Source organism: Haliotis rubra, unplaced genomic scaffold (assembly GCF_003918875.1).
Source record: "Haliotis rubra isolate DU_JTF1 unplaced genomic scaffold, ASM391887v1 Scf868, whole genome shotgun sequence".
Lineage (NCBI taxonomy): Eukaryota > Metazoa > Mollusca > Gastropoda > Lepetellida > Haliotidae > Haliotis > Haliotis rubra.
In genome coordinates this window covers 35,980-108,068 of record NW_025767599.1, presented here as the reverse complement: position 1 = coordinate 108,068, position 72,089 = coordinate 35,980, and the positions used below count along the sequence as shown (strand labels likewise).

Below are 72,089 nucleotides of genomic sequence, written 5' to 3'. Positions count from 1 at the left end.
AGCTGGGTAAAACTAAACTCACTCATTCACTCACCTTTTTCTAATGACAGCCCAACCCGAGGGTTTTATAGGGTCATATTCTAGGAGCATCCTCACAGAGTGTTTGTTGGTTAATATTCTAGCGATGTACTGGTGACCAATCACTGGTTGTTTATACCGTATATGTACGAGTATCATATTTACTTCGTGTTTGAGGGCTCATATTCTAGCGATAGGACTGAAGATCCAGGTTAGAATTAATCTTCAGCCAACCGATGTTTGTCGTAAGAGGCAACTAACGGGATCGGGTGATCAGGCTCGCCGACTTGGTTGACACATGTCATCGTATCCCAATTGCGTAGATCGACGTTCATAATGTTGATCACTGGATTGTCTGGTCCAGACTCGATTATTTACAGACCGCCGCCATATAGCTGGGATATTGTTGAGTGTGGCGTAAAACTAAACTCACTCACTCACTCTAGCGATAGCCTGACCAGAGAAGGTGTGTTCAAGTTATATCAAGGCATAAGGGCTTAAGGTTAGAGTACAGCCCGAAGTGCCCGAAGTGAATGATGTTTTACGCCTCTTCAGCAATATTCCAGCAACATCACACTTTGTACCCATGTGAGGAATCGAACCCGGGTCTTCGGTGTGACGAGCGAACGCTTTAACCACTAGGCTATCCCACCGCCCACGGGGGTTTGTTCAGAAGTGTATCGAGTGAGCCATAGAGCATGCTATTGCAGCGGTCTTGACATTACTGAAAATCTTTCCAGAACATATGCTGCATCTCGAGATAACGTATAGAACATGTGTCCTATATTTGAGATGAACGTAACATGTGTTTCTATACATAACATGTTGTTGTTTAAACAAATATAGTGAATGTTATCTTAGATTTATCTATCAGAATTGCTGCTCTGTCAACGCGTGTGGCTTCCTTGTGTTGATTGTGTTATATGTCAAGTCGTCTATATTTGGCTTGCTTTGTCGGTTAATCTGAGTGGTGTTACCACTAATTATACCTGTTATAAATTCATTAACTGACCATCAAGTGAATGATGACAAATAACAGGTGTAGGTTTATACCAGGTGCCACTCTTGGGTTACAGTAAGGGAGTGGTAATCGCTATATTGCATGCCAAATTTGGGTGGGGGTGGGGGTGGTTCTTAGTGGAAGCTGTTTTGAGGATGTGAACGGAACTTCATTGTTGCATAAGAGGTGAGGTGAAATTGGGTTTAACGTCGTGCTTGAGAATATTTCGCTCATATGACGACGTGCATGCGTGTGTATGTGTATGTGCGGCTGCTTGTACTAGCCCAGACGTAAGCTGGTTTTATAGTGCTAGCTCACTGAGATACCATGCCGCAGAGAAGCATGAATACCCCACTCAGACACATTATACTGACTCCGAGCCGACCAGTCCTTGTTGTACCCATTAATGCCGAGCGCCAGGCAGGGACCAACAAGTACCATATTTTAACGTCTTTTGGCATGACGCGGAATGTGTGTGAGTATTACAAACTACCGTAGATATTTTCAGTAACGGCATCTGATGGGCATCCACCATTCTTATTGTCTCATTGTTTAGGTTGAAGAAATTCTGCCTATAGTGGGACAGCTGCCCAGTCCCCGTGTCCGTCACGGTGGAGGGAGCAGGGGCTGACCACCTGACGTAATTGTTGGCGCGAAACATTAACCACTCTGGATCAGTGCCCCTTTAATGTTATTCATAAACCGCAGCAAGGTCATGTGATTGGCCAGTTGTATCTATCGTTATATAGGTTATTTTAAAGTATATTATTTTCTAATATTTCTAGCAGATGGTGAGATTGGAAACCTGTGTTTTCGAGTTTCATATTCTACGAAAACCTCTTGACGGCAGTGATGTCTGGAGACAACCTGACGCCTCCCAACTAGGCGTTCTGTTGGTCCATGTTCTAGTGACAGTGCTTGACCTGGGCGTTTTCGTGGTCACATCATGACGTACAACATGCGCTTCAAATAACACTGCTGTAAACATAACCGACTCTTAATAATAATAATAATAATAATAATAATAATAATAATAATGCATATATTGTGCCTTTTCCATGTACAAGACACATGCTCAAAGCGTAACACACAATCTGATTATTATTACCCCGGATAACCCAAGCTGCCTGTGAGGCGCTAGAAGGTTAATATTCACATAACTTTTCCACCGGGTACCCATTTTCCGTTGGGTGAACAGAGGCAAGTTTGAACAAACTCACTTGATTAAGGTGAGACCACATGTGCTTCGTTGTGGGTCAGGACGGAAGTTCTAGAAACTCTCAGGAGTCAAGCTGCCCATTGCAAACACGGTCACCCATCCAAGGACTCTCCGCACCCAACGTTGCTTAACCTCGCCTGATTTGTGACCTGAGTTCTATTCACAGGACCATACACCACCACTTCATGCCATGAAGTATCCACTAAACGGTACAACTCCAAACACAACATAATCATGTTTATTAATTACCATCACTTACTGATGATACCAGGAGTTCCCCAAAGCATTTACCATATCCTGCCCCACCGTGGCTCACGTCATAAACACACGCAAAGGCAAGTCAAGTGCCATCTTAACAACACGGAAACATGTAGAACAAGTTCAAACAACAAATTGCTTCGGGCACATCATGTCCATTATAATTATTTTTAAACCTGCATTTACACTTAAAATACCACAACACCATGAAAAGCCCTTTGAGCAAAAGTTGTAAGGCGCGTTTGAAATCTTCCGAGAAAGAGTGTGCTCGATTGTACATCAGAATTTGTGAAATATAGACAGCAAGGTTGGATATTCTTGAATATTGCTGGATGAAAATGGAACGTTGTCTATTGGAAAGTTGAAGTCTTGTGGAGACTTTGCTGGAGAGATTCTAAATCTTTATTCGTACATGTATGTTTTTTTGACGTGAAAACCGCGTGCTAAACTCGCGTTTCTTATGTTATCATGTAGTGGAGCAGTAGATCAGTCTGTCCCTTAACGACATGTAATACTGTACCAGAGACAAGCAGTATTGCATGGTTAAATGTGGCAGTCAGCATGATTGAGGTTAAATGGCCTGTAAATAATTTAGTCTGGACCAAGCAGTCTAGTGGCTGATATTGTGAGCAATGCTGAACACCTCCGGGTACATTTAACCCTGAGTCCCTAAGGGGATGTGACCCGTGAATATCCGGGTTTGATTATTGGCCTTCAGTAACCCATGCTTGTCGTAAGAGGCGACTAACGGGATCAGGTGGTCAGGCTCGCTGACTTGGTTTACACATGTCTTCGGTTCCCAATTGCGCAGATCGATGCTCATGCTGTTGATCACTCACTCACTCACTAAGGGGATGTGAAAACATGCAGTTTGTAAATTTTGAAGTACGCTATATAACACGTGTGGTGGTAACTCTTTTAGCACCTCCCCCGTCTAGTGGATACAGTATCTGCCAGGAGGACTCAAGGCAGGTGGTTCGAACCCGAACACTTATTGTTACCCTGCCTGGTGCTTGGCTTTAATCACAGAACATAGCGACAGATCAACGAAGGATCAGTACACTTTGTCTAAGTGTCATGTTCAGGTTAAACTATGGTCTGGTATCTCGCAGACCCGGGTTCGTTTCCCCACATTCGTACAATTTCTAGTGTCCCCCGCATTGATATTGCTGGAATATTGCTTAAAGCAGCTACAAATTAAACTCACTCACTCACTCACTCTGGTATCTCGCGTTGGTTAGCACCATTAAACTGGCATTAGTCCGAACTAAAAACTAGGGCTGGGTATTGCAGAGAATTTTCAGATTGCAATATATTGCGATGCGAAAGCATATATTGCGATATGTATTGCAATATATTGCAAGAAGTTCTTTTTTAACAAAAAACTACTTATAATCGAGTTGATGCTTGATTTATAAAGCAAAAACACAACAACATCACCATGCTTGATTAAGCTTTAATAAAAACTTTATATCATGACAAAATAAAAATGTAAGTAAAATTTGGCACAAATAAAAAAAGGAAAGGAACAATTTATAAAACGGAAATATCCGAAGAATTCCGAGTGTTACGAAGTCTTTTCGAATGCATGTCAAAATACCGGTTTTCAATCAGCTTATCGCAATACGTATCGTTTTCATGTCTGAACCGGTATATACCGGTAAACCGGTTATATTGCGCAGCCCTACTAAAAACAAACACCATACGTGAATGAACGTTGCCATACAAATGCAAATATCTTGTACGCGACGTTAAACATCATTCACGTCACGTCACCTCTTTTACGTTATCTTGTGACAACGTAAATATTTAAATATTTTTTACACGAAGGGATGAAACTGAAGAAGCCATGGAGACATTATATTGAATTTGTATGAAATCAACCTTGAGACGACTCCCGGACAAACGACCTTCACCTTCACACGAAGCGTCTGGAGATCTGTTGATTTTTAAGATTAAATTTCCGGTTCTACTCAGTCTACGACTACACCTCACGAGTTGTGATAAAGATCACTGAGCAAGATGCCACTTGGATTAGAAAGGTCAATATCTGACTGATAAGAACATATTGGGTAATCTCTCCAGTTTCACTAACCCAGCCAAGATGGCTGATTGGCTGAAGGATTAAATATTTTGTGTAAACATTAAGCCATGATGCAGACATACGGTGAGAAAAAGATCGAAATCTAAACTGCTTTTCACTCAATTTATGAAGAAGATCGTAAAAAACTTAAGGAGGCATTTAAAATGATATAATCTTTGTAATCTAAACTGTAAACATCCGCTGTCTTTTTTAAAAAAATAAACATTTATGTCTGTTTAGGTTTTGTAGAGTTTAAATCCAATTAGATAGTTGTGGTGATCATTATTTGTTGAAAATGTGGGAGAGAAAAAACTCGAAAGCGGACGGTTTCGTGTAAAACAACCAAGGATCATAAGTGGAACGCGTCTGGGATTCGAACAGACGATCTGCGGATCCTGATGCAGCTCTGGCACACATATCCTCTTGCCAATAATGTTCATTTTAAAACCTCACGCTACGCGTTCGGTGTTAAATGAAATTTAGAGCAATTATAATTTCGTTATATACCTCAGATTTTCCTGCACACAGTAGGTTAATCTCCTAAATACATTCAGAAATAATATTGAAACATATCATATAATAAATAAATTCATAAAAACCACATACATGTACCAATCATTATAGAGATATTTACAGTCGTACGTATGTATTGTGATGACTGATTTCACTTCGCATACTCCTGCGCCCTCAGGGTGGTGGGATAGCTCCATTTCTGGTGTCCCCGCCGTGATACTGCTGGAATATTGCTAAAAGCGGCATAAAACTAAACTCACTGACTCACTCCTCCTGCGCCCTCGTGAATATTTCTGCCTTCCGAAAGACTCCCAAAATGTTTAGTGGTACTTGTACATGTAACAGACATTTCCTGATACACAAGAAATATTGTTAGACTTCCCATGCACCGCCATATAGCTGGAATATTGCTGAGTGCGGCGCAAAACTAAACTCACTCACATACACGTGTGATATCTAAAATAACGGTTGTTGTTGTTGTTCACGAAAGCCTCCTCTGCATTAACTGCAAGCTGCAAATGTCTGTCTAGAGAAAACACAGGGACCTGCCATTCTCTTTGCAGAATTCACTCCCTTTGTTGTGCAGGATCAAGTGATCATGGATTCCAATCAGAAATCATCCGGATTTTGAACCTTGGTTACATGGGTACCGTGTGTGAAGCCCATTTCTGGCGTTGCCCGTCGTGATAGTGCTGTTCATACATACATACATACATACATACATACATACATACATACATACATACATACATACATACATACATACATACATACATACATACATACATACATACATACATACATACATACATACATACATACATACATACATACATACATACATTTGTATAGCGCCGATATCCAGTACAACTGCTCAAAGGCGCTTTGTTTTCCCTCGATCATTGGATGCCCATCACAATGGCACATCGTATTTTTCAATCTCAACTCCCTGGGGATCATACAACTCTTGATGCCTACTAGGCGCACCGAGTTAATGTCGCTTTTCCATCCTTACGAGGTACCCATTCACAGCTGGGTGGACAGGGACACATAGTCACAGAACTTTGTCAAGTTTACTGCTCGTTGCTGTACCCGCAGCTAGGTGTTTGCACGAAGTAATTTTGAACACAGAAAATTACTTCCCATGTACCACTTGCTTGACAACGACATTAGAATCTATGTCGAAACATCGCCTATATAGAATAAAGAAGTTGTATATCCATAAAAATAGTCCTCATTCTTCATCTACCCAACTTGTAGAAAGCCAATCAAAGAAGTCTCTGAAAGTAGGGGAACAATTTTTGAACAGAAAAACCTTAAGTTTTGATAAATTATGTCTGGCTTGAACTACATACATCCCACAAGAAACTATATTCATGGGCAAAAGAAACGATACCAAAATTTACTTTGGTAATTTGGACTTCATTCCTTCATTTATACAGTGACTCAATGAACTTTATTGCTGCTACTCCAATGAAATGAATGAGCGCATGTTGCCCATACACCTGTTATTAACATTTACTGTCCTTTTTCACAATGGTGGTTTGTTGTTTTGTAATATCAGTGATTTCGACTTGGTATCGTTTCTTTTGCCCGTTAGTTTAGTATTAACTGAATTGTTACACTTGTCACAGTTAAATCACCTCACGTGGTCACAATAGCCTACTCTCATTGGACAAGAGCCGTAGTATTTAAAACAACTCCAAATACAGTTGAAGTTGCCTGTTTAACGAAGCAAACTGTTGTATACCTTCTGAAATATCTTATACAGGATACAAGTATGTTCTCCGCCCACACTTAGCTGCCCATGCGTGTAAGAGGAACAGAATATGATATTGTGCATAAACATAGTGCTTCCTTTTCGGAACTTGCAGGGCGGTGTGCTCTTCTCAATGTTTTGACAGCTAAAGGCGTTGGGCTGCGACAGGGGTGATACGCGAAGAGATAGTCATGTTCGAGTATTTCAACAGTGGAGCACGCCCTTCAAGTGCACTTCTCTGACAGTTGTTGTATTAACCGTGCACCGCTTAGTGTGTAATTGTGTATATTAGGTAGAACATAATTAGATTTTCTTCCAGATTATAAAAATGTGTAGTGGGAGGATTTGTTTGGATCTTTTAAGGCATCTGTGTGCTCTAACTGTCGACGGATGTGATTCACGTGGAACATGAGCACCGATAGTGTTGCTCTCTGTCTTCTACGACGTGTAGACACTGGGAATACAAAGGACTAAATATCTGTGTCAGTTGGTTGGACAAGGAAGGGCTTGGTTGAGTGCTGAAGTCAGTGAGTTGGACAAGGAAGGGCTTGGTTGAGTGCTTGAAGTCAGTGAGTTGGGAAGGAAAGGTGTTAAGTGTGTTGGAAAAATGATTGAGTGTGTTGGAAAAGTGGGTGAGTGTGTTGGAAAAGTGGGTGAGTGTGTTGGAAAAGTGGGTGAGTGTGTTTGAAAAGCGGGTGAATGTGTTGGAAAAGTGGGTGAGTGTGTTGGATAAGTGGGTGAGTGTGTTGGAAAAAAGTGTGTGTTCGAAAAGCGGGTGTGGGTTGGAAAAGTGTGTGTTGGAAAAGGTGGGTGAGTGTGTTGGAAAAGTGAATGGCGGTGAGGAAAAGAGTGTGTTGGAAAAGCGGGTGTGTTGGAGTGTGTGTGGAAAAAGTGAGTAAGTGTGTTGGAAAAGTGTGTGTTGGAAAGGTGATGTGTGTAAAAAGGTGGAAAAGTGGGTGCGTGTGTTGGAAAAGTGGGTGAGTGTGTTGGAAAAGTGGGTGTGTTGGAAAAATGAGTAAGTGTGTTGGAAAAGTGATAAAGTGTGTTGGAAAAGTGGGTGTTGCAGTGTGTTGGAAAAGTGAGTGAGTGTGTTGGAAGAGTGTGTGAGTGTTGAGAAGAGTGGGTGAGTGTGTGTGTGGAAAAGTGGGTGGATGTGTTGTTGTGAAGTGGTGATGAGTGTGTTGGAAAAGTGAGTGAGTGTGTTGGAAAAGTGGGTGAGTGTGTTTTGAAAAGTGAGTGAGTGTGTTGGAAAAGTGGTGGTGTGTTGGAAAAGTGAGTAAGTGTGTTGGAAAAGTGGTGAGTGTGTGTTGGAAAAGCGGGTGCGTGTGTTGGAAAAGTGTGGATGAGTGTGTGTGGAAAAGTTCGTAGAAGCGGGTGAAGTGTTTTGGAAAAGTGGGTAAGTGTGTTGGAAAAGTGGGTGAGTGTGTTGGAAAGTTCAAAGGTGAGTGTGTTGGAAAAGTGGGTGTGTTGTCGGAAAAAAGCAGTGTTGGAAAAGAAAAATGGGTGTGTTGGAAAAGTGAGAAAGTGTGTGGAAAAGTTGGTGAGTGTGTTGGAAAAGTGAATGAGTGTGTTGGACAATTGAATGACTGTGTTGTAAAAGTGAGTGAGTTCATTCAAGTATATTCGAAACGCGAGTAAGTGAGCCGGACAAATGAGTGAGTGAGTTGGACAAGCGATCAGTGAGTGAGTTAAACAAGTGAGTGAGTGTGTTGGATAATGAATGAGTGAGTTGGACAAGGACGGACTAGGACAGGGAACTAAAATTACCTTAATAACCCAAGAAGTAAGTGAGGGAGTTTAGTTTTACGCCGCACTCAGCAATATTCCAGCTTTATGGCGGCGGTCTGTAAATAATTGAGTCTGGACCAGACAATCCAGGGATCAACAGCATAATCATCGATCTGCGCAACTGGGAACCGATGACATGTGTCAACAAGTCAGCGAGCCTGACCACCCGATCCCGCTAGTCGCCTCTTACGACAAGCATGGGCTACTGAAGGCTCATTCTAACCCGGACCTTCAGGGGTAGAGGTAGAGGAACTTTCAACAACTAGTGCACTTCAATCTATCTAATCGACTGCGCCCAGTTCAATACATTGTTCTGTATACCATATCGGAACCAGCTCGTTGGGCCATCATATGACACCAGTGCTACAGTCTCTCTATCAGCCGTACGACCAGGAAGTAGTGTTGCTTAACGGATGTAGATTTGGGCGTGTCCAAGTCTTGGTTACAAGTCAAGAGCACGGGTTGTATTTTTAGTAAACTGACCAATGACATCGTTATTTACCGTAAATCCTCTGTTGGACACACAAACCGAAAAGAGGCTTGCTTGAACGTGAGTGTAAGTAAAATGTGTTTAACGTGGTGAAAAGGATTTTAGTTAAAACACGGCATCTCAGCTTAAATATTTAGAAATGTTAAATATAATTACGGTGGTAGTATAAATCTCTTTGGTGAAACTAACGAGCTGGGGAAAGTACTGATAAACCATCCTAAGAATTAATTAAGGCAATACAACGATTCGAACCTAAGACCAGCGACTCTAGACACGGCGTGGGACGAAACTCAATACGTCTGAAACCTCTGGGTCACCTTGACCTTCCGATAACCTTGAAAACGATCGGGCTCCCATTTAAGAGGGATAAAAGCAAACATGATATTTGTTTTCCATCCCAAAATCAGACGAAACGACAAGCATACTAAAGAAAACTCGTCATATTTCCAAACATAGTAAATCACGGAAACTGCACCAAACCGGGCGTGCGGGAACAGCAGCGTTCGGTCTCCATTGAAATATTGAGGCTTAGAACATTACGATGCAATTTTGTGGTAATTGTGTCATTTTGTTAATTGGCGTGGCTATTTCTATTTAAAGAGAGTACATATTCCATAGCATGGTTGCTCGAGACCCCGACCTCAGCTCTGTAAGGCTGCAGACACATATGGGCACTGACACACTTCAACACACATTATCAACTCTAACTCGAAATCAGATAGGATGTATTTTTGGTTTTTGGTTTATATAGATTTTTACATGTGATCTCGTTAAGTGTTTGGCAGCATTTCAAACATCAAAGTTAAAATATAGAAAGTAAAAATGAAATAAAAAGAGGGAAACGGTTGGGTTCCAATTTTAGAGGGATGAAACCAATATGATATATGTTTTTGTCCTCCCAAAATCAGACGACAACGACAAGCCGATTAAAGGAAACTCCTCATATTTCCAAATATGGTAAATCACCGTAAAATATAACACGTAAAAATGAAAGAAACAGAGGGAAAATTGTTACCAATTAAGTAGATAACTCGTTACCAGATGAAACCTTTCCTTATTAAATAATAATAGCATATACGTACATTTAAGTGTCATCAACGTAGATGAAAGTATCTTCTACGTATCCCTATGCATATTCTACGTTAAGCCCCTCTCATCTCGCATAAAATGACATTCGAGTGGTGGTGGAGGTGAAATTGGGTTTAACGTCGAGCTTGAGAATATTTCGCTCATATGACGACGTGCATGCGTGTGTATGTGTATGTGCGGCTGCTTGTACTAGCCCAGACTTAAGCTGGTTTTATAGTGCTAGCCCACTGAGAAACCATGCCGCAGTGAAGCATGAATACCCCACTCAGACACATTATACTGACTCCGAGCCGACCAGTCCTTGTTGTACCCATTAATGCCGAGCGCCAGGCAGGGACCAACAAGTACCATATTTTAACGTCTTTTGGTATGACGCAGTCGGGGATCGAACCCGCGACCTTCCGCACTCCGGGCGGACGCTCTAACCACTACACCACGGAGGCGGTCGACATTCGAGTGAGTGAGTGAGTCAGTCAGTATGGTTTTACGCCGTTTATAGCAATATTCCAGCATTATCACGGCACGGGACACCAGAAATGGGCTTCACATATTGTACCCATGTGGGGAATCGAACCCGGGTCTTCGGCGTGGCGAGCGAACGCTTTAACCACTAGGCTACCCAACCGCCCAAAATGACATTCGATCCCGTACGAAAACAGTGTTGAGTTTGACTACAAGTATCTCATGCGTAAGAGGCTAGAGCAACATACTTTGATTTTTATGGCCATTTTGACAAATATTACAAACAATATAAGTTTTCATAGTGTCTCAGCTTATTAAAAATATCTTCGCAATATATACGGCACCTAACGACGATTTGTTTTGGTTGTGGTACACGGATATGAATGAACAGAACTAGATTTTTTTCCATATTTTGAAAATGTTTTCATCTAAAAATTCATTTGACGTAATAAAGATGTCAATATGAATACATCAAAGGTATTTCTAATTGGATATAATATTCATAGCGTTTTGTATTGAGGTTTGTCAGCTTAGAGCTTCGGTGAAACGTTATAACATTTTTTATCAAATCTCCAGCCTAAAGAAAAAACTCTATCAGAAATGAAATTAATAAAAAAGAGTACTTCGCCTAAAACAACATGCCGTTGGAAGAATCTTCTGTATATTCAATGAATAACCCTATCTCCTTTTAATATTTCATTGAAAAGATGTTTTAATACACCACCCACTTTTTTCACCGAAGAATACATGTTCACGGATATATTTACATGGGTGTAACTGCATATGAAAAAGTTGTTAAAAAAACATGGCACGTGTTTGTACAGATAATGGATTTTTTGGTCTGTTTGAGTTAGCATCCATCACAATGAAACTATGATTCTTACAAAAATAAAATGCGGAATCTGAAATTGGACGTGGAAGTAATATATGAAAAGATGAACTTTCTGCGGACATAATTGACACTTTAAATTTCAGGCGTGGGTGTCATGGAATCCGCTTCAAATAGCTACAGCATAATCAGCTTGATCTGCACTTTTGTGCGTCAACATTTCGTGTCTGAAATGTATGGTATCCGAGAAGGGACATTGTCGCGTTGTCTCCCTTACAAAGCCAATAATACACGACAAAATAATGTTGTATTAAGATCAATCAATTTAAAAACATGTGTTTATGTTTTACCAAAGAGCAACAATGAAACGAAGTGACAGTTTTTCAAGGTCGAAATATTTAGCGTTGTTCCATTGTCATTCTCTCCAAAATGTCACCGCCGTTAAACTGTATTACAACGCGACAGTCCATATGACCTTGACAATGTAGTTAAAGTTGGAGTTAATGCGATAATTGAACAAAACGCTGTGTTGTCGCGCCTTGGTTAGTCTGTTTTCGGACTTTAATTGGTTTTGATAGGGAGGCGACGCCTTTTAGCGTTCTATGTAAATTTAATGTCACATTTAAGTATCTGTGTATGCTACTGGGTCGTTGTAAATAACTGTTATTATGATATGCGTCTCTCTCTCTCACACTCTCTCCCTATATATCTATCTATCTATCTATATCTCTCTCTATGACTATCTATCTCCCCCTCCCCACCCCACCCACACACACACTAACCGTACTAAGTCGCAGTGTTGGGAATTGGTTGAAATCTCACAATTGATGATGAGTTCATCACCAACGAGTTATCATTGGAAAAAAATGGGTTTGCGTCATTTTTCAGATTTTCCTGTTCAGGTTGATATTGCAGATAACTAATTGATGACTAATATATCATGAACATAAAGTTCCCAGTGTCTTCAAGAAATATTTGCTCCAAAATCGCTTGTGTCCGATTATGAAAATCTTCGAATATTTCAATTAATTGGAACACCACTACTAAGTCAGGCATTTAAAAAAAAAACCTTCTTCCATTTTCTCTTTGGCAAATTGCAGTTCTATCTAACAACTAGCCATGACAAGGTGGACCAATAATGGGGATTCAAAATATAATGTTGTGTCGATGAATTTAGACCACATAATGATCTTGGTGCGGCATTTAAAATCTATATCATATAACAGAGTCCATTACTGAACAATATTTGACATCTAAGTTTAAATATAGTGTTACGCATGAATGCCAATATCATAATTAGTATATGTATTATAAAACACACAAAGGACACTGATGGTTAAGTCATGTGAAGAGTGATAATATGTCAGATAATAATTTCAGTGTCAGCTGTGAAACGCTTTGCTGTGACAAGGGAGGCAACTGTATTCTGGCACTATGGCCGCTGTTTCGCGTGCCTCCCTGGTTGTGGCGTCGAAAGTCCGTGACTTAGCTGCCACAGTTGGGCAGTTATTACCAAAAGTCGATGTTATTAACATGGAATTAGATGATGCAGGTACGTTGAAATTGTTAAATCGGAATATGTGACGACGTGAAACGAGCTAAATATAACTTTTCTGTAAGGCGGAAATGGAAGATTACTTGACATGGTTTGTTTAGGTCAAGGTCAGAAGAAGCGAAGGCGAGACGAAAGTGAACGTCGGAGATCTCAGATCATTTGCATACTGTGATATTGTATTCAACTGACCACACCAGTCGGTTGTAAAATAGTGAGGACCCACAAAATATGCTTTTGCTCTGATCGGTTCTGTATTCGAGATTACAATCAGGTTCGATCTAAAACAAATCCCCAGTGAGCGTGTAAGATAAGGTGGACTGGTTTCCCTATCCAAGACTGACTGACTGAGTTTGGTTTTACACCGCTTTTAGCAATATTCCAGCAACATCACGGCGGGGGACACATGAAATGGGCTTCACACATTGTACCCATGTGGGGATTCGAACCCGGGTCTATATGGCGTGACGAGCCAACGCTTTAACCACTAGGCTACCCCACCGCCCCGCCTAGCCTAGAGCTCTTGGGCTCCACGCCGCACATTCAGCAGTCGTAAGGGACCGTTCATAATTTATGGCCAGGAGGGGTGATGATGATTTTTATGTGCATGTACAATGTGAATGACAACACACCTCCCCCCCCCAAAGTAAGTGACCCCCACTGCATGCCATGTACAAAATCGATGCCCCCCCCGCGTTCCTTCCAATATTTTTTTAAAGCATAGTTTAAAAATATTTTTATGTACAAAATTGATGACCCCACTAGAAACATATGTATAAAATTGATGACCCCTACCTCCCATGAACAAAATGGGTGATCCCCCTAAAATCATCATCGCCCCCACCCCAAGCCATAAATTATGAACGGTCCCTAAGGAGGCGAAAGACTGGGCACCAGCCCTGTTGAAGCAAGATAGGCCAGGAGGAGTTACTCCCCTTGGTTACACTTTGCAAAACTGAGTACTTCAGTTTTCGTTTTGCTTCATTTGCAGTGTTATATTCACACCAACAAATATTGGCGAAACCGTCAAGGTATCTTACACATATGTTGTCAGCTGGTTAGAATTAATGAAAACAAGATGGTGCAAGTCCATGCACTACACATGGTGCTGACCAATGGAATTTGGGATCAGAGAGTATTCTGAACGTATTGTGTGTCTGATTTGGCTATGTGAGAAATGACATCAGTGGGCTAGTACTATAAAACTGACAAAAGGGTTGCAGCCATACACTGGGCATATATATTGCTGTAAATTCAATATACTTGAATGGTTCATCAACCCCCAAAACAACTTGTGTATTTAACCCAAGATATCACTTTTTGGTTGGTCTTAACTGGACAAAGAGTAAATTTGAAATGTGAAGTTGAATGTTGCAGCAATATTTGTAAGAAATACAGCTTTTTTTAGTAAAGGGGTTGGGGGGTGGGGTGCACAGTTAATTTTCACCTGTTTTCACGAGAGTTCCAACGGTCTTTACTAAACTTATTGTTTGATTGGCATTCTAGAAGTTGGTGAGTCAACAAACGAAACATACAACTTTATGGATGACAACTTCTGGTTTATTTGCATTGAGTGACGTTTCGATGTAGATTCTTACATCGTTATCATGCTAAAAGTGAGTACAACCAAATGGCGAGGAGCATATATACATGGTATGTTGTGACAAGCAGCAGATTAATGTTAACAACAGCATGTAATAGAAATAACAAGTTGTACATAATTGGAAGAGGCCAGTAGGGAACTAAAAACAACTAATAGCACTAGTGATGAAGCCAATAAACAGGGGGATTCAGTAGTAACAACAAATAGACAGGATGCTGTTGATGGTCTATAGTTTGATTAGTTCCTCATAGGCTGATGGGATGTAGTATCCTTGGTCACGGTTGATCAAAGGTTTGTGGCGGCGGATTTCAATAGCTTCAACACAAATAAACCAGAAGTTGTCATCCATAAAGTTGTATGTTTCCTTTATTAATAAACTTTCAGGACAAAAGGGGTTGGGGGGGACATCCACATATCCATCCCTCACTTTTTCTGAGTTCAATTCATCGCACATATATCATAAACTTTTCCACAGCCATCCAACATCCAACCACTGCTTACTTTTTACTCAAAACATACCCTTCTCACATAAGTTAAGATATAGACCAGCATCTAGGGATTACGAGTATTTCCCACCTTACATGTTTAACGTCTGTAATCACCAGGCTTGGTCCCAGAGAGCAGTCTGCGTCAAATCAGCGGTGTGGTCCTCTGTGACCCACAGGTGGTTATGCAACTTGCTGGCCAGAATGATCTCCCCTTGAAATGGGTTCAATCAACATGGGCAGGTAAGTATTCTGTTTGCACCACAAGTAAGTATGGTTGTACTCATATTAAATTCAAAATATCAGTTTATCTGTAGCACTCTCACGTGTCATGACAATCACAACACAAATGGAACTATTAAGCTGAATATTTACGTACTTGTTCCCACAAATCATTACACCCCAATTCTACAAGACGTTTCTATCTGGTTTTCAATATGGCCAATAAGGCATCCATATTGAAAAGTGTATTTATTGATATTATTCAGACATTTTTGTTAAAAATGTAGTAAAATTGTTATTTGTTCGGTTAGGGAAAACTGTATGTTGTACAAATGGTTGGGATCTGTGGTTTTGTTTGATAAGCACAACTTTTATTAAACTTTTCAAAAAATTTTCCACCGAGGCAAGATATGTATGATTTGGATGTGAATGCCTTGGGTTAACATTTTCAGGATTGCAGGATAAGAGTGACTTAAGTTTCACACCACTTTTAGCCATTTTCCACCAATATCATGGCTGGGGACACCAGAAACGGGCTTCACACAATATGCCCATATGGGAAGCGAACCCGGGTCTTCCGTGTGACGAGTGAATGCTTTAACCACCAGGCTACCCCACCACTCCTGCAGGATGAGAAAACTCATTCCAGCTCTCACTTCCCTGATCTGTAAAGTAGAATGAGGAATGACAATGATATTTTTACCCATAATGGGATGACCTCATGTCTTGGTTCGGCAGTGAGGTGAGATTGGGTTTAACGTCGTGCTTGAGAATATTTGTATGTGTATGTGCGGCTGCTTGTACTAGCCCAGACTTAAGCTGGTTTTATAGTGGTAGCCCACTGAGATACCATGCCGCAGTGAAGCATGAATACCCCACTCAGACACATTATACTGACTCTGAGCTGACCAGTCCTTGTTGTACCCATTAATGCCGAGCGCCAGGCAGGGACCAACAAGTACGGTGCCATATTTTAACGTCTTTTGGTATGACGCGGTCGGAGATCGAACCCGCGACCTTCGCTCTATATTTTTGAATGAAGGATGTTAGCTTGTACTCTGAAACATTGCGTTCCTCATAATGAATTCAACATCCTTAAAAATACTCCCTTTCATATGTGTCACTTTTAAATGCAATTTAAATTTTCATATTTTCAAATTGTTTTCAGGGGTTGAGGGTATCATGTCGGTTGTTCGAGAGAAAAAAGGTACTTTTGTTGTTGTTTATGCCCTAGAAATTTGTAAACAGTTTAATAATTTATGATTCACAATCTATTTGTAACATTTTATCACATTTATTAAATGTCTTGAAATATTTGTTCATCTACAAATACTGTGTGAGTAAGAAAGAAAAAATCAGCAGTGGATGGAATGGATGTCAAAGTAGATAAACCATGTATTTCAGATATCTAGTTTCTGACTGAAGATGGGCATCACAGATATATGAACATAACATAATATATAATTCATAAAAACGTTCTATGTCCTGCTTATTTACACCTTTCTCCGTTTTGATGCATAAATAGAAACTCATTCAATTCAGAAGTTTTCAGATTATAGCGACTTATTTGGTATGTTATACTCAGATCTGTAGTTATTCCAGAGCTCTGCTACCCAATAAATAAATATTTTTGGTGGTACAAGTGACCGGGCTGTGCAGAGTTGCATCCCTTAGATGTGTGTGAATCTTCTGATTGTAGGTTCAAATCTCTGATTTGTCTTGATTTTGAGGCTTTAAATACAATGATCCATATTTCACACAAGCATCACTTGGTGCTCAACTCCATCTTGCTATATTTCTGAAATACTGTTTATTTCCAAACCCAATGTTAAACCACATCCTACATATTTGGAACAGTATAATTTTAGTTTTATTCTTACAGATTCAGCCCGAAATTCCTCTTCTCTCGAACTGGAGACGGCTATGGTCAGCTTATAGGGGAGTATGTAATGCGGCTCATGTAATAGCTCATGAGAGAAGATTCAAAGAAATGTTCAAAGGCAATGAGTCAAGAATCTGGGATCGTGAGTATTATGATGAGAGAAACAGCGAAAATATTGAGATTTAGTTATTTAGGCCTAAAAATAATGTTGTGGTTCCGATTACCCGACCGACCCTTGAATTCGGATGCCAACCCTATTTTTTAAGCGATATGAATAAAATAACCTTTCAGATACCATTGTTTTTCCTGGCACCCGGCGGACATTGGTCATTCTGATGTGTTGGCCACAAGCTTGATTGAATAAACAATTACACATTGATAAATGTGTGTTATTAGTATGTAATTTACTTCTAAGAAAATGTAAACAATATTTCCTACCTACCCATCCAAAATTTTAAAAAGGTTTAATCGGAACAACATTTTTTAGACACGTGAAGGTCCGGGTTAGAATATTGATCTTCAGCAACCCTAGCTTGTCGTAAGAGGCGACTAGCAGAATTAGATGGTCAGGCTCACTGACTTTGTTGACACGTCATCGGTTCCCAATTGCGCAGATCGATGCTCATGCTGTTGATCACTGGATTGTTTGGTCAAGACTCGATTATTTAGAGACCGACGCCATATACATGTAGCTGGATTATTGCTGAGTGTGGCGTAAAACTAAACGCACTCACTCACAATATTTTTTATATATGGCCTTAGGGTCAATTGTATGGTCGAATGTGTCATTGTTGTGACGGCTATCGACGGGACTACTCTTTGTCTAGAGAGCCTGCATGTTTTCCCGGAGCTAGATGCTGGCACTTGATACCGATGTTACAGTTTTGTGAAGATGAAATATAACTGTAGTTGATACTCTGAATGACACGAAGGCTTGAAATTTGCATATTATGTGTCAGAGGAATATTTTTAGCAGTTACTTGTGCCATGTGATCTCCCCATTTCAGGTCAGTGTAGGGTTTGACACTACAGATCTCAAAATGAGTGGTGGTGTTCCTCCACATGGTGTTCAAAATGGAAAATGTTTTGTGTAAATGTTCACGCATGACAGTTTTAGGTTGCAGTTTCACCAGGACTTAGCTGCACCATAGTGCAACCGATACAACATGCTTTAGTAATAGATACAAGGGCTGCAGCGACTTCACTATTAGGCGATAATGATACATGAATACACAACGATTTTTTAGAAAGTGGTGAAGTGTAACATGTCTTATATTTGGGATTACCGTATATTACCGTAGATAAGCCGAATTTTGAGGACCAAAAAGGTCTGTAGAAGGGGTCGAAGCATATATGGGTTACGCTTTCGTCAAACTTTTTTTTCCAGGGTAAGAAAACAACATCATATCACTTGAGTGAACAAACAACAGAAGGCGACTTTCTCAGTTAAGTTGTACTTTTTGATGGGTTGAGTCCCACCTGGAATTTAAACCCACACACTCTCAGAGAACTAGTACTAGAATCTGTACTTCACTGAGAAAGTTTAATCCCACATATAATACATGTTAAATATGATACATTTCATTAAAGGCAAAATGTCACACATTTTTCGACAATATTTTGGCCTATATTATATTTATTGGGGCAAATGCACTCACTTTACCCTCCTATTGATGCAATTAAAGACTTACTATCCCTTACGACTTGCCTCCAATTGATGCTTGAAACTTTGGGGCAAACAGCTTCCAAACATAGAACACTTGCCATATGTGTGTAGCAGGGTGTGGAGTCATCCACAGATGACATTCTTACCTTGTCAGCTTGCTGATGGGGTTAACCTCTTTGGTCATGTGGGCAAGGCGTCCAACTTCGGATTAGAAGGTCAGTGGTTCGAATCCCACATGGGACTCGGAAATTTTATGGCCGCTACATATGGAATGTAAACAATTGCTTGGTACATCGAAAGCGGTTGCACGCGGTGTTGTCTGAGTTTGCCGAACTGGTTTCAATCACAAGTTAGTTATAGGATATTCATAAAGAGCGCTCCAAGGGACATAACTGTATGGGGTTTGCTTGAAATAATAATTGGCGGTAGAGAGTCGAGAGTCGATTAAATGCAACATTGTATAAATTCATTCAAAGTTTTTGATTTAATATTGCAATCTATATGAGTATTTTTTTTTAAATAAATAATATGGTAGCTTCCCTGAGGGCTGATAGTATTATTAGGAGAAATGCATTAGTATAAAATATATAGAGAAGTGTGGTGTGACATTGTGCCTTTAATATTGGGTAACTAATGCAATCAAATTCTGCTGCTGAAGTATCATTAATTAAATTCAGTGAAACAATGACAAAATAAATTCTTTGACATATTTTTGACCATGTTGACAGTGTTAGTTTATCACGACAATGACCATTGACCATATTACTGTCATATTACTATTGGGGCGGTGGGGTAGTCTAGTGGTTAAAGCGTTCGCTCGTCACGTCGAAGACCCGGGTTCGATTCCCCACATGGGTACAATGTGTGAAGCCCATTTCTGGTGTCCCCGTGCGTGATATTGCTGGAATATTGCTAAAAGCGGCGTAAAACCATACTCACTCACTCACTCATATTACTATTATATATTCACTATTATCCTGCATGGCTTGAATATATTCCATTTTGCACATTTTCTTTGATAATAACACCAAAATTCAATTAGAACACTTCTTTTTAAGAAATTCATGAACATGATTTGATTTTAGTGAGATTTGTCACATACATTGCCAAGTGGCGTTGAGGCACTGCTGTGATAGAGAAGCTCCGGTCTTGTGTTTGTTCGATGATTGTCAGTATGTTTTCATGTTTCTTGTTTTTGAAGACAGGTTCATTTTCTTTCACAGAAAATACAAGTATTTCCGGTCTTTGTCAAGTTTGACCATTGGGGTGCTGGGTCTAGGCCAGATTGGTACAGAAAGTATGTAGACGTGTAACAATGTTATCTCATTGTTGTGCACAGGGATTGTAGTGCTTGTGTGTGGTTGATGAAGGTAATACTGATAGTATTAATACTAGGTAGTAGTAGTAATGGTTGTCAAATATAGGGCAAGAGTGTGTAAGCTTATTTACCAAATTCACCATACACCTGCATAACCCCCTCCCCCCCCTCCTCTTACCAGACCTGCATACCCAACTTCTTCATACCAGCCTCTTCACACAAGACCTGCATACCAGTCTATTTCATGTAATCCTCCTTATACCAGACCTGCATACCAGCCTCCTCATACCACCCTTTTATATTTAATACTCAGTGTTCGGTCATATTCATTTGTTTGGAGGCTGTCATGTGTCTGTTTGACAGAAACATGTATGGATTCCATGGAACGTGTGATGATATATGATAATAACTTCAGGTACAAGAACTACTTTTGGAGAGTCATTCCCAAATGAAGTTAATCAATGTCTCCTGTTGGAACCTGATTATATTTTTCAAGCTGACAGTTTTATGTTGCATCTGATTTTGTCTCTCCTCTGCATTTTATAATAATTTTTTTTTAGATTTACATGATTAGAATTGTTATCAGGGATCTGAAATATGTAATACCAATTTCAAACTTATGTGTTTCATTTAACCTGCAGAAAACCCATGAAGATCCAGATTAGAATCGGTCTTCAACAACCCATGCTTGTCGTGAGAGGCGACTAATGGGATTGTTTTTCAGGCTTGCTGACTTGGTTGACACATGCCATTGTATCACAGTTGGTCATGCTGTTGATCACTGGATTGTCTGGTTCAGACCCGATTATTTTCGAACTGCTGCCATATAGCTGGAATATTGCTGTGTTAAACTAACAAGTAACCTGAAGAAAAGCATGCCTGACTGCCATTAACCAGCGTCATGTTGTAACCTACATTTCTGTACAGTTGCAACCCGTGAAGGTCCGGGGTAGAATAGGTATTCAGCCACCGATGCTTGCCACAAAAGGCGACTATGCTTGCCATAAAAGGCGACTATGCTTTTCGTAAGAGGCGACTCACGGGATTGGGTGGTCAGGCTCGCTGACTTGGTTGACACTGTTGATCACTGGATTGTCTTGTCCAGACTCAATTATTTACAGACCGCCGCCATATAGCTGGAATATTGCTGAGTGCGGCGTAAAACTAAACTCACTCACTCACTCTTTACAGTTTCCCGGATGTGTAAGGCTATGGGGATGACTGTATGGGGGATGGCCACTGGCCAGAAGAAAACTTGTCCCTACATTGACGAATTCAGGTATGTTGTCTTACTGAAACGTTTATTCTGTTTATGTGGTTAGTATGTTTATTCAACCCACACAGCAGGCCCAGTGCTGTTAAAGATATCATTTATTAGGTCAAACATTTAACTGTGGCTTCTTTGATGTGCATTTTAGAAGTTAAATTGATGAAGAATGATGACAATTTTATGGATATACAACTTCTTTTATTCTGTGAAAGGTGATATGTTTCGACATAGATTCTAATGTCATTGCTTGACAATGACATTAGAATCTATGTCAAAACGTTGCCTTTCACAGAATAAAAGAAGTTGTATTTCCATAAAACTTGTCATCAATTAACTGCGGGCAGCTCTTAGCAATCATTTTGTCAGCAAGATAGATTTATTCTGGTTGGAAGACTGAAAAAGTTTGGGGCTAGTCTCTCAAATGCTGCTTTATCCATCTACCTGTTAAATTTGATTAAGAATTAACGTTTTTGCTTTAGGTATAACCACTACTGTGATATACACAGAGTATTATTCAGTCTGATAAATATTACTTTGATAGAAACAAATAAGACTGTTTAATTTGAAAAGGAGTGTCAGTGAGCATGGGGATTCAGAAACTGATGAATTCTAGACTTGCTTCATTTCACATTGCAGAAAGGACCTGGAGGATGTGAAAATGATGTAATACAGGGACTGTGAGGGACTTGATATGCACAGCATGCATACTGGTGTTTACATGATGATGATGCTCATGCTGTCTATCACTGGTTTACTGACTTTACAATGTGTTCCATCCCCAGATGTACAGATGACCTCTCTGATCTGCTGTCTCACTGTGACTACATCTGCAACATCCTCCCCAGCACACCACTCACCCGGAACCTTCTGTCTGGAGAGGTCCTTGCGTGTTGTGCCCAGAGGGTGAGTCTTGTAACTGTTGCCTCACTCACACAGAACCTTCTGTCTGGGGAGGTCCTTGTGTGTTGTGCCCAAAGGCTGAGTCATGTCATAACTATTGCCTCACTCACACAGAACCTTCTGTCTGGGGAGGTCCTTGTGTGTTGTGCCCAAAGGCTGAGTCATGTCATAACTATTGCCTGCACACCCGGAACCTTCTGTCTGGGAAAGTCCTTGTGTGTTGTGCCCAAAGGCTGAGTCATGTCATAACTATTGCCTGCATACCTGGAACCTTCTGTCTGGGGAAGTCCTTGTGTGTTGTGCCCAAAGGCTAAGTCATGTCATAACTATTGCCTGCACAGCTGGAACCTTCTGTCTGGGGTGGTCCTTGTGTGTTGTGCCCAAAGGCTAAGTCATGTCATAACTATTGCCTGCACAGCTGGAACCTTCTGTCTGGGGTGGTCCTTGTGTGTTGTGCCCAAAGGCTGAGTCATGTCATAACTATTGCCTGCACACCTGGAACCTTCTGTCTGGGGAAGTCCTTGTGTGTTGTGCCCAAAGGCTAAGTCATGTCATAACTATTGCCTGCACACCTGGAACCTTCTGTCTGGGGTGGTCCTTGTGTGTTGTGCCCAAAGGCTAAGTCATGTCATAACTATTGCCTGCACAGCTGGAACCTTCTGTCTGGGGTGGTCCTTGTGTGTTGTGCCCAAAGGCTGAGTCATGTCATAACTATTGCCTGCACACCTGGAACCTTCTGTCTGGGGGAGGTCCTTGTGTGTTGTGCCCAAAGGCTGAGTCATGTCAGAACTATTACCTGCACACCTGGAACTTTCTGTCCTGGGTGGTCCTTGTGTGTTGTGCCCAAAGGCTGAGTCATGTCATAACTATTGCCTGCACACCCGGAACCTTCTGTCTGGGGTGGTCCTTGTGTGTTGTGCCCAAAGGGTGGGTTATGTCATAACTATTGCCTGCACACGTGGAACCTTCTGTCTGGGGAGGTCCTAGTGTGTTGTGCCCAAAGGGTGAGTCATGTCAGAACTATTACCTGCACACCTGGAACCTTCTGTCTGGGGAGGACCTTGTGTGTTGTGCCCAAAGGGTGAGTCAATGAGTCATGTCACCTAGTAATGCACCTGGTATCACCGTTTGATTTTAAAGGTACCTTTGAAAGCTGCTACTGAATCAGATTATAGATATGTTGTGCTTGGGACAGTCTGATGTGTGTGCACGTGGCTACAGCCAGTTTTTGAAACTGCAGCATGAAGGCCAGTGGGCACATGGAATTCCACAGTTGTGTAAATGAATAAATTAAAGTAACTGTTTTTCAATGAGCTGCTTTTTTTGATAAATGATGCTTGCACAGTGTGCATTTGCGTGTTGAGCAAATGTGCAGCAACCATATGAACATACTGTTGCCAATGTATATTATTATCATACAGAGTTGCTTATTCTTATTTGTGAATTACGTTTACTTTCAAATTGTCACAGAAAAGTGTCCTCATCAATGTGGGTCGAGGTGACATCATAGACGAAGATAGTCTCATCAATGCTCTTAACCAAGGCTGGCTCAGTGGAGCTGTACTGGACGTGTTTGCCAAAGAACCTCTTCCGGAAAGTAGTCCACTGTGGACTATGCCGAACGTTACCATCTCCCCGCATGTCTCTGGTCCAAGTCAAAGCACACAGGTATGGGTGACCTCTTGTGAATCTTAAGAGGCAGCTCTTGTTTGTTGTTTTATGCAGCACTTAGCAATACTCCAGGGCCTAGATTTTCGAAGCTCTCTTAACGCTAAGATAGTGAAGTAAGTTAATGTTAATGTATGGCACTTGACTATCTTAGCTAAAGAGCTTCGAAAATCTAGGCCCTGCTATATGGCTCTTGTTTGTAAATAAATGAATCTGGACCAGACAATCCAGTTATCAATTTCATGAATATTAGTCTACACAGGTAGGACACGATGACATGTGTCAACCAAGTCAGCGAGCCTGACCACGTGATTCCGTTTGTTGACTCTTAAGACAGGCATGGGTTACTGAAGACAAACTCTAAACCTGCACCTAATAGGATTGGGTGGTCAGTCTTTCGGACATTATGCTGGTTATTGTGTCCCCAATTCATAAGTCAGTGCTCGTTTGCTCATCATGCTGAAAGCACGCGTTTAATTGCCCACATTGGTACAATGTATGAAGCCCATTTCTGATGTCCTTAACAGTGATATTGCTGTTATATGCAATATTGCTTAAAGCGGCATAAAACCTAACTCACTCGTGATGCCAATCACTGGATTGTCTGACCAGAGTTCTTTAGCCTTGTGGTTAGCCCCAGGTTTGTTTCCCATGATACAACAATGCGACGCCCATGTCTGGTGTCCCCCTTCTTGATATTGCTGGAATATTGCTGGAATATTGCTAAAAGTGGTGTCACTAACTAAAGAAACTCTAGTATGGATGAGTATTATGTGGCCACAGATATACTCATCTCTGCCTGTATTGCAGGATCTAATATTGGGTTTTTGCTTGTCACCTGTAGTGTACAGTTTTGTACTCTGTTCCTAAATTACTGTACATGAATAAGGACTAAACAAAAAAAGTGAGGGATCATAACTATAATAGTGCTTTGCTCAGACTGAGGTACAGTTTCATAGAAAGATATACCCTAAAATTTTGATGATAAACATATATGGTAACTTGCCTGTGTTGTTTTTCAGACAGCAGAAGGATTTGTACAGAACTATCAACTGTTTTGTGAGGGAAGCCCCATAAAGTACCAGGTTGACTGGAATAAAGGATATTGATTTAAATGATTGCCAGGAATCACCAGGAATTTGGAAATTTTTAAATATTATATATAAGGATATATTGTGTTTGTTTGGATGTAAGGTGTAAAGAAGGAAATTGTTCTTAATATTTTTACGACATTTTTACACAAATGATGTTTTCCTTGACTGACAAAAGACTGAAATATGGAACTGGAAGAGAATTTTATCTTCCATGTATCTATGGCAACCAGATGATATCAACTGATAAGGCTGTCTTGGACATCCATTCAATAGAATTTGCATGTATAATCAGGCGTTCGTGGCGTTATCAGACCGCCTCCGTGGTGTAGTGGTTAGAGCGTCCGCCCGGAGAGGTGAAGGTTGCGGGTTTGATCCCCGGCCATATCATACCAAAAGACGCTCAGCATTAATGGGTACAACAAGGACTGGTCGGCTCGGAGTCAGTATAATGTGTCTGAGTGGCGTATTTATGTTTAACTGCCGTATGGTAACTCAGTGGGCTAGCACTATAAAACCAGCTTAAGCCTGGGCTAGTACAAGCAGCCACACATACACATACACACGCATGCACGTCCTGGTTATATGAGCGAAATATTCTCAAGTACGTTAAATCCCATTTCAACGCTACGACCAGTTTATTTATCACAGGATTACGAATGGCGTAGTGCTACGAACTGTTTGTGGGTCGAGCTCCAGCAATACACTTCGTCTCCCAGTGCTGCAGTAGGGTGTGTTCAACAATAAACCACACTATGGATTTATGTTTAAACGGCATGAATGTCTCATACTAATCTACTTGGAATATTGAACCAGATTTACATGTGTTATGTTTGTTACTGGACTATATTTTACAAATAAAATGATACCAGATTGGACTGATGTGTCTTTTGACGTTTGTTGTGATAGGTGGATTAAAGGTTTTGTCTAAATGACAGACTGCTTTAATGGAGTTAGTTGATTAATGTTTCTCAACTTTCTCCTGTCATTGATGGACGCTGATGAATTTTAAAAACATACACAAGATCATTATATTTCCCGTGATAAAACGGAAACATACACAAGATCATTATATTTCCAGTGATAAAACGGCAACATACACAAGATCAATATATTTCCAGTGATAAAACGGCAACATACACAAGATCATTTTATTTCCAGTGATAAAACGGCAACATACACAAGATCATTATATTTCCAGTGATAAAACGGCAACATACACAAGATCATTTTATTTCCAGTGATAAAACGGCAACATACACAAGATCATATTTCCAGTGATAAAAACGGCATTGCAGAAACTTGTTCAATCTTCTTAGAAAATTTATTCCATAGAATGTTCAGGGCAATTATACATGCCTTTTATGGCGCTGTTAATGTATACAACAAATATAGACATGTACACTGCTTACATATTTGCTTAGAAGATAGTCCAGGTGTCAACAGAAGCCACCTCCATGTCCCACTAGCCCATGAAATGTCTGAACTATTGAAACGGCTGTAAAATCTAATCACCCTTCACGGTACTTTCACCGGTCTTCGATGAAAAGTGGTAATTTGCTGTATTTAGACGTAAAACTAAATCTTGGACATTTGGCTGTGTTTTGTTTTAACTGATTAATATTAATTTTGTAGTTATATTTACACAATTAGACAGGAAATTGAGAATTCTGCGCCTCTGCCTAATTTTATAAGGAGTTAGGTCCAGTGCAATTATCGCACAAGGTCCACTTGCTGACCTTATAAAGATGTGTACATGTGTCTGACAGATAATCTCGGCATCCAGGGGGTTAATCCTCATTGTGCCTTGTCAGCTCTATATACCGTTTGAACCCGTGAAGGTCCGGGTTAGAATTGATCTTCAGTAACCCATGCTTGTAAGAGGCGACTAACGGGATCGGGTGGTCAGGCTCGCTGACTGGGTTGACACATGTCATCGTATCCCAGATGCGTAGGTCGATGCTCATGCTGTTGATCACTGGTTGCTTGTCCAGACTCGATTATTTACAGACCGCCGCTGGAATATTGCTGGGTGCGGAGTAAAACTAAACTGGCTCACTATATACCGTTTGAACAGTGTCGCACTGTGAAAACTTCAAGACGTCGCGCTTTTCAAAACGTATGCATTATATTTAACAATGTTACGTTAGTATATCTGCATAAAGTGCAACAAAATTATATAACGCTTATCTTCAACGACGTTTTTTTTCGAACAGTATTGTTTTTCTGAACAATGCAAAACGAATATGCACTGCCAAGTCATCACTGAAAATGCCGTTATTAGTAAAAGTTAGCTCCTTTTTCAAACAATCGCAATATAGAAGCACCCGACTGTGTCTTCGCTTGTTAAGGCAAATCAGCTCCCTTGTTTTAAACCTTGATGTCCAAAAATATATATTAGTCTGTCTCACAGTCCCTGAACCCCACTATTTTCCCTTCTATCCAACTCTTTTTGTAACGCACCTGGTGTCCCCTGCCGTGATATTGCTGGAATATCGCTGGACGTGGCGTAAAACCTCACTAACTAACAAGTTACGCAAACGCCCAAAATAAGGCAAGTCAAGATTTCCTGAGGTTCTGAATCTCCGATCTCACGGGGGCTCCTTCTGAATTCAGAGATTATTGTTTCCATCAAAAATTATATATTTTCCAAGATTAAGCGTTTGTGTGTGTGTGTGTGTGTATGATTGTAATGTCAAAACGAGTTTAAAATACCGAGTACATATCCCGATGTTTGTAACTTCAAAACAAAACTTTAGAGGTATATAGCCGCGATTAGTTTATAATTTGACTTTAAAAAGTTTAATACAATACAAATAGGAGTATCATTGATACAGATTGGCGTATGTAAGCCGATGAACAGAACATTTTAGTTTTAAAACGACTAAGCCGTTTCTCGAGGCTTTCAGCATAAGAATTCCTGCAATAAATAGATTTTCCGTCAACGGTAATGACCGATCGTGCTCAGAATGGGAAATAAACTGGGCCCTGTCTCATATCGTAATGTAAAAGCCTCGGCGCAAGTTGACGCGCAAAGGGAGCTGGCAATCAGTTGAATGGAAGGGGCTTGTCAGTGACGTCACTATATTATGACGTCATGTTATTGTCTCGCCCAGATTCGTTCAGACTGGGCGTGCATGTTTTAGATGTCAAATATATTTGTCTAAAATGGGCTGCAAACAGACCAAGGTTACACCTTTCAAGCAGACATCTCCCGAGGAGGCTCTGGCGGGCAAGATCAACTGCCCTCACGAGCTGTACTACGCCAAGTGTAAGGTGACACGGCCCACACCCCGCCTGTCAGGGGCGGAGATTCTTCAACAGCTACGAGATGAGGGCTTGGTCCCCGACCGTCAGTCCAGCGGAGGAGTGGCCTTCTCTGTCCCCGCCGTGGAGCGGATTGTTCCCAGTGGCAAAGCTCCCCGATGTCTGGAGCAAATCCCAGTGCGATGCTTCTACACCGCTGAGAGGAGGAGACAGAAGGCTGATCTCTTCCGAATAGACAGGTAAAACCTATGTGACGAAAGTCCTAAAATACTTAAACTATCATTATTACTAAAAGTACACTTATATTGATTTTGATATTGATCTAATTACCATATCCTTAAATTGTTCACAGGTTAGTGGAGCAAGTACAAAGGAAACAACTGGACAGAGAAATCAAGCACAAAGCTGTCAAGGACGAGAAGAAACGTCGCCAGTTCCTGAAGAAAATGAGGGCGGAGCATCAGCTCCAGATGAGGGAGGAGAAACTAAAGCAGCTGGAGGAAGAGCGGGCGGCGAAGAGGAAGAAGTCCGTGGAGAAGTAGACGAAGTGGGGCACGTTGATGATGGTGGTTGGGATGAAAATAACAGCGGGTAATGCAAATATGAATAAAACAAGCAAAAAAAGCAACTTTACCCGTGAAAAAGAAAAAGAACAAAAAGAGAAGCAACAGGTCAAGGGACACAGGAAGCCAGAAGATGGAACTGAAATGAATACAGTTCATTCGCTTGGAATGTTGGTATCTTAAAAATACTTTAGTTTTTGCTGTTAATTTATTTACAAGGCCTCTTTGATATGAGATGCTATAGTCGTATATGTCATAGATGAACATTTTAAATAACCTGTAAACACTTTCTACATTGTTATGTTGTTCAAATATAATGCAATAGCTGTATTGATTAAGTTAATAATAAAATGGTTTATGTAATCCATATCTTGTCTCTCTGTAATCTTGTTTCATAATGTCATATTTATTGTTATGCCCGCTGGATATCGGTGGAAAGAAACTGAAGTGGACCTGAAAGTTGGATTCATTTTTGGAGCATCAGCCATAACTTCACACTTTGAAAGTGGCCATGTCCTGTGCCAACTTGCAAACAGCTTTGTGATTATAGTCTGTTTGGGTCCAAATGATACCGACGAATCACAATCTAACTCCGAATCGGTTTATAATTAAACATTCATTTCAACGCAGAATGTAATGAAAACATCAGACCAACTCTGGAAAAAAGTTTCATAACGTTTGTCGCTAAAATAAAAAAAGCTACTTAACAAACTATCATCATTTTGTTTTGTTTTTCCGCGTTTTATCATGAAACGATTTGGGTGAGGGAGTAAGTTTAGTTTTACGCCGCACTCAGCAATATTCCAGCTATATGGCGGTGAACCGATTTGGAGTTGAACTGTGATTCATCGGCATCATTTTGACCCAAACATACTATAGGTTCGGCCAGATTGTAATTTATTGTGTCTTCCTGACTCTGACAGGATATATTGCGTGGATACAATACACGGTGAACTTCAGTATGGTTTGACGTTTAACATGGCACTGGCGATGGTGTGTAAATACTCGAATGCTGACCAGACAATACAATGACTGACAACAGGAGCATCGACCATACACATGCAATCAATCAAGTCACCGAATCTGAGCAGCAGATCAGTGATGTTCTGAAATCCTATCGGGTACACAATTTACTCGCCTCCCACTAACAAGGGAGTGAACACATTATCAGATTATTATAATTATATGGACAGAACTGGGAAAACAAACAAAAATATATCATGGTATAACAATAACTTGATATTAATTTCATCTAATAAGTCATATTCCTCATTTACTGTTATTTATGAACACGGCATGAAATAAAGTACTGTTTACTTACTTGCCAGTCCGTAGCTGAGTAGACAAGATTGAGATGACTGGCTGGGTGTCTCTCCTGTTTTTGTCCAGAACATTCACTCAGCCGTTAACGTCCTTGTCTTGCTCGTCAAACTCGTCTGCTTCCAGTTGTTCCTCAACATGCCTACCATACAAACGGTGAACAAATCATCAAAAATGAACTCATATACACCAAAACAACAAAAATCACCAAAACTGCAACCATGTCCTCTAAAAACCGAAACAATACATCTGTAATGGAAGACTAATCGTTTGAAATGGAAACAAAACTCGCGTATCAGCTACAAGAGCGCGCGAGAACGGTTGCCGAGCGTACAAAACGGCATTCATAGCATCCCAAGAGGGCAGTCATAGCATCCCGAAACGGCATACAAATCGTCAAAGATGACAGCGAGGGGAGACGAATAGGCTTTGGTACATAATGTTTTTCGTCACTATGAGTCTAATCTTGAAAATTTGATATCGGGATGTAGTGCATAAACCCCCCTATTGTAGTAAGCTTTAAACCTATGTCGATACTTCTCAGTGTCAGGCTTGCAATTCTGCACAATGTGGTCCCTCGTTCGACCGAATAGGATTTCTTGTCAACATGCCGTGCTACAGTTTCTCTTCAGTTTTGTAAATAAAGTATTCATAGCATCTCTTGTGTCAAATTCAGAGTTAGAGCAGTACCAAGTAATTTTATGGTATTTATGTCCATGAAATGTTCATATTATGTTTTAATACTTCTAAAAACGATGAAAGTCACAAATATTCAGCTTATATACAAGTATTATGCAGGGAGTTATTCTTCAGACTCATCGTGACAGGGGCACCAAACCTCAGAATGTCGACAAACACCACGAACTGGCTTGCAGAAACGTAAATGTGTTCTGTGCCGACATGTAGGGTGGGTACATTGTGCCCAGGTTGTATGTATCAATGAGGCACTAGCTCGAACCTCATCGGGTACAAATTGATCGAAGTTCTAAAAAAGCATTAAGTTTTCTATAAGAAATGGCCCTTACTTGTTTCCAAAGTTTTAAATTTTGATAAGGACATCACGTGTCTGGTCATGTGACATTTAGACCAGCAACGACCTTCAACAAGCAGAAGACAGATAGATGTGCTGTCAATTTACAACGTGTGAAATAAATACTGTTTACATTTTATTTGAGCTGATAAAGTTACATTATTGATCTAGTGTTAAAAAGTAGTTGTTTGCTGAATATGAGCTATTACCTATGTTTGGTAACTTGACACGAAACATTTATCGGTCCAAACGAATGAAAGCAATCTTCACCAGAAGATCAAAGCTGCAGATATCGTAAGTTATCGCGACAATTACCATTCAAAATGGGTGATCGAAGTTACATGTCGATCGAACTTGTGTGACTTGATATAGCGCGAGCAATGCAATCGTCGAAATCAAAAGATCAATCAGCTCCTTAATTGGAGCCACATATCTATCGAGTCGATAGTTAATGTTTCTTTCCCACCAGAGTCTATGTTGGAAGAAGTGTAACAAACTGTACCTTTTCCATAATCAAGGGAAGGGTAATAACGAAATGTGTCGTGGCTAGTATGGCCATGACCTTTCCGATAATTCAAGGGCAGGTAATCTGAGTTTATATGCCTAACAGGAGTGGTTTCCCTTTGTATATTATGCTTTTGCCCGTTGATTCTGCTTTGGGCGATGTGAATCTATCATATTTATAACATCGCAGAGGTCTGCCTGTATCTTCATTTTCTTCAATACTCAATTTTATACAAGTTAACGTACAAAACCAGACATGTTTCTTTCTCATTCTTGAATCTAAACTTTCGTCAGCGGAGGGTTTTTCATATATGTGTTTAAGATATATGTAATTCTACCACGACTTCAGTAAATGCTGGATTGTGATTGGTGAGTTACAGTCATTCAGAGGTATGCAATCACGTTATATACCTCTGATTTTCCAACACAATATGTATTTTTGGTAAAATCGTAATAACGCGGTTATGGTAGAATGGAGATAAACATACTACGCGCTTGGTTTTAAATCAAATTTCGAGCTATTATAAGTTCGTTATATACCTCTGATTTTCCAATACAGTATGTTTATCTCCAAAATATTAATAAAACAAGTAAACACACGAGACATTTGAAATTTATGTAAAATGTTATGAAGAGCAAACGAATTTCACATTTTGAAAAAAGATAATATACATCAATGCAGTGTTAATTAGGAGATAAGAGACTGTGTTGGAAGATCAGAAGTATATAACGAAATTATAATAGCTCGAAATTTGATAGAAACCGAACGCGTAGCCACTTCCATGGGAAGCTCAAACCAAAAGAATTACTGAAATTAATGGATCTTCAGACAAAGGGCGACATTTTCTGTCCCTCTCTGCCACCTGTATTTGCAACGGAAATGACCGATCGTGATCAGAATGTGAATTAAACTGGGCCCCCGTCTCCCATCTCGCAATGTAAGAGCCATGGCACAAGTTGAGCAACCAGCTAATGTGGAAAGGGGCTAGTTAGTGACGTCACTATATTATGACGTCATGTTATTGTCTCGCCCAGATTCGTGGAGACGGGGCGTGCATGTTATTGATGGGAATTATATTTGTCTAAAATGGGCTGCAAACAGACCAAGGTTACACCTTTCAAGCAGACATCTCCCGAGGAGGCTCTGACGGGCAAGATCAACTGCCCTCACGAGCTGTACTACGCCAAGTGTCAGGTGACACGACCCACACCCCGCCTGTCAGGGGCGGAAATTCTTCAACAGCTACGAGATGAGGGTTTGGTCCCCGACCGTCAGTCCAGCGGAGGAGTGGCCTTCTCTGTCCCCGCCGTGGAGGGGGTTGTTCCCAGTGGCAAAGCACCCCGACGTCTGGAGCAAATCCCAGTGCGATGCTTCTACACAGCTGAGAGGAGGAGACAGAAGGCTGATCTATTCCGAATAGACAGGTAAAACCTATGTGACGAAAAGTAAAAAAAAAATACTTTCAAAGTTTCAATTTACTAAAAGTACCTTAAGTTTATATTGATTTCATATTGATCTAATTAATTCTATATGACATGTTTACAGGTTGGTGGAGCAAGTTCAGCGGAAACAACTGGACAGGGAAATCAAGCACAAAGCTGTCAAGGACGAGAAGAAACGTCGCCAGTTCCTGAAGAAAATGAGGGCGGAACATCAGCTCCAGATGAGGGAGGAGAAACTAAAGAAACTGGAGGAAGAGCGGGCGGCGAAGAGGAAGAAGCCAGTGGAGAAGTAGACAAAGGGGACCGCGTTGATGATGATACCGGTTGGGATAAAAATAACAGCGGGTGATGCCAATATTAAAAAAAACAAAACAAGAAAAAAGCAACATCACCCGAAAAATAGGAACAAGAACAAAAAGAAACCCTGCCAAGCGAAACAGGAAGCCAGCAGATGGAGCTGAAATGAATACAGTTCGTTCACTTAGAATGTTGATATCTTAAAATACTATAGTTTTTTGTCGAACTGATCACTTATTTACAAGGCCTCTTAATATGACATGTCATGATCGTATAAGAGAGGGATGCTCAAGTATAAACATTTGGAATAACCTATAAACACTTTCTATATTTGTTATGTTGTTGTTATGTTATATAATGGTTGTTTTCTTTTAGCAAATAAATCAATGGTTTATGTAATCCATATCTTGTCTGCAATCCTGTTTCATAATGTTAGATTTATTGTAATGAGTGAGTGAGTGAGTTTGGTTTTACGCCGCTTTTAGCAATAGTCCATCAGGATCACGGCGTGGGACACCAGAAATGGGCTTCACACATTGTACCCATGTGGGGAATCGAACCTGGGTCTTCGGCGTGACGAGCGAGCGCTTTAACCACTAGGCTACCCCACCGCCCCTTTATTGTTATGTCCGCTGGACATTGTTTTACAAACTGAAGGTTGGGTTCATATCCGAAGCATCAGCCATGAGGTCACATGGGTTGAAGTTCGAGGTGTAAATAGTCGACTCTGGAAAATCCAAAATCTCATATCAGAACACAACGAAATTGGCAATTTTCTTACCCGAGATTTGTTGTGATGGATCCGTGCAATGTCTTTGTCAATCGTCCTGTGACGTCCGGGGGTTGAATACCCCACGACTTGATTATCTGAAACATACATGTACTTGGTGTCTTATGCAGAAACTTGCTGTAAACGAGCCAATGTGTCTTAAGCCAGCCTCTGTGTGCTTCTCTGTTTCCTAGGTCTCCTTACCTGGATTTCTGAGATGTGGTTGGCTAAGCCCTGAGTGATAAAAAAACAAAACAACCCTTATCCTTGCCCCCTCACCAAAAAAGTAGGTACTAACTAAAAAGTCCGTCTTTCGTCATTTACATTTATTCAAAATTGGTTCAGAAATCGATCTGGGTCAATTAAAAACTATTACCAAGTGATCTAAATTATTTATTTTCATAAGAAATATTCTTAATTTTTTGCTAATATTTCCTTTTTCCTTTGAGGTTGGATATCAGACTGACTGACTGACTAAGTTTGGTTTTACGCCGCTTTTAGCAATATTCCAGCAACATCACGGCTGGGGACACCAGAAACGGGCTTCACACATTGTACCCATGTGGGGATTCGAACCCGGGTGTTTGGCGTGACGAGCCAACGCTTTAACCACTAGTCTACCCCATCGCCCTGAGGTTGGATATCAGAAACACAAAGAAATACCGAGACATTCGCCACTGTTGTTAAACTCAGTACTCGGCCATATGATTGATGTTTGTTGTTTAACATGACACCAACATCTTATGATCAACATCATGATCAACGATCTTCGGAATTAGAATACGATAAAATGCGAGCATGACCACCCGATCCCCTTAGTCACTTCTTACGACAGGAATGGGTTACTGAAGATCAATTCTAACCCGGATCTTCAAGGGTTGCATTGCTCTTCATCCGCCTGTCTGGTCTAAACCGGTTCTTCGTGGGTTCGAAGAGGGAGGTATGCAGGTTACGAGGGCGAACATATCGGGGTTCATATTTGTCATTCGATGCCCTAGGGCAAAATATCATGGTCATGGTGACGTGAAGTCATGAACAATGCTATGACGTCACGTTTCTTCTGTGACGTTCCGTTCTACATGCGGCAACCGCGGGTAGCCAGCCTATGTTTGAAAGTAGATTTGGGTTTATTTTCCTCAATTTGACGACTTCGGTAATAAACAGAATATTATAATCATGCCCATGTCATACTATGTTTACGACACTCGTGCCTAAATATCGGTATATCCGTCGCTCTCGCTCGGGAAATACCAAAATTTAGGCACTCGTGTCTTAAACATAGTATGACATGAAATACTCATATAATATCCTCTATATATTATCATCTTCACCAACCCCACACATCAGCACTGCACCACAGCATTCATTGAGATAACATGTGTACATACTTTCTGTACCAGTCTGGCCAAGACCCAGTCAAACTTGACAAAGACCGGGAATACTTGTAACTTCTGTGAAAGAAAAGACCTCTTACGACAAGCATGGCCCCGGGTTACTGAAGACTTATTCCAAACGGGGCGTGTCAGATTTTAACTGTATGATGGCGGTCTGAACATAATCGAGTCTGAGATCGAGTCTGAGATCGAGTCTGACAGTTCAGTGATTGCCATCATGAGCATCGATCTACGCAATTGTGATACCATGACATGCATCGCAGAGACTGAACACCTGATCCCGTTCGTCGAATCTTACAAGCATGACTAATTCGTCCGACTTGGATCTTCAGGCGGATAATTGACAAGTCGGGATAATATATTCACTATTGAATATGCAAAAAGCAAACATTTTGATTCCATTCACATAACCAGAGCGATCTGCTAAGTTGTATTTACACAAGTTTAAAAGTACAGCTGGCTTGTTAACTGAAAATAGGTGTTGGTTCATGTAAACTTGTCCTTGCGAAATATTTCCTGACGACATAATGAGAGTCTTTATCACGCAGGGCTTTGTCAGATTACGTGACCAGACGTATTGGTGAACACCGTCGAGCAGAAACATCTCCGTGTATAGCTGGTTCTATTCATAGTCTGATATGAGGACATATACAACGGGTGGATTGTTGACGGAGGTACCCTGTACTCGGTACGTGCAAAGGTAACACCACCTGTCACCAGGACAATGTGTCTGGTGTGGTGTGGCGGTGTGGTGTGTGGGGAGACGGGGTGTGTGGGTGTGGGTAGGACTGAGTGTTGTGTGGTGGATGGGTGTGCGGTGAGGGGTGACGGGGTGTGGTGTGGTGGGCGGGTGTGGGGAGACGGTGTGGTGGTGGGGAGAGGGGGTGTGGTGTGGTGAGGTGGGGGTATTGGGGAGACGGTTGTGGTGTGATGGTGGGGTATTGGGAGACTGTTGTGGTGTGATGGTGGGGTGTGGGGAGACGGGGTGATAGGTGTGGGGAGAGGGGGTGTGGGGTATTGGGAGACGATTGTGGTGTGGTGGTTGGGTGTGGGGAGAGGGGGTGTGGGGACGTGGCGTGGTGACATCTTGTGATGACCTGGTGTGTTAATGTGGTGGGGTGACCTGGTGTGTTAATGTGGTGGGGTGACCTGGTGTGTTAATGTGGTCGGGTGACGTTGTGTGTTAATGTGGTGGGGTGACGTTGTGTGTTAATGTGGTTTTGTGACTTGACGTGCACGTGGCGTGGTGACGTGGCACATTGACGCGATATTGGTATTTTCGGTATCACGGTCGGGATAGGGTGCACTGAAAACAAATGTCTGTCGTATTAAATCCTAAATAGCCATAAAACAGCTGATACACCTCAGTCACACAATACAGTTCATACATACATGTTGATTTCTAATTGATAGAGCATCTTCAATTCAAATGGCTAACTTACGAACAATATCAGTGTTGACAGACTTCATCAACCGTCATAAATAGTTGGAAGCATGTAAGGTTACACACTCACTCTGATTTTCATGCTGACGTGAAATATTATAGAAAATCATTTGTGGACACGTGAATGTCATGACCGTGAATATCATGACGGCGAATATCATGACGGTGAATATCATGACGGCGAATATCATGATGGTGAATATCATGATGGTGAATATCATGACAGCGAATATCATGACGGTGAATATGACAGTGAGTATCATGACAATAATGAATACCATGACAGTGAATATCATGACAGTGAATTTCATGACGGTGAATATCATGATGGCGAATATCATGACGGTGAATATCATGACAGTGAATATCATGACAGTGAAAATCATGACGGCTAATATCATTCATGACGGCGAATATCATGACAATGAATATCATGACGGCGAATATCAGTCATGACGGCGAATATCATGACAGCGAATATCATGACAGTGAATATCATGACAGTGAATATCATGACGGTGAATATCATGACAGTGAATATCATGACGGCGAATATCATGACAGTGAATATCATGACGGCGAATATCATGACAGCGAATATCATGACGGTGAATATCATGAAAGTGAATATCATGACGGCGAATATCATGACAGCGAATATCATGATGGTGAATATCATGATGGCGAATATCATGACGGCGAATACCATGACGGTGAATATCATGATGGCGAATATCATGACAGTGAATATCATGACAGTGAATATCATTACAGCGAATATCATGATGGTGAATATCATGATGGCGAATATCATGACGGCGAATACCATGACGGTGAATATCATGATGGCGAATATCATGACAGTGAATATCATGACAGCGAATATCATGACAGTGAATATCATGCCAGCGAATATCGTGACGGTGAATATGACAGTGAGTATCATGACAATAATGAATACCATGACAGTGAATATCATGCCAGCGAATATCGTGACGGTGAATATGACAGTCAGTATCATGACAATAATGAATACCATGACAGTGAATAACATGCCAGTGAACATCATGACAGTGTCATAGTGTTGAACATGTTGAACAGGTAAATGTCATATCGGTAAATTTGAAATAATGGTGAACATATGATTGTGACCATGTCATAAGCCTGAATATGCCAAACTGGTATATATGTCAAACTGGTATGTATGCCAAACTGGTAGATATGTCATACCAATGAACACCAGCCGGGAATTTTGTTACAATATGCAAGGCCTGAATATAAGTACTGAATTCACTAGGTTCACTTTGCAACTGAATACACCAAGGTAATACCACCAAATACATCCCTTAGCTTCAAACAAAATGAAGTTACGAATATTCATGTCCACTTGATAATAACAGTACATAATATGAACCACTATTTCATTCACAATCCCAGGAGCGATTTCGAATGTCAAGGTACATTTAAGTGGTTGTAAATAGATGCCATCAAAGGTAGTTCGCGTTGACATTCATACCTTATTGTGAACGACATTTACGCATCGGTGAATCGGGGGAAAAGGTAACTCGTAGATCAGCTTAGGGCTTAAACACTTATCCCACCAGAAAACATTTTTTTCTCAATACGACTCCTCAACCGTAATCGATCGATGCAATATGACTAGAGTCAATTTCTGTTGAAATCCAGCCATTTATCGCTTGAATCTGTAAACATTAGGAAGGACGGGTGGCAAGGATGGGGGTAATGGGCGATGGGAGGGAAGGAGTGTCGGTCGGAGGGGCTGGTGGAGAGAACATGGATAGGAGATGGGGTCATGAGTGAGAGTGTGTGTGGCTGTGTGAGGGTTGGAGGGTGGGGGGTATTAAAGGAGTGGGGAGAGTGGTGCAGGGGAGTTTGGGGTTCGGGGTAGGGGGTATGAGTGGCACAGTTGTGGGGAGTAGTTACGGGCTGATTACGTAACTGAATCCTGTGCGACTCTTTTTCGTGTTTCTCATATGGACAAACCACAGACTGGGTGTGAATTCCTTTGTGTGTGGTCCGTCGTTTCATTATATTTAGAGTGAGTCAGTTTAGTTTTACGCCGCACTCACCACTATTCCAGCTATATGGCGGCGGTCTGTACATAATCGAGTCTGGACCAGACAATCCAGTGATCAACAGCATGAGCATCGATCTGCGCAAATGGGAACCGATGATATGTGTCAGCCAAGCCAGCGAGCCTGACCACCCGATCCCGTTAGTCGCCTCTTACGACAAGCATGGGTTACTGAAGATCAATATTCTAACGAGGATCTTCATGGGTTCATTATTTTTAGAAGCTTGCAATGATTTCAGAAGAAAAAAAGATTTAAGGTGTCATGAAATATTAAATACTCTGGTTGTAAAATATACTGGAACTATTTATCGTTGTCGTCGCACTGTATTTACACCGATAGATAAACTACTTATGTCAAAGACAAAAGTATGTGTGTCACAGTGTGTACTTCACAAGAGAATGTATACTGAGAAACGGAAACCATGAATATTTTAACAGTGAATACGGAACACACAATTTCATAAAAATACGCACTAAAATATTCATGATCCTTACAGATTTTTTAAAGACATTCTTCGACTGCATCGAATAACTAGTATTGTTCCCCACTGCAAGTTAGTTTAGTTTTACACCGCCTTTAGCAATATTCCAGCAATATCACGGCGGGGGACACCAGGAATGGGCATCACACATTGTACCCAAAGCGAACCCGGGTCTTCGGCGTGACGAACGAACGCTTTAACCACCCAGTCCAACCCCCTCCCCACTACGAACGTGTGCTCAAATGGATGTACACATGTAATTACATAAACTCCATCCAGTATCTCGTTTCCAACGAGAGCTCAACTGCTCAATGACATCTCTAGGCGTTGTGGCAGTTTCATGATAAGGTCAACTTTTAATAAAATAAATATCAGATCAATTGTTATTAATCTCTTAAACACCCCACCCTTTCTTACACCCCACCCCTCTATGACGTCATGGTAAAAACTTGGGATGGTGGCTGTTCAGGTGCATAACCTAAAGGTCATTCGAATTTACTCTTGATACTGAGTTGGGCATTGTTGAATAATAAAGTTTACTGTTCACATTGAGAAAACTATCAACATGTCAATAAATGCCAGACAACACATCACCGTGAAGACATCAGCGGCATGTAAACACATGTATATTTATATAGCCTTAAATCAACCCGCAATGATCTCATTACTGGACTTCACCACACCCACGGAACAGCCTGAGGTCCTTTCCCTCTGCTCCGCCACATATTTGCACTGATCACAAGCAAAGACGAGACAGTTACCCAGTATTAGCTGACTGGTTGACAATACAGGGTGGCGTCGCATCCGGCTACCCGTTTGTTGACGGTATCTATATACAGTTACACTAGGCCACAACGTTATTTAGGGCAAACCTATTCGCCTACAGTTAGGTGCGGTTGAGAAATGAATGAACACTTCGGTACACAACCGTGAGGTGTGGTCACTTGGATATTAGCTACACGAGGAACAGTTTAATACATTTAATCCATTTGTGTCATAAAAGGTAAGATAATCACTGAAAATGTTACAGTAGCTAGTTGAATGTAACTTTCGATGTTCAATAAGAGATATATCGATATTTGTTTAATATCCTTTAACTTACTCAGGAAATTTCGATTCTTGTTGATATATTCGACAATGTAAGCGCTTAATTCACATGTGATTCAGTTCTGATTCAGTTGAATTAAGGGTATATATACTTTATATTATATATTATTTTATATATTCATCATTCATAGCCAGAACAATTTACCATTTTGCTAAACAGTCAATGATTTGACCAAGTAATTTGATAATTTCCATTCCTGTAACGAATTCAATAGTCTACAAGTATGGATTGAATCGCTATGTTTAATCGATCATGGCAGATTAACGACATTAATAGGAAAGGATAGGGTGTTCTTTAAATTTTCTTGTTCGGTATATATGGTTCGAATACTTGACCCAATAACCTCACTCTTTGAACGATCACGCTCAGAGCTGTCACTGCTGTCACTGCTGTCATTGAGAACGTTGTCGCTGACGACGCTGACACAGTGAAGTTAAGCACTGGATTGTAAAAGGTTATGAAAGAGTATATTATGTTGTAACGCATGCCAGTCTTTGACTGGAATATTGCCTGGTACCACAGATTCAGTTGCGCTGAACAGACGCGGCACCGGTTGAATATTTCAAACGAGGCTGTTAAAATGGCGTGATCCGAAATGTAGATCTCCTTTCAAACACGGATTAAGTATTCTGTGAATTTACTACTGTCCATGGTCAGGTAAGGTGTGAGCATAATACCCTAAGCTGTCATTCTAGCACACAACGTGGTTTATCACAACGAGTTTTATAGCGTACCTTTAATTCAAAATATATTTTATTTTTTAAAGTAGGGCAGCAGAAGAACTCGTTTTCATGGCGGTATGTCCCGTACTGATTAATGTCGCTAGAAAAAACCTGACTAAACAATCAGGATCAGTAAACGAACTGAACTAACCACTTCTATATTTCCCGTGAGAATATACTGGGTTCATAGCTGCAGTCAATAGGAACGATTACTCGCAGTTTTATTCATGTGTTGTGATCACCGACACATGTAGCTGATTGGTCGTTACCGAAGATGTTGACACCCTGATGACATTTTTTCTTTACGTTTAGTGTATGATTTTTCGTGACATTTTATCTTTTCCAAATGGGTTTACATTTTGGTTGAAACTGATTTAAAATGTTGACATAATAAGAATTTGTTTCGTAGTTTACGAGTGAGTAAGCGAGCGAGTGAGTTTAGATTTACGCCGCCTTTGTAGCAATATTCCAACGATATCACGGCGGGGGACAGGAATGGGCTTCACATATTATGCCCATGTGGGAATCGAACCCGGGTCGTCTGCGTGACGAGCGATCGCCTTAACCACTAAGCTACCCCACCGCCCTGCACGTTTACGAAGTAAACATACTTTAAAATCACCCTCGCCAGTCCAGTGAATTCAAATTTGGATCTCCATCTTTTTTTGATAACTATCATGAACCCATTCCGCATTAAAGTTTCATTTCCAGGTAGATTCTAAAAATAAAACTTGTCAAAATAAATAATTCACGAACAAGAAAAGAGGGTGCTGGACACGGGAACTATGGTTGTGGTGACGTCACTTCCGGAACGTAACTTCGGTAGCGAACGGGTCAGTATTTTATTATAACAGAATGCAGATATAACACACTGAGTTAGTGAGTTGGGTTCTACGCTGATTTTAGCAATATCACGACGGGGACACCAGGAATGGGCTTTACACATTGTACCCATGTGGGGAATCGAACCCGGGTCTCTGGGTTCTCTAGGCTACCCCACCGCCCCCGACAGGACAGGAGGCGGCGTCTTCAACACGTTTGTCTAACAGTATAAATACGTTGGCAAAATTAATATCAATTATATTTCATTATCGAACCAGGGTATTTGCGTGACGAGTGAACGCTGTAACCACTATAGGCTCCCCACCTCCCGTGTGAAAAAGAGGTGAGGTGAAATTGGGTTTAACGTCGTGCTTGAGAATATTTCGCTCATATGACGACGTGCATGCGTGTTGTATGTATGTACGGCTGCTTGTACTAGCCCAGACGTAAGCTGGTTTTATAGTGCTAGCCCACTGAGATACCATGCCGCAGTGAAGCATGAATACCCACACTCAGACACATTATACTGACTCCGAGCCGACCAGTCCTTGTTGTACCCATTAATGCCGAACGCCAGGCAGGGGACCAACAAGTACCATATTTTAACGTCTTTTGGTATGACGCGGTCGGGGATCGAACCCGCGACCTTCCGCTCTCCGGGCGGACGCTCTAACCACTACACCACGGAGGCTTTCCCGTGTGAAAAAGAAATAGCAAAACATTACGGTGCGTCATAGGATGTCAGTTAACCAGTTTAATCGCCATTACATGTATTCAGCATCCATTCAGTGAGTGAGTGAGTTGTGTTTTACGCTGCTTTGAGCAATATTCCAGAAATATCACGGCGACGGACACCAGAAATGGGCTTCACACGTTGTACCCATGTGGAAATCGAACCCGGATCTTCAGCGTGACGAGCGAACGCTTTCACCACTGGGCTACCCCACCGCCCCTCATCCATTCAGCTTAAACGCATTAGATTCGCTCAACCAATGAACACGCATTTGGTGTTGATCTTTATTCAATGGAATGTTTTGGTGTCAAATGCATCATGTAGGGATTACCATTCATATGTACTATTAAATTCAAGATTATTAACCCTTTTTTTAAAATTCAGAGAAAGTGCATGTCATGCCACCTTTAGCTAAATATAAACATAAATCAGTTTAAATGTTTATTTACCGCCAAACAGCTGTGAAAACGAAGGGTAACAATTGGCCACAGACACACCCAAGATGTTATTATGTCATTATTATTATGTTATTACATTCCCCGACAAGACTTAACACCCGAGCCACGCCTTTATCTCGAATACATTCTTGAGCTGTTTCAGTAAATGTTTTGAAACATATCTTTCTTTATTTGAATTCAATTTAACGAGAGCTTCTTTAGGGCATTAGCGGATAACAAACGTTACCGGTGCATGGTGAATATTGAGTCCCGTTACCTTCAAGAACAGGTGTGGATAACTGAAGGGATTGTCGTTAAAATTGATATGAATATTATTTCTGTTCGGCCATGCTAAATGTGCTGTCATTTTCGATCGACAGGGCGAAACAAACACATGGGTTTTCTTTTGATTGCTCTGCGTGTCACATCAACACTGAATAGTTTTGACGACAGTACCGATTTAATTTATGAGCATCGGTTAAAATTCACACGTGAGACTTTTCTGCAAAACGCACAAAGCTTGCTTATTCTGATGGTTTGCGATGTTTTATAATGATGGTTTAGGATTATTATGCTCCAAGTGTACATTCACAAACCTACCGGGTACCCTTTCCCTGCTGGAAGATCAGGGGCGGATCTAGAACAAAGTCACTTTCCCCCCAAAAAACTTGAAATGAACAACAAATTATACTCGAGAAATGAGATGTGTTTTGAATATGAACCTAATTTGAATACATCTTGAACAATTTATGATATGTTCTGAATGTAGAACGGCTTTAGATTGTGCGGTATCATATCACATGCCCATGCTCATGCTATCAACCACTAGTTTGTCTGGCCGTGCACCCATTCTCACAAATGTATCTTGACCGTTAATAATATTTCAACCATGAGATCTGAAGCCTACACCACCGCAAAAAGGCTCTCCTTTACTGTTATAGTAGAGTGAGTGAGTTTAGCTTTACGCCGCACTCAGCAATATTCCAGCTATATGGCGGCGGTCTGTAAATAATCGAGTATGGACCAGACGACCCAGTGATCAACAGCATGATCATCGATCTACGCAACTGGAACACGATGACGTGAGTCAACCAAGTCAGCGAGTCTGACCACCTGATCACGTCAGTCGCCTCTTTAGACAAGCATGGGTTACTGAAGATCGGTTCTTACCAGGATCTTTACGGATCTATTATGGTAGATGATTGTAGAATAACATTGTCTCGTTTTTTTCTCAGATGTCGTCGATAATGAGCAACAACGTCCCCAAGACGGCTGTGGATGACATGATTATCAACTTCGACTACGACAACAACGACAGGAAGCAGTTCTTCCTCCCAGGAGAGCTGATGAAGGGCACTGTTCTGTTGCACCTGCGTTCCGGAATCCGTGTCAACAGAATTGTCATGATACTCAAAGGCATGGCCAACGTGTCATGGGAGATCCCAGAACGAAAGAAGACCTACACGTCTAACGAGGTCTACATAGACATATCGAAGTCTCTTCTGGACGGGGTCTTCAAAAGCCTAAACCTTGGGAGAGGGACTCACGAGTTCACGTTCAACCACCCATTGCCAGAGTCCCTTCCATCCTCCTTTCGAGGGGTGTACGGTAGCGTGACGTATGTTATGAAGGTGGAGTTGGAGGCAACGAACCCCATTCACAACACCGTCACAAGTCAGCCGTTCTTTGTCTTCCGTCGGCCACCGTTATCCAGAGAAACCTACCTTCCTAAAGAGCTCCAGAACAGCAAGAGGTTTCTCAGCTGTTGCAACTTCGGCAAGGTGAAGATATCTTCAGCGTTAACAAGATGGGGAGGCGTGCCAGGAGAGAATCTCTTGGTTAACGCTCAGGTAATGAACTGGAGCGACAGGGACATCCTTCGCATCTTCGCCTCCATCGTCATGACCAGCGTCTACCACGTCAAGGACAAGAAGATTACCTTCAGGGGAAATTATAAGTCAACGGGATGATGAATACGGCTTCAACAACCGCCATGGTCGTCGATGGCGTGCGGTGAAGCTGCCAATACCGCCCTACATCGCCGACACCGACCTCGTCGGCTGCAACATCATGGACGTCACCTACAGTTTTCAGTTCATGGTTGAGCTGGAGGACTACAACATCGATGTGGAAGGTCCAGTAGTCATCGGGGGCACCCATGGGGTACGGCCCGATGTCTGACGCCATCAGTCTTGCGACCGGCGTCCGAGATCCGAGATTTCCCAAACTACGGTCGTAACGGACGCAGCGTCGATGATTTTAGCGAGGATATTTTCTTCGACAGGTGAAGATTGAAAATATTTTCAGACTTCAGAAATTGATTGATGTGCCTAACGAAACGAAAGTGTTGAAGGAGAACTTCCGGATACGTGTAGACAATTACCAACGATCGAGCTCTTCAGAAATAGACAATATATACATAATTATACTTCTCGATGCCAGTCACTCTCACGACATTCCCGAATAAGGATGGATATTTTGTGCAATTTGTGGACAAAAGCCTCTTGTGACAAGGGCTAGACAAAGGATTACAGATGTGTCTTATCTGCCCACGTGTTCAGTGCAATAGAGCACACATGAGATCATTAGCAGATACATAAGTGTGTTCTACATGTATGCCTATCGCTTCAAGCATGCAAGCAAGAAAGTTTACTTCCGAAAAATGACCATTTATTTATTTTCAAATCTGTCATTTATGCATGCCCATGGGTTTCGAGGATGGACTCGGGAATCTCTGATTTGTCGTTTAACGCCGCAGTCAGCAATATTCCAGCTATATGGTGGCGTTCTGTAAATAATTGAGTCTGAACCAGACAATCCAGTGAGAGCCTCTGATAAGCAAGGATCCTAGATTCGTGTTGCAGTGATATGCCTGGACAACGTCACGTGACGTATAAACATGTTCAGGGAAACTACCCGTGTGAAAACAATTACCATCCTCGATCTTCAAGGGTATTTATTATTCTATTACGATAACTACCCTTGGGCCGTTCGCTGCATAAGTTTCGATTCGGAACTGTCTCCATAGCAATCTGTTACAATCAACATTGCCCAGGGCGTCTCTCACATGGGAGTAATTTGTTTTGACAGGTATTTCCAAAGCGCCATGTAAGTTTAATCAGGCCGAAACGAAGCTATTGTAACGAATCAAGACGAGGATATATATCATAACAGAATAGAACTAGGAGTGATCAGGTATGCGTGATCAGGTATTGGTGTTGTTTCGGGCAAGCTATGTTCTCGTGTATATATATTTAGAATATGTTAATAATAGAATATATTATACAACTTCTAGCAAAGGTTAACGGAGGCTCTTTATCAGATATTTGGAGGTAATTGACTTAGATTGGTCACACAAACCCCACAGTGAACAATTGCAAGATACTATCAACGTTTAAAGTTTTCACACAATATGGGCTGCGATAGATCGTCACTTCAGCGATTGATTCAGTGTTTAGTGTGTACGCGGTGTCGCGTCTTGACGATAATGTTTATTTATATATTTATAGAATGATTGCCATATATGTATGATTATGTATCTGTATGTCTGTAGCTGATAAGTTATTATAGCCCATCTATTTATTTTTGCAGTGGAGGGGAGGGAATGAACGGGCAGCTAAGTATGCCGAAATGGGAAGAGAGAGGGAATCTGGTGTTGGGTGGTGAGGGGATTTGGGGTGGTTGTGAGGGCGGGGTGGGGTTGGTGTATTTTCGACGTTGTTGATCTTCACACATTTGTAAATAGTGGATATGTAATTAAACAGTCATAACATGATGATTATGATTAATATGATTCTGGTATTTCTGTATTTCACGTTGCCAGCACACGTGTTAACCAGAGCGCGAGTACACTGAACACTGCGTTACACACAGGTGTATCTGCAATAGTTAGACACTGCCCTGACTCGACTATCAGTGTCATATTTTTACACTCTCTGGGTAATTGAGGTTTGACGAAAAAGACCACGTATTTACCTACTGATATCTTTGAATTTGTATTTTGCTCCAAATTAAACTCAAAGTGTTTTAATTTCTATTTTTCTTGTCAGAAATATCGCAAATAAGTTTTATTATACAGTTATACAGCAGTTGGGATGTCAGGTATATCCCCTCCGATTGACGTACAATAATATTATCACTGAGTAATGTATCTACCGATTTTCAGTTATCCTCGAGTTGTTAAATACACTCTGTAATATATACATACACTTCAAATTATAGAAAATAAACACATTATCTATAAATATATAATATATAAGCTATTTATACACACCACACTGGCACACTTTGAACGTCAGTTATCAATAGTATTACATTAAAATGTCTATACTGCCCAACATTTGGTATGGAGCGAAATGGTCTTTAATAGTTGGTCCTTAGCAAACGTTGAGTAGTGTATATATGTTGTTTATTACAGTCAAGTTTCCTTAACAATATGGGGCGATGGGGTAGCCTAGTGGTTAAAGCGTTCGCTCGTCACGCCGAAGACCAGGTTCGATTCCCATATGGGTACAATGTGTGAAGCCCATTTCTGGTGTCCCCAGCCGTGATATTGCTGGAATATTGCTAAAACGGCGTAAAACTAAACTCACTCACTCCTTTACACTAGTATAAATCAATTTCGTTCCATATACATAATATATACACAATACACCTGACTGATCTCACCGCTTTTAGCAATATTCCAGCAATATCACGACGGGGACACCAGAAATATGTTCCACACATTGTGCCCATGTGGGGAATCGAACCAGCGTCTTTGGCGTTACGAGCGAACGCTTTAACCACTAGGCTATCTCCACTGCCCCTCACCTGACAGACCCACCTGACCCACCCAGGTGACTGTGAAATGAGAAAGGGTGAGACTTCCGATCGTTCCAGCCCCTTAAATGATAATATATTTATATGTTACATTTATAATTAAAAATATATGCATATCAGAAAGCAAAGTGAATTAGGTATGAATTAATCCTGACCTTGTTCACCCCAAAAGGTAATAGGTCCGATGGGAATTCTTTCCCTTGTAACGCAGATTATTATAGTAATAGACTTACTTGCTTACTGGCTTACTGACTGGTGGCTTACCACACATGGTGCAGTGATGGGCGTGATGCGGGTCTCTCTGCCGTCACCATTGGGTGTTTTATTGACGAACCCAGACGGCTGACGACGCATGGGGATACGTATATCTTGAAATCGTGAGATCTATACAGGCTGGGAAAGCCCGTGCATTAAAAGCACATTTACATCATATTCGCACGAGCTCTCGCGGGAGACATCTCACCAACCTCTATTATCAAAAATACACGCAAGGCTCCAAAATACAACCAATTTTGTGTATTCTAACTGAATCTTTTCATTTAGTTATTCGATATTATCTGTGTATAATAAATATATTTAACGTTTCCATGAAGATTACAATACATTATTTTCTGAAACTTATTTGTCACAAGGACATTATTTGTTATTCAATTTTTTTTTTTAAGCCCAAGGAGTTTATTTGTGTGATTGTCACGTAGCCCAGAATAGCTATTTTCCACTATTGCTCTCCGTTGAATCGTTGGTGTCCCTCCAACCACAGTGTCGACGAAACCAATCTCACTCTCTCACTCACTCACTCACTCTCACTCACTCACTCACTCACTCACTCACTCACTCACTCACACACACACACACACACACACACACACACACACACACACACACACACACACACACACACACACACACACACACACACACACACTATGTGTAGATCCCGCAGTGTTGAAAAGCTATTTATGCTATAAATGAAACTGAAAAAACAACACTTGGCCTTAGGTCTTATAAAACGGACACAGACAAATTAACCTCAAAAACAACATGAAACAAACAAAATATAAAAAGAACACCAACAGAACAACAACAACATAACAACAGCATCGACAACGATGAACAAATTCAATATGTTGTATAACAAATACGTTGTTTTGGTTTCAAGTTTGCAAAATGCGACGTTCGAAATTCAGGGCGGTAGGATAGCCAAGTGAGTACAAGCGCCTACCCAACATGCTTCGAGCAAGGTTCGAGAGCCCCAGCATGGTTCATAATATGTGAACCCAGTTTGAGTCTCGGGGCGGTGGGGTAGCCTAGTGGTTAAAGCGTTCGCTCGTCACGCCGAAGACCGGGTTCGATTCCCCACATGGTACAATGTGTGAAGCCCATTTCTGATGTCCCCGCAATTGGTATTGCTGGAATATTGCTAAAGCGGCGTAAAAACTCACTCACTCATTCAGGAGTGTCTCACTCACTCATTCATGACTGTCTCCGCTTTTATCAACATTTCAGCATTATCATGGCGTGGGACACAAGAAATGGGCTTCCTATGTACCTATGTGGGGAATCGAACCCGGCGATCTTCAACGTAACGAGCGAACGTTTCAACCATTAGGCTACCCTTCGCCCTCTGCTGGTGAAGGAAGATAACCAGACTTAAAGTCGCGCTCGAAACAGTACTACAGTAAACTATGTTTATAACGAACATGCTTATAACGAACTGACGGATATAACGAACTGTTTAATTTGGTTCCGACCACTTGCTTGTTGAATCGAAATGCGTATAACGAACTACTGTCATAACAACCAAAATCAGTGGTCCCTTTGAGTTTGTTATCGTCCGGTTTACTGTACGTATGACCCGTGCCATCGGTTCCCAGTTGCTTAGATCGATGCTCATGTTGTTTATCACTGGATTGTCTGGTCCAGATTTGATTATTGACAGACCGTCGCCATATAGCTGGAATATTGTTGAGTGCGGCGTAACGCTAAACTCACTCAACCACTGTACGTATGGTGAGTGAGTTTAGTTTTACGCCGCTTTTCCCGCAATATTCCAGGAATATCAGGCGGGGACACCAACTATGGGCTTCACACATTGTACCCATGTCGGGAATCAGACCCGGGTCTTCGGTGTGACGAGCGAACGCTTTAACCATCAGGCTTACCCACCGCTCCCCGCGGTACGTATGACATGGCTCGCATCAAATGTCCTTTAACTATCATACAACTGAAGATAAAAAACGTTCATTTTTCTAAATTCTTTGTATCCGTAATTTGGTGATAACCGTACATCCAAGATATTTTACTTACAGCACAGTGGACCTATCTGCACGGATACCCGACCACACCCGATTACACAGTGTAATTGAGGGCCACGTAGAACTTGTTTACATGTCATTTTCTTTATCATACATGTGTGTTCTCTCACGCGAAACCCACCCAGTCACCAGACGGGTAATGACGCGCAGAACAGTCACCAAAATAACGTTTGATAATAACGTCGACAAAGGCATGTAAGTAACAGGTGCGACTCCCACAGGGTACGATGATAGCCTCCCGTCTCCAGAGCCACCCACCCGCAAAACCTGGGTCACGCTGTAGAGCAACAGTAATAGCTTTGGTACACTCTCACCCAACGGAGGTGACGGAGGGGCATATCAGCGTTTGATGAAAGACCTATAAGTTCATGATCACAAGTTTCAAGGTACTTCTTACTTTCAACCGAACAGTTTATGGAAACAAATGAATTTGATTTTTAACATATGTAAATATACTTTACCTGGACTTTCGCTACATCGTCATGAATTCATAAATACCTTTTACCATACATTTCAGTACTTGTGTAAATGATTGTAACTAATTATTTATGACTACTATTTTGACGACACAATGCCATTTTCAATAAATGGTGAAATGATATGCATGTTACATTTGAGATTCCAGTGTTTGCAAATACGTGCCTGACTCTGAGAATGTGGGTTTAAATCAAGGTTGGGATTAGACCTAATAAAAATTATAGTATCTGTTCTCTTTAGTGAGTAAGAGTAAGAATGGAGAGAGTGAGTGAGTTTAGTTTTACGCCGCACTCAGCAATGTTCCAGCTATATGGCTCGGTCTGTAAATAATCCAGTCTGGACCAGACAATACAGTGATCAACAGCATGAGCATCGATCTGCACAATTAAACCGATGACATGTGTCAACCAAGTCAGCGAGCCTGACCACCTGATCCCGTTAGTCGCCTCTTACGAAAAGCATGGGTTGCTAAAGGTTCATTCTAACCCGGACCTTCAAGAGTAAGAATGGGGGTCAGGCGCGGTTTCTAGGTTGACTGAGAGTCTTCGTACCCGGACCTCGATTATGTTGTTGATCATAATATCAGTCACGGGATTGTCTGGTCCGTTACAACTTACAACCATCGTCATGTAGCTGGAATATTCTGGTGTGTGGTGTTAAAAATTAATAAATAAATAAACAAACTAGGATCCGTTAGAGACGTTTTCGTCCCACGGACGCATTACTTCGTAGGCAACTGTAAGCAAAAGAAATAGTTCACAAGCTACTTGTAAGTGGTTCTATCCCTAACCTACAGAAGCGTGTTTGTGTCACAGTCTGAGAATAAAAAGCATAATCAGTAAAAGATCAGTAAATCTACGAAAAACATATTTTCATCTACGTAGATGATACTGTAAGCTATGTTGATGTCACTTATATCTCCGCATAGTATTGTCGTAACTACGTACGGGGTGTCAGATGACCATACTACAGTTACCTACATGCAGGTGAAAGTATCTTCTACGTAGATGTAAGTATCTTCTACGTAGATGTAAAATATGTTCTTCGCAAAAAGGTAAATGGACTTGGGGGCACTGCAACGCATCCATACAATTCTAAATGACATCCAACGAAATTGGGGCGGTGGGGTTGCCAAATGGTTAATGGACGTCCGCTCGTCACCCCTGAACACCCGGGTTCGATTCCCCACATGGATACAATGTGTGAAGCCCATTTCTGGTGTCCCCCGCCGTGATATTAAGGGAATATAGTTAACAGCGGCGTAAAACCATACTCACTCACTAAAACGAATAGCACAATATAGTATTCAGTATCCCTTACCACAAAGCGGTATTAACGATGTTACCTCCCATACACAAAAATAAACTATGGTAGGGCACGGATATGGCTTGGTGGATATTATATTATCTATTAAGAGATACTCAGTTTGGTATAATCTTGTGGTCCTTTCACCGTGATCGCTCTAGCGGACAGCCGAGATGAAGCTTGACCAGTGTCGCAGCAAAACATTGTATGATGACCTCACTGTCCACTCAGTCACCGGTGACCAACAACAGGAGTATACTAAATATATAGTAAAAAACGCCCGCATATTTCAAATTACTATGTTCATTTGGTACTTTGAAAGAATAGGACATCTTTTTATTTCTAGGAGTAGACACCATCCTTCTGTTCACTGTAGGAATGACGAATCTGAAGCTCCTATTCCGAAGCTCTGTTTCTAGTGTCAGTCATGTGGATATAAAGGCCATTAAGCATTCACCAAGCAGTATCGGGTTCATGTTAAGGTCATGCTTTATCTATATCAAGAAGTGGTGTTTTGGTAAGTGACAAAGGAATTAGTATCTTGAACTGGACATGTGTTATGATAGCTGAAGGCGACGCAGCTGGACAAAAGGACGGATGTTTACAATCACTTTCTTGAACCTATTGACAGGTTGTGAGACGTTAAATAGGATTAAACTTTTACACTCATTTCTAAATAAAAGGGAATCACGTCAAACTGTGATACTATGTGAATAAAGAGGTTTATCCTGCTTATTAAAACATGCAAAAAGTGAGTGGGTATGATTTTACGCCGCTTTTAGCAATATTGCAGAAATATCATTGCAGAATGATACCAGAAAGGAGCTTCACACATTGTACCCATGTAGGGAACGAACCCGAGCCTTCGGCGTGACGAGCGAACACTTAAACCACTAGGCTAACGCACCGCCCCATATCATACTAAGAAAACAACGTGAGCCCTTAAAGTGAACATTCAAACGAACTTGGTTCATAACCAAGCCGGGCCTGTTTTGTGATAATGCCAATAAGGCGTCTTAGGTTACCCTACTTGGGAATGCCATTTTAATATGGCCTCCATTAGCAACCTATGGAATCCGAGAAGGGACATTGTCGCGTTGTCGCATTGTCACCCTCTCAAAACAAGTAAATGAGGCAAAATAAACCAAAACGCGCCATGCGACAACGCGACAACGCGATATTTCGCCCATTTGTCGCATTGTCGCGATGTCGCGTGTCGCGTTTTGAATAATATTTTCTATTCCTCCAAAGGGCGACACGCGACATAGCGACAATTTTCAAGGTCAAAATATGTCGCGTGTCGCCTTATCTAAGATGTGTAAAGAAGCCTAAAAATTGACTAAAACGCAACACGCGACAACGCGACAATGTCCCTTCCAGGATTCCATAGCAACCACACAATTGTAGAGAATGACTTTCTGAGCATCGAACACAAACGACTTTGTCTTGATTTAGCTATTATTTCATGTAATTAAAAAAATATATGTAAAGTTCGGGTTTCTTTTGGAACTCAGTATATGCTGAATAGGTTCCTGAGGTGGCTCTTCTGGTGGTGACCCGTGAAGGTCCGGGTTAGAATTCATCTTCAGTAAACCAAGCTTGTCGCTGACTTGGTTGACACATGCCATCTGTTCCCAATTGCGCAGATCGATGGTCATGCTGTTGATCACTGGATTGTCTGGTCCAGGCTCGATTACTTACAGACCGCCGCCATATAGCTGGAATATTGCTGAGTGCGGCGTAAACCTAAACTCACTCACTCACTCTCATGGTGGTTTTAAGATGTTATCCCACTATAATAACAGAATACAAATTCTTAGCCGACAGGACTGTTTCATCCTTCAGATGCGGAGTGCAGACAGGGTAACAACAAGTACCACGTCTTTTGGTATCAAACATCCGTGAATCTAAACTCTTAACATGAAAAAAAAGCCAGGGAGCAGTTTGTATGAAATACCAGAAGGGTCACTGTCACCGTTACAAAACCACCTTTGACACCTTGAAAATTCTACTACAACACGATCATTGAGAATTTTGTCATCGTGTTGCCATTATGAGTGAGTGAGTGAGTTAATATTTAACGTCCCATCGGCAATATCTCAGCCATATCGTGACGAGAACAATTTATGATTATATCATATATCAATATAATTAGAAATTAAAACCTTTTTACGAAGAACAGTAAAACTACTAGTGTTTCACAGATAACCATTTAAAACTAGACTAAGTAATGAAATCTAAAACATGCTTGTCGTAAGAGCCGACCAACAAGATCGGGTGTTCAGGCTCGCTGACTTGGTTGACACATGTCGTCGTATCCACTTGCGTTAGATCGATGCTTCTACTGATGATCACTGGATTTTCTAGTAAAGACCGCCGCGAAATACCGAGAATGTTGCTGATTGTGGCGTTAAACAACAAACCAGCCAAGCAGCATCGACTTAAATGGTGTCCGAATCGTGAGATGCAGACATAGAATCTCTAACTGTCTTTGTAAAGACTTGGAGACTCGGGGATGTGTTTTTGCGAAAGGGGCCCTTGTCGTCAAAGACAAATCGTCGCCTGAAACCAGAGTGTTCTAACTCCACTTTTGACAAAATTAGAGTTAGTATGCTCAGGGTAGGTTTTAGAGCATAATCTATTACTCTAGCAACTGTTTACAGTGCTATCTAGCTTTGAAAGTGTTTTTTCAAACACAAACTCTCTTCTCTCTCCATGAAAAATCACATGTTAGTTTTCAAGTGTTCTCAGTTGTCAATTGACCAATGAGCAAGCACAATTTGATCACGTGACATTGAGATTTACCAATTTCGAAGTGATTTTCATCAAGGAAATGGAACATTTTTACTCTGTTTTTATTTCTGCTTCATTTGATTAAATATAGTATTTATGAAAGTGAAAAAGGTTTAAACGACAAAAATACAACCTGGTAAAAAAGAAATAACAGTCAAACATCGATATAATAGTAGTAAGGCTGAGATTTAGCTGTGTTTCTGACACTTAGAACACTTTCGTTTTTAGAAAAATCACGATTTTCTTTGGCAAGTGTTCTATCTCCAATCATTTTTCGTGAATTTCTTATTTCTTTCAATAGATTGTGCGTATAATTTGCTATTTTCTGATACTTTTAGCAATACTTTTTGACATGTCACACGATTGTGCAAAATTCCAAAGAATTGGATTGAATAGTTTAGAATATATTGCTGTCCTAAACTGCAAGATCGATTTTCTCAAAAATAGGTTTTTGTGACTTAGTACACTCTGGTTTTCAGGCGACGACATCAGTTCGCAACACAGAGTTGCGTCCCTTGGGCAGCCAGGATGTTTCGATCGTGAGTTTGAAACCCGGTTTGTCTCGATAATGTTTCAAGGTTTATCAACACTATACCCGTGATGGTATGTTTCACCGAGTGGTATACGTGTGACACCTGCATTACTTCGGGCCTTCCTCCCACATTTATCAGATACTGTTACAAGCGACTCACTCACTCCAGTAGAAACAGTATCTGCGTAAGTACAGAATCTTGATGGCTTTTAAAAAAAATGTTGTTTGGGTTCACGAAAAGACGAGATTTTACGATCGCTTCTGATCCTCTGGGTTAGCCTCATCAGTGTGTGGCATTATAACAGTGAGTAGTGAAACATGCTTTAGTGAGTTTAGTTTTATGCCACTTTTAGTAATATTCAAGCAATATCACGGCGCGGGACACCAGAAATGGGCTTCACACATTGTACCCATGTGGGAAATTGAACCCGGGTCTTCGGCGTGACAAGCGAACGCTTTTACCACTAGGCTACCACGCCAAACATGAAGTAACCAAGTGCGAGCGATAAGCATATATGGTGCCTGTGGTGATGGTATGTGCTAGTGTCATATCTTAGTGGCCTATAAAGGTAAGATATTGTTTGTTTGGTTTGTTTTTGTTTAACGCCACACTCAGCTATATGGCCACGCAATATACCAGCATTATGAAGGCGGTATGTAAAGAATCCAGACAATCTAGTGATCAACAGTATGAGCATTGATCTACGTTGTTGGAATACGATGACATGTGTCAACCAAGTCAGCGAACCTGACCACGCGATCCCGTTAGTCGCATCTTACGACAAGCATGGGTTACTGAAGATCAATTCCAACACGGATCTTCACTGGCTGAAAAACTATTGAAAGTAGCACATAGCTCTCACTCTGAATCATTCCTAGAATTGGAAACAAGGGCTAGGAATATTTCTTTAACTGGTGAACAAATGGGGTACCTTTCAAAGAAGGTATAGTGTTGAGCCAGCTGCGGTGATCGCCTCTGGCTAGGACTGCTTGGAGTATTACGAGGCGGTGTAAGTAACAGATTATTTCAGCTTCATTAAAGCACAAAATCCGGGATCGTTGATTGACGTGTGTTGTTACTATTTTGCTGCATTAGGCGTTGGGATACATCAACATTTGTTCAGCTATGCTCCACACACCTTGTAGTCGGTTGAGACTTCTAAATCGAAATAAGTTTCATTTGTTGACAAGATAAGGAAATGTTTAGGGAAAAAACATTTCGAACATATGTATTAATAGAAATCGTAACAGGTTAAAGTACATAACCGTTGTGTCGAACTCTGATGAGTCGAACTTCGTTTGTCTCGAAGTGAAAGAATAGTATCTGGGTATTCCCCTTTAGTTGGCATTTTGAAGTTTTGTCGCTGTTACAGGTCATTGGCTCCCTCCCTCTGCAAGCAGTTTGCGTTCTGCTGTTTATTTTGTTGACAGTTACATAGACAAATTCTTTAATACAAATGCATAAAATCGGTGATTTACAATGTGATTAGGTTGTTTGACAAAACATCCACTTGCACAGTTTGAGATCGATTGGGTCATCTGTTGAAGAGATATTAACAAAAAACCTGGTCCACACGCATTTCATGCCAAACTATAGTCTACAATGTATGTTTCTTATATCATTCAAGTTAGTGGGTAAATGGAAAGTCAACATAGTCTTAAGTAACTTTGGTCATGCGATAGCACTGATCGAGTGGACCCTCTTGAAGGACGAGTTTAGGAGACAACACTCAACATTCCCAGGTGGGCTAGTTTATCTAATCGAACACGCCCCCAAAGGAGTGAATTGCTCTGCCGTCTTAAAGGCTTGTACAATGAATGAGTTATTTCTGAAACAGGTAATACGATATATTGAGAAAAAACCCGAAGGATTGTTTTCAATTGTTCCGAACAAGTTTGAACATTGTCCACTCAACAAAAGGTCTGTTTGATTACAGGTGAGATAAAATGTGGAGTGATACGTGTTTAAGGTACAGTTTGGGTAGCCATAAAATGTGAACGGGGATCTAATCTTACAATCAGGACACGGGACACGTGCAAGTGTTGATTTTAGTTAATGGTGAATATGACCGGGTGGGCTTTGGTGGGGTGGGTAGGGCGACGGAGGGGATGACAGCCATGGCAGGGTGGCCAAACACATCAAAGCATAAAGCGAGGTCTTCTTTGAGTGGCATTTTGAGAAGTTGGAGAGTCAGACAAGGACAAACTTTATGTATCTGGAGAAAATTGGCCATTTAACTGCCGTGCAAAAGAAAGTCTGAACCCACGTTTGCTGATGGCTAAAGACAAAAAAGAATCTGAATTAATCCTTAATTGTTCTTATCATGGTTGGTAATTTGGGGGGTCAAACCAAAATTGTTTTTGTTTTTTATCGCTATTGTATTTAAGGGTGGAGCCGGTGATATTGTCGCGTGAGTGAGTGAGTGAGTGCGTTGGGTATGACTCTGCTTTTAACACTATTACAGCAATATCACGGCGGGGGACACCAGCTTCAAGTGAGGACTCGAACCCGGGCCTTCGGCGAAACAAGCTAACCAGTAGGCTGTTGAAATATAAAAACTTTGATATTCGTATGATATTAATTCCTGACAACAGACTTGGAAAATGTTCCGCTATTGGCGAGGGTAGAAAAACACTCACAAAACACTAATGAAAAAAAAAGAAAGTGATTTTGCAGAGGAACATATTTATATATTATCACATGTTCGCTTTCCTCACAGTTACCGAGCTATGCACGGCGTCGTTGATAACAACAGGGCATTGCTGCGACGTTGTTAAGGGCGGTGTTACAGTCGTCTTGAGGTGTCTGTCGCGATGTCACTTTACACCTGGGAGTGATTATGTTGGGATTATTTATGACATGATAACGGTCATCCGACAGCACTTCAACACGTGGTGAGATCACTATTCACTTGTATGGTTCCCTGATGTCCCGCTGACTGACTCCATTGTTTATCGATATGAATTTTTACAAGGCTTCCAACGTGGCATGCGACAAGAATCTTGGCCCGAACTGAGCCAGGATTGGTAAGGGAGGGATGATTTAACTTGTTCGCTTATTTCCTCAGGTTGTTACAGATCTACAAAGCATATTTAAATACAGAGCAAACCTCTGAATCCTGTAAAAGTGTAATTTGAGTTGCAATACAGGGTCCAGTTCCTCAAAGCGATCGTAGCGCTACGACTGTCGTAAGTCTATGTTAAAGTATGGGAGTTACGATCATCTTAGCGCTACGGTCGCTTTGAGGAGCGGGGCCCTGGAATACATGTGTTTAAACATGCTTCTGATATTAAAGTTAAATATGTGAGTGAGTGAGTGAGTTTAAGTTTACGACTAGTTTAGTTTTTGTATTAGCAATATTCCACCAATCTCAAGGCAGGGAACACCAAAAATGTGCTTCACACACTACCCATGTGGGGAATCAAACCCGGAGTTGAATATATAAGGGGTGGGCGGGGAAAGGGATAGGCTTAATATGTACATGTTTTTGAGTTCATGTCGTACGTGCCGGGTATAACGCGTCTGTCTACGGGTACATGCAGGTCACTTACTTTATCTTTATAATAAAGTAAATGGAAAATATAATCCCGAACCCCTCTCCCAGTATGACAGCATGTATCGGTGTTCACTATGAAACCCTTTTTTCTTCCCCGTGTATGTTAGTGCAGGACAACAGAGGTATCTGCCGTATAAACACACCTGTCTCTGCTGTGTGTGTCTGCTGTGTGTTAAACAGGTGCGGAGTATGTGTTGAAGTATGTCCAACTATCATGTCATCGTTGCCTTTCGCTGTACCAAAACGTTGCACATGTGTGAACATTAGTGTTAAGGAATGCATTTTGCCTTGCATTTTTTCGATATAATCATAAAAAAATCACATGAAACAAAATATATGCATAAAAACACAACAAAACAACAGCCCCTTCCCCCTCAGCCCCCAACAAAAATACAACAACAAAAACAAACAAACACCCAAAAACTTTTAACCCCCAAAACCCCCAAAACCCCAACAACCCAAAATTTAAACAAAAACCAAACTCCCAAACAAATCAAGATAAGACAACATAAATCGGAGCTAAAATTCTAACGTGCAAAAGAAAGTACACAGAACTGCAGTTTCGGGGTTGTTTGCAAAAAAACAAATGTGAAGAGTTTGAAAGTGTTTTGATTGTGACTTACAAGTCACAACCATTGTGTAAATGTTGCTACAACGACGTTGCCAGCGCGCCACGTTCCTCGCCAAAACAATTCCCATAGAAATAAATGCATCTTGCTCCTCTTTGAATATTTAAACCAAAGAGTGAGGCTCTGATCTGCATCACTGATGCCAGGTTTAATTGATTAAGGCCCTTTGCTCTCTCCCGGTGTCAGTTGTACCTATCCTGCACGCAAACCAACAGCGTTCTCACACTTTAAACTGAGAGTCTGAATAAATATTACATATGACTTGTAATTACACTGCTTTTTAACACCTTTGGGAGTTATATGGCTTGTCAAAAGACGGGTGGTTTAGTTCGAAGGCTGGAGTGAAAAAAGTCAAAGTTTTATGGCTTTGTACTGTGATTAATCCAGCCGTGACGTCAAATGACGTTTTAAAGTGTTAACGGTTCTATTGTCATACCTAATTAGAATTTTCACTGAAGTGAAAACACAATGAACGCACACAGTGCATACAGTGTATGCGATATTTGCAAAGGTGTTTTTAAAGTAGTAATTAGGGTTCAGGTTGTTTGCATGTTTATGAAAACTCGAATGAGTGAATGAGTGAGTGAGTGAGTGAGTGAGTGAGTGAGTATGGTTTTACGGCGCTTTTAGCAATATCCCAGCAACATCACGGCGGGGGACATTGTACCGATGTGGGGAATCGAACCCGGGTCTTAGGCGTGACGACCGAACGCTTTAACCACTAGGCTACTCCACCGCAACTGGAATGATGGTATGACAAGCCATTTTGAGGAAATCATATTGACAAGAGATTCTGAGACCATTCCTAATGAAGCGACCCATTTGGTAGCGAATTTAGACTCTACTTCAAGAGGGGCGGTGGGGTAGTCTACTGGTTGAAGCGTTCACTCGTCACGCCGAAGACCCGGGTTCGACTCTCCACATGGGTACAGTGTGTGAAGACCATTTCTGGTGCACCCCGCCGTGATGTTGCTGGAATATTCCTAAAATCGACGCAAACTAAAACTCACTCACTCACTATTTCAAGAAAGCGGGGCTGAAAGAGTTTTTGACAATCATTTAACAGATTCCGAACGCAGCAAATGTCTTTAAGGTATATAATGAATTCTAGTGAATCATTCGATGGTCAACTTAATAAATTACAAATTATTAATGTGCTTGCTACATATGGTAGATAACGCATAGTTCAGGCCCATGAGACCAAAAGGTGTTCGTGACTTGTCTTAAGAGATCATATATTGAAATGCATTCTGTCCAAATCCAAGGTACCACATACCCTTTTCGCTACAACCCAGTTATATTGGTATCTAAAATCTGGTATCTGCATTGTTTGGTCCGTAAAGTTAACCATTTTATGTGCCTGATCTTCTTTAAGTGACAAATTTGGGTAACCATTTTTCCAAAATATTCCTGTGATTGAAAACAAAACATGTTTTCTAAACAGATAGAAATATATTTGGCAAGAGTTCAGCATACAAAAACTGCGTGGTAAGTGTGTAAAAGTCAATAAATTGCTAAAAGTATCACATGCGAGAATATGGTATATCCACACAATACGGTTGCGCCAGTTCTCGAAGCATACACCAGGCTGTGCCCAAGACTATCAAGAAAAAGTAACTGTAACGTTACACGTCGCACTGTTGTTAACGACGGTGTCTTGACCTCGTACCGCCATCAGCCAAAGACAGCATTAACCATACAGTCCAGGTTTTGTAGGCTATTATGGGAAGCAGTACTGGGGAGCTATTCTGAATATTCTGAATATTCCCTTGATAAAGGTAAACCTTGAAGAAGGCATGACACCTCAACTGATGTGGGAGAACCTGCATCACTTCTGGTTTTCAACCCATATTACGCTGGCATGCTGTGATATAATGAAGCACTGTTCAAAACACTCACTCACTCAATCAAACACAACTCACTCACGGTGGGGTAGCCTAGTGGTTAAAACGTTCGCTTGTCACGCCGAAAATCCAGGTTCGATTCCCCACATGGGTACAGTGCGTGAATCTATTTCTGGTTTCACTCACTACTCGCTCACTCACTCACTCACTCACTCACTCACTCACTCACTCACTCACTCACTCACTCACTCACTCACTCACTCACTCACTCACTCACTCACTCACTCACTGTATACAGTAGTTAAGACAAATATCGTCAACAACAGTAACAGACCGAGCAAGTTACCTAATGGCACAACATACGATTTATCCTCATTAATCCAAACTCTTACTGTTTACCAACAGCTGTACACATAAACAAGGGTACAGACTAACGAAACTGGGAGCATCATTGAGGGTTAGATGTCCAGGTAATTGAGATCAGCGGCGTAACGAGGGTCGAACTCGTGAGTTGTCAGTGCAATCGTGATGTTGCATGTGTCTACACAATTACACACTTACATCTGCATCCTAGTTAAAAACTGTTTGCGATAACAGCCACACAAGGTCTGCCAAGGTCTCAATTAATCGTCGTGAAAGTGTACGATCACGGATAAGTTTGCCCAAACATAACAGAATCTGTGTCAATACACTTAATCCTTTTCGAACAACGTCATTGCTTTAAAAAATAATCCCTGTGGAATATCGTTGTGTTGTAACTATCACAGCTGTTATCATCATCGTCGTCGCCATCGTCATCTTCGTCGTCATCATCATCATCATCATCATCATCATCATCATCACTGAATCATCATCATTTCGTTATCCCCAAGTCCTTAACACATCGTCATCACAACTGTGTCTAATACTGAAAGTGTGGTGAGAAATGTCGTCGATGTTGCTACATCAGACGGCGTGGTTGGTCTCCGTAACAAACACTGCCGGGAGTCCGAGATCATTGTATCGTCCACTGGTCGCAGGTCTTGTAGTAATATGAACGCCGTTCCCAACCTCCGCCCCATCCTTCTTGGTGAAAGTCACAGCGATGGGAGGCAACACAATTCCACTTCTCCTACTTCTATAGTCCCCTCCTTTGGTCGATGTTCGACTCTTAACCTTCGACTTAAGAAGAGCCGAGGTAGAGAGATTCCTGTCGAACACCTCTACTCTGTTTCTGTGGTTCAAGTGTTTCCGAGCGTCTCTCCGTCGTTTCGCTGATGGTGAACTCTGTTTAATCTTCTTCTCAATTAAATCCTGAATTTCAACTTTACTGGAACCAACTCCGTACGTGCCCATATCATCTTCATCATATAGTCCCGCGCGCTGTTTCTTCCGAGCAATGTCCTGTAACACATTCCAATGAGCCTTGTATTCCTGTAAGTTGTCCCTGTGAACTGTCATCGCCATTGAGCTCTTACGAGTAAAGATCCTTTTAGCAGCATCAAATTGTCTCTTTTTAAAATCACATCTCGCCTCTTGACTCTTGTTAAGAACGTCTGTCAGTCCGCTTCGAGTTTCTATCTGGCGTTTCAGAGTCTCCAGCCTGCTCTCGACGAAGAAGGCGTTGGTGTAGTCGTCGAAGCAGACCTTCCGAGACCTCATTGTCGTGCTGATTGTCCCCCTCTTGTCCTGCATAGTGATTGCGTGATTGTCTCTTTATATATACCCGCTTGACAGGTGCGTGACGGTTGGAACCTACCCCTCTCGGCTTACCCCTCTGCTCGCGTCGCCCACTACCTGGTGACTCGTCTATCTCCGCGAGGGTCGATATGCTATCCGATCATGAAGCTGTTGGTGTCTCAAGGAATCGTTAACAACTATGGGCGTGTTTGATTAGGCTCCACTTGCCTGTTCGACAGACCGTGGCTGACATGTGGTATGTGAGAGGATTTCGGACAAACTGGTTGTCAAAATACCAGGTTAGGTGTTAAGCTTATGAACAGGCATTAAGCAGGACGGTATTGTGCTGTCGGAAAAGGTTACTAGCAACGTTTGTCGTGACACAAAGCACTGGGGGTACGGCCTTCCATTGAAAACATTCTTGAATGAGTGTTGAATTGTATACCGCACGCCAGTAAAGAGACCGTTTGACTTGAACTGTACCTGTGTATTTTGTGTGAGAATATTAGTTGGCAATTATGTCGGTAGAGGTCCAGACCGAGTGCCCCAGTTCACGTTTGTGATATTTGTTTATGGTTTACCGCCACACTCAGTAATATTCCAGCTACATGGTGGCGGTCTGTATATAACAGAGTCTGGACCATACAATCTAGTGGTCAATAGCATGAGCATCTATATACGTTATTGAGATACGATGACAAGTGTCAACCAAGTCAGTGATCCTGAGCAACCGACCCTGTTAGTCGTCTTTTACGACATGCATGGGTTGTTGAAGATCAATTCTAACCTGATTGTTCACGGTTGTTAATCATGGCACGTACGGATGGCAAATCATCACTATTGTCCCAGGGAAAGTGAGTGACTCAGATACTGTTCGCAGCAACATTGTAGACTCAGGTCTGTAAATCATCAAACCTGAATCCAAAACGAAACGCAGATTTACATTGTCAAAGGCCTGGAACGTACATTTGGTATCACTGAAAACTTAATAATTATGCTCAAACGTTTGACCAGAAGAAACTAAGAAACTAAAAATACTATTAAAAAACCCATCTGCGTACTAATCCACTTATGGAACTCAATTTGCCCCCGAGTCCATTCTTGACATTGGTGTATTGTACGCGGTATTTATTCTGCTTCGTAGTGGGCCTCAGGTAACATCGGCCTGTGCTTCAGGCCACACAGTTTTGCCCTAGAATCTATAAGGGAACACCGGCATATTGTACAGGGCACTTATTCTGTCTCTGAATATGTTAAGTAACATGGCATATTGTACAGGGCACTTATTCTGTCTCTGAATATGTTAAGTAACATGGCATATTGTACAGGGCACTTATTCTGTCTCTGAATATGTTAAGTAACATGGCATATTGTACAGGGCACTCATTCTGTCTCTGAATATGTTAAGTAACATGGCATATTGTACAGGGCACTTATTCTGTCTCTGAATATGTTAAGTAACATGGCATATTGTACAGGGCACTTATTCTGTCTCTGAATATGTTAAGTAACATGGCATATTGTACAGGGCACTTATTCTGTCTCTGAATATGTTAATATGTAACATGGCATATTGTACAGGGCACCTATTCTGAATGTGGCATATTGTACAGGGCACCTCTGTTCTGAATATGTAAGTAACATGGCATATTGTACAGGGCACTCATTCTGTCTCTGAATATGTTAAGTAACATGGCATATTGTACAGGGCACTCATTCTGTCTCTGAATATGTTAAGTAACATGGCATATTATTGTACAGGGCACTTATTCTGTCTCTGAATATAACTGTTAAGTAATATGGCATATTGTACAGGCACTATTCTGTGTCTGAATATGTTAAGTAACATGGCATATTGTACAGGGCACTTATTCTGTCTCTGAATATGTTAAGTAACATGGCATATTGTACAGGGCACTTATTCTGTCTCTGAATCTGTTAAGTAACATGGCATATTGGGCACCTATTCTGTCTCTGCATGGCATTCTGTCTCTGAATATGTTAAGTAACATGGCATATTGTACAGGGCACTTATTCTGTCTCTGAATATGTTAAGTAACATGGCATATTATGTACAGGGCACTTATTCTGTCTCTGAATATGTTAACAGGACACATGGCATATTGTACAGGGCATATTATTCTTCTGTCTCTGAATATGTTAAGTAACATGGCATATTGTACAGGGCACTTATTCTGTCTCTGAATATGTTAAGTAACATGGCATATTGTACAGGGCACTTATTCTGTCTCTGAATATGTTAACATATATTGTACAGGACACGTACAGGAGACACGTTTTAAGTAACTGTCTCAGAATCTGTTAAGATGAAGAAGCCACCTCTTCTCTTGCTGAATGCTGCGATGACATGATCTTTTTTCACAGACATTGTCTACAGAAATATGTTATATATTTGTGGGTACTGGGCACCTTTAATGGCCCATAATCCACATAGGCAAAGTGAAGTTGTTATTGAAATATTGCCCATACCGAAAATGACGTTTTACATTAATTGTCCAAACTATTATTATTATTGTTGTTGTTGTTTGAGAGCAAAAGCATGTTGTCATATACAACTATAAATTATACAAACACTGTGAAGAGACTCGTGTTTCGACTGTATACTGGAAACAAACACCTCACAACCGTGGACATCTCCTCATAAGAGGAGGATCAAAGTAGAACATTGTTTGTGAAGGCAGCTAAGATAAACAAACATTGCCCCAAACAACGGCAACATATTTCCTGATCACGTTATCGAACACTAATCGATCATAAAAGTGACTCATCGATTTCCCAACCAACATATCCGGGTCTCATCACGTTATAATGCATGATAGTGTCGCCATTGATCTTACATTAATGGTCACTCCTGTGATCATTGTGAGCGTACAGGAGTTATGGATTATATTTATGGATTATAGATAATCTGTTTTCCTAAGTGTATGGTGGGCTTGAGATATGGGTAGTTACTAATTGCGTTGTTGGATTGAATAACAGGTGTCACTTATTGCGTGGTGGAATAAATTAAGAGTAACTTGTGATAACAATGATTCAGTTGGGATTCGATGAGTGTGTTAGCTGGGTGATATATGACTAGTGGGAAACTGAAGCATGTTTGATGTCGACCAGTACATAGTATATATATATGATTGTGTGTGTGTGTGTGTGTGTGTGTGTGTGTGTGTGTGTGACAGAGAGAGAGAGAGAGAGAGAGAGAGAGAGAGAGAGAGAGAGAGAGACAGAGAAAGAGAGAGAGAGAGAGAGAGAGATAGAGAGAGAGAGAGAGGGGAGAGAGAGAAAGAGAGAGAGGGAGAGGAGAGAGAGGGGAGGGAGAGAGAGGGAGGAGGGGAGAGAGCGATTGTGAGTGATGGGGTTCTAATGTGTCCGTCCTATTGTGACGTCATTAAACATGGTATGTCCAATATTTGTCGCGATGAATGAATGGATGTATATGCTAGCAAGGGTAGCATTTTCAATTGATTTCAGTTGCGTCTTACTTCATAAATGGCCAATTGTCAAGCAATGAATGGAACTGTTGAGGGTGGTCTGTGTGTGTGCTTGTGTGTGTGACCTTCATGTCCTATGTCTATGCCTTACATCCTATACCCTCTGCACACACTAGTGTGTGTCTGTGTTTGTGTCTGTTTGTTTGTTTGTGCGTGTATGTATGTGGTATACCTGTGAATACAACCCGTTCCCTCTATACCCTTCACAAAGTCGCGATACAGTCGATCTTTGGACTTCGGGTGAAATAAAATTTAAAAACCCTAAAATTAACAGACCCTGTTTGTACTGGTAACCGTCTCCCGTGAATTGCTTCAGAGAACTATAGTACTTGTGATTTCTCGGAAATGTGGAGGGCGGTGGGTCAGCCTAGTGGTTAAAGCGTCCACTCCTCGCGCCAAAGATCCGGGTTCTATTCTCCATATGGGTACAATGTAGGAAACCCATTTCTGGTGTTCCCTGCCGTGATATTACTGGAATATTGCTAAAGCGGCGTAAGACTCACTCACTTGGGATTGTGGCGGCTGAATTGAGAAAAATGGTCTAGGGCGACTGAATAGCTGGCAATTGGTGACGTGGTGGTCGGGGTGCATGTGGGTGTGTTGTCTGGAGGATGAGCGTGGGGCGGGGCCGGGGGAAGAATCTGTTGCGGTCCATGCAGCCTCATTCGTTATGGATTCACTATAAAGTCTTGCATAGAATGTTTCAAGGTTGAATAAGATGTAAAGTTTATTTCGTCTTGGTTGCATGTTTAAAGATAATCAATTCTTTAATCAAGTTACCCCGACTTACGCCTTCAATCAAGTATACACACGTATGAATCTTTGATGAATGTGATGTATCGTGTTACGGAGACTGGTGCCATACGTTTGTCTGTACACAAATTAAACAGGCGATCGATCACTGTGTAATCAGATATGCCGAACTGAACTGGACTGGAAAGTATTGACTGACAAAACTGTAGTACCAACAAAGCATAGGCCAAACATGTGATCGCTCGCTGATTAATTTGCAATCGCTGCCTAGATCGAACTTCACTGATTTCGTTTTGCATGAGTAAACTTAATTACAACCCTGCACATGCAAGTTTAAACCAGGTTTGGAAAGAAAACATGAAAAAAGTCAAATTGATTAAGATTCTGAAAGAACACGCATGGTTCTGTGTATGCGTGTAAAATTGCCGTGCTAAAAACATAGACCATTGTATGCTGGTTAAACATGGACGGTTATTGGATGTCGATGTATTTTGACTCAGATGTTATATTGTGTTTTGGACCTTAAGTTTGCTGTTTTCACCATTGTATGCTGGTTAAACATGGACGGTTATTGGATGTCGATGTATTTTGACACAGATGTTATATTGTGTTTTGGACCTGAAGTTTGCTGTTTTTGATAACCTTTGAATTATGTGTCAAATCAAGTTTTCAAATATATACTTTATTTCGGCCGACAGCTTGATGTGGTGGGCGATTGGTTTATAGATAGATGACTGTCGCTCCACAATGTGATGTCGTTGGGTTTTGCGTCGTGCTTTAGAATATTTCGCTCATATGACGACGTGCATGCGTGTGTATGTATATGTGTGGCTGCTTGTACTAGCCCAGACTTAAGCTGGTTTTATAGTGCTAGCTCACTGAGAAACCATGCCGCAGTGAAGCATGAATACCCCACTCAGACACATTATACTGACTCCGAGCCGACCAGTCCTTGTTGTACCCATTAATGCCAAGCGCCAGGCAGGGACCAACAAGTACCATATGTTAACGTCTTTTGGTATGACGCAGTCCGGGATCGAACCCACGACCTTCCACTCTCCGGGCGAACGCTCTAACCACTACACCACGGAGGCGGTCAGCGGAACACGAACCATCGTAAGATTCGCGGTCAACTTCGAGGTGGAGTAGCCTGGTGGTTAAGCGTTTGTTCGACACGCTGAAGACCCGGGTTCGACTCCCTACGTGGGTACAATGTGTGAAGCCCATTTCTGGTGTCCCCCGCCATGATATTGCAAGAATAGTGCTAAAAGCGGCTAAAACTAATCCCTGTTCGATTCCATTACATACAATATGTGAATAATTTATCGCTTTCCAAAACCGGCATAAATCTTTACTCAATCACTGGATCAGGTTTCCATGAAAAGCTACAAGCTACGTCTTAAAACGAACACGGTTATATCGAACTGACGGATATTTTCCTGACCCAGTCACGTGCTGTTCATATTACTTGAAATAATGTTATGCATAATAGCTACGGTTTTAACGAACTAAAATGACTGGTCATTGAAGTTCGTTATGACCGTAGCCTACTGTATTCTCAAAATCAAACAAGGAAACTCCTAATCGAACAGGCCCTTCGAGAGACAAGCCGCTAATCCTACAACAATGTCAACCAGCAGTTTCCTATTAGCGTCTTTGACATGCCGAACTTGATGTGTGTATCTTGTTAATATGGGAATGCTGTGAGAATGTTCATAACAGAGACTTTCTGAATGACTCAGAGAGGATCACGAATACACCTCCCGGGACAGCTGTGGGATATTGGGTCTTCAGGAAGTGGTCTTTGACGGGACGTCTATTGATCAGCTGTCAAATAAGCATTAGAGAACAGGTGAGACTTGTAATAAACGGTTTACACGTCAACATGCGAAACTGAGGACCGACGACCTTCTGTATGAATTACTGCTGATCCAAACGTACTTAGATCAAATGCGAATTCATGTAAAAGAAATTTGGAAAAATATTATCACAGGTAAACGTAAATGTCATGATCATTTTTTTTGCGTTTTTAAGGCCATCTATATATTTTTGTGTTTTTATCATCTTTATTCCCGATTATCATTGGAGCGAGCGCAAAATTATCTATGAAAATGTTTTTTAGCTAATTGTGGACTTTGTTGACGACAATTTAAAATGTCGATCACTTGGTAATAGTTTTTATGATGGAGATCGAATCACTTTGCTTTAGTAAATTATTGAGTGAGTTTAGTTTTACACCGCCCTCAGCAATATTTCAGCTATGGCGGCAGTCTGTAAATAATCGAGTCTGGGCCAGACAATCCAGTGATCAATATCATGGGTATCATTCTACGCAATTGGGATACGATGACATGTGTTAACAAAGTCAGAGAGCCTGACCCCCCGATCCCTTTAGTCGCCTGTTACGACAAGCATGGGTTACTGAACACCAATTCTTACCCGGATCTTCATGGGTATCGCTTGGCTTCAGGAACATTCATATGTGCTAATTATTATATCTATAGTGGCAGTCATGAGCAATCATGGATTCTAGGTTAGCTAGAATAACCCAGGTCAGGAAGGAATATTCCGGAAGCAAGCCTTAGCCTCTGTCATATCACAAAACATCAAGACTGGCTGTCAAGATCCAGCCTAGACCTATTTCCGCAGACCACCGTGTTTCCGAGTGAATATTATTAGCACTGACTGCTATTCTATTATCTTTTTTTAAAGATTCTGTACTGCCAGTGTAAGGTTGTAATTTGTGTTGATAGATAAACCATTGTATAACATTGTATAAATTGTATAACATTTCTTTGTTTTAGTTTTCAATCAATTCTTCTGTGTTGATAAATATTGTTAAAGTTGTTGTTTCAACATGTGCTAAAGACATATAGACTATTGAAACCGCATCAACTGTTTCATATCGTTATCTTTCACTTTATTAAGAGCAACATTCAAGCCATTTATGTCTCATTTTCAAAAACATTTGTTAGTACAACCACGCAAGTTCTTTATGGGAAAATTCCCAAAGAGTGTTACAAGACTTATTTAACAGTTGTTTCATTAAGGGGGCGGTGGGGTAGCCTAGTGGTTAAAGCGTTCGCTCGTTACGCAAAAGATGCTCATGCTGTTGACCACTGGATTGTCTGGTCCAGACTTCTTTATTTACAGACGGCCGCCATACAGCTGGAATATCGATTACCAAGATTATCAGAGTGAGGTAGATATATTCTAACGCCGATTGAGCTAATTTTTACATGGGCCTGTTCGAGTATTGAGAAACTGGTTCTGGTTTCTGAAACCGGTTTCTCCTGTCATAAACGAGTGTCTAGTTTCGGACACATCGTTTCAAAGTGAAACTAAATTCTATTTTTATAAACGAGTGGATGGTTTGGTTGTAGGAAAAATTGTCATAGGAAAAAAAGGCATGGAAAAAAGGCATGGGAAAAAGTCATAGATTTGGGTAGGAAAAAAGGTCATAAACTCAAAAAAGGTCAGTATTGATAATGGATTTTATTAGCAATTCATAACAATATTATCATCAACAGCACTACCACATTTGAACCTAACTTATAAAAAATTAATGTAATCATTCAAGAAACAGATTCCTTAGTTTCTTTTGGAGCTGAACTAATTTAGAAAAATTATAATATGTTCATTTCTCCTGTTTTGATAAGATCCAATTGCTTACAGCATCAAACTAAAGGAATAATTAACTTGAAAGTGAAATAGTATAAACAAAGTAAATGGAGAACAGGACGTTTTTATAACAGTTGCTGTTGAATTAGCTTTTTACGAATAACTGGAGAACAGGATGTGTTTATTATTGACGATGAAAGTGAAATATATAAAATACAGCATAAACAAAGTAAATAACTTGAGAACAGGATGTTTTATAATAGTTATTTTTCCTATGACTTCATTTCCAAGACTTTTTTGCTATGACCTTTTTCCCTGAATATTTTCCCCTGATTGTTTTTCCTAAGACTTTTTTCCGTCCACCGTTGGTTTCACCATCCGGTTTCAAAATGGTTAACCCCAAAATGACCCAGCTACTATATATGTGGAACGAATTGGATGGCAGCATATTCTACTGTTATTTTATCAGTGAATTAACAAATAATAAAGAGATAAGATGCTCTTTGAGGTAAATATTTGCGTATATGTAATTATACTGTTACAAGTAATTATATGTATACAATTTACATAAAATAGTCATGTTCAGTAGATTGGGGTTTTGGATAATATTTTCCTAGTTCTCAGTTCATTTTTATCATTATTTTGGTTACAGAAACTGCTGCTCTATTTTGCCACCAAG

General features: G+C 41.0%; 5 protein-coding genes across 6 annotated transcripts; 4 read left to right on the top strand and 1 right to left on the bottom strand.

Moving 5' to 3' along the window:
* The first annotated feature begins 12,908 nt into the window (after positions 1 to 12,908).
* LOC124263125 (glyoxylate/hydroxypyruvate reductase A-like) lies at positions 12,909 to 25,301 on the top strand. 2 transcript variants are annotated; one of them, XR_006894772.1, is made up of 7 exons: positions 12,909 to 13,060; positions 15,269 to 15,391; positions 16,539 to 16,574; positions 17,251 to 17,394; positions 20,142 to 20,215; positions 21,428 to 21,515; positions 22,289 to 22,409. XR_006894772.1 is itself a non-coding variant. In XM_046697685.1 (6 exons), the coding sequence occupies exons 3-6, from the start codon at positions 21,436 to 21,438 to the stop codon at positions 25,181 to 25,183; spliced, it is 486 nt and encodes a 161-aa protein (XP_046553641.1). In that variant the 5' UTR covers positions 17,252 to 17,394; positions 20,142 to 20,215; positions 21,428 to 21,435; the 3' UTR covers positions 25,184 to 25,301. The 2 variants fall into 2 exon arrangements, 1 of the variants encoding a protein (XP_046553641.1); XM_046697685.1 differs by lacking the exons at positions 12,909 to 13,060; positions 15,269 to 15,391; positions 16,539 to 16,574 and adding exons at positions 23,877 to 24,074; positions 25,097 to 25,301 and having other exon boundaries at positions 17,252 to 17,394.
* Positions 25,302 to 28,333: 3,032 nt separating this feature from the next.
* Positions 28,334 to 29,286, top strand: LOC124263117. Its single transcript, XM_046697680.1, has 2 exons — positions 28,334 to 28,671; positions 28,785 to 29,286. The coding sequence occupies exons 1-2, from the start codon at positions 28,334 to 28,336 to the stop codon at positions 28,972 to 28,974; spliced, it is 528 nt and encodes a 175-aa protein (XP_046553636.1). The 3' UTR covers positions 28,975 to 29,286.
* Positions 29,287 to 32,885: 3,599 nt separating this feature from the next.
* LOC124263124 lies at positions 32,886 to 33,649 on the top strand. The gene is made up of 2 exons (XM_046697684.1): positions 32,886 to 33,274; positions 33,396 to 33,649. Exons 1-2 carry the CDS (start codon positions 32,937 to 32,939, stop codon positions 33,583 to 33,585), a joined length of 528 nt encoding a protein of 175 aa, XP_046553640.1. The 5' UTR covers positions 32,886 to 32,936; the 3' UTR covers positions 33,586 to 33,649.
* A 6,856-nt stretch (positions 33,650 to 40,505) lies between these two features.
* On the top strand, positions 40,506 to 46,076 carry LOC124263119 (arrestin domain-containing protein 2-like). The gene is made up of 2 exons (XM_046697682.1): positions 40,506 to 40,776; positions 44,831 to 46,076. The coding sequence occupies exon 2, from the start codon at positions 44,831 to 44,833 to the stop codon at positions 45,563 to 45,565; it is 735 nt and encodes a 244-aa protein (XP_046553638.1). The 5' UTR covers positions 40,506 to 40,776; the 3' UTR covers positions 45,566 to 46,076.
* Positions 46,077 to 61,456: 15,380 nt separating this feature from the next.
* On the bottom strand, positions 61,457 to 63,669 carry LOC124263129. The gene is made up of 2 exons (XM_046697690.1): positions 62,114 to 63,669; positions 61,457 to 62,060 (listed from the first exon to the last, which is right to left on the bottom strand). The coding sequence occupies exon 1, from the start codon at positions 63,540 to 63,542 to the stop codon at positions 62,814 to 62,816; it is 729 nt and encodes a 242-aa protein (XP_046553646.1). The 5' UTR covers positions 63,543 to 63,669; the 3' UTR covers positions 61,457 to 62,060; positions 62,114 to 62,813.
* Between the last annotated feature and the right edge of the window lie 8,420 nt (positions 63,670 to 72,089).

What these genes read in the sequence shown, in the direction of transcription:
- LOC124263124 (XM_046697684.1), top strand. Translation starts at nt 32,937, where the DNA reads ATGGGCTGCAAACAGACCAAGGTTACACCTTTCAAGCAGACATCTCCC. An exon ending in GATCTATTCCGAATAGACAG is followed by an intron (nt 33,275 to 33,395) that starts GTAAAACCTATG and finishes ACATGTTTACAG; the next exon opens with GTTGGTGGAGCAAGTTCAGC.
- LOC124263129 (XM_046697690.1), bottom strand. Translation starts at nt 63,542, where the DNA reads ATGCAGGACAAGAGGGGGACAATCAGCACGACAATGAGGTCTCGGAAG.
- LOC124263117 (XM_046697680.1), top strand. Translation starts at nt 28,334, where the DNA reads ATGGGCTGCAAACAGACCAAGGTTACACCTTTCAAGCAGACATCTCCC. An exon ending in GATCTCTTCCGAATAGACAG is followed by an intron (nt 28,672 to 28,784) that starts GTAAAACCTATG and finishes AATTGTTCACAG; the next exon opens with GTTAGTGGAGCAAGTACAAA.
- LOC124263119 (XM_046697682.1), top strand. Translation starts at nt 44,831, where the DNA reads ATGTCGTCGATAATGAGCAACAACGTCCCCAAGACGGCTGTGGATGAC.
- LOC124263125 (XM_046697685.1), top strand. Translation starts at nt 21,436, where the DNA reads ATGTGTAAGGCTATGGGGATGACTGTATGGGGGATGGCCACTGGCCAG. An exon ending in CCCTACATTGACGAATTCAG is followed by an intron (nt 21,516 to 22,288) that starts GTATGTTGTCTT and finishes TTCCATCCCCAG; the next exon opens with ATGTACAGATGACCTCTCTG. An exon ending in TTGCGTGTTGTGCCCAGAGG is followed by an intron (nt 22,410 to 23,876) that starts GTGAGTCTTGTA and finishes AAATTGTCACAG; the next exon opens with AAAAGTGTCCTCATCAATGT.